Genomic DNA, 72089 nt, shown 5'->3' with positions numbered 1-72089 from the left:
TAACTCTGTGTGGAAGAGCAATGTTGATGCCTGGGCCGTCTAATTTATGATGGTGAAGAATTCCAGGATTGCAAAGGTTGGGATTGTCCTAGATTCAAATCATGTCATTTCAATTCTTCTGCATGTATAATACTACAGCACGGTCACACTTACCTTTGCACGGCATCATTTCACAGGCGAAAAAATCTAGTGTGGATATTGAGGACATGTGAAACCAGCAAAAAAGGAATTGGAAAGCAACCATTTTTTAATTCTGTATTTTATAGTGAAGTTAAAATGAAACTCAATGTTAAAACAATATCCATGCACATTGTGAATATTCAGCATAGCTATGTACAAAGTACCACCCACACAGAGGTCACTGCCAAACCAAGTAACTTCCTGTTGGTCAACGTGGTGTATTCGCCTGTCAAAATTTACCAGACTTGATCTCCACATGAAATCCGCAAGGGGAAATTCTTCGCCACTGGAAGTCCATCGTGTGAAATTCACTATTGTGTATTCCTATTGAAATCACTGTATTTTGTCAACAGAATTTCACTGTGTGAAGGTGAATGTGACTGTGCCTTTATTTCAGTTATTGTTATTATTATAAAGTGACAATGAATTTTGGAATATGGAATTTCTGTCAAACAGTGTCAAGAGCTGTTCAGACCAAATGCGTTTCCTGCGAGAAAACAAATGCAATGCTATCCACAGTCTTCCTGATCAACCATGATTTTGTTTGCTGCTGGACTATTTTCAGGTATCGGCCTCCATAAAAAGCAATGTATAAAATACCGAAACAAGCTATTCAGAAGGACAATAACCATTTTAAGTGTATATTGGCGTAAAAAAAGTTCAGGCTCATCTTGTGCAGTTGTTAGCTGTCATAACAACTCAATTTAGTTAATGATATCAACGTTACTAACCACGGGATGATGTTTGTCATCTACCCACTCATCCCAACAGGTGCACTATCGACCTTATTCAGAGTAGTGCCAATGAGGATGTGAGGTATAGGGTGCATCTCATTTTTCAACCTAGTACAGTAGTCAGGGCACTGATCAGTAAGTCGACCATTTATAGGGCTGACTCAATTGCAAAATCGTGCACTGAAACATTGGCTCCTTAAAAGTTCCCAGAATGCATGGTAAAAAATCAGGGAGCATCGTTGCTCACTATGTTCCCTCACCGAAAATGTCGACATGTCTTCTGAACTTCGATGTAAAGCACAGATGTAAAACTATATGTGTTGATATGGGTGTGGTCAGTGTCTGTCTGCGGGAGAGAGAGAGTGGTAAGTCTCGACTCCAGGGTTGACATTATCTCTAACACCTGTTTCTTGTTGTAGTGTAGTCGGAGGGAGACATAAAAAAGCACACAAAGTGCCAAAGTGACAGAAAGAGACCAGAGAGAGACTGTACCTGTGTGTACTCGATAAGAAGCCCTTACTCCTTTGTGTGTGTGACTACTTGTCCACTGAGTGCCTTTTTGTTTAAGTTTATGTACGACGCTGAAGAGCAATAAACAAATAGGACAAAATCGTCACTGAGTCTTCATCACTGGGCGAAGTTATCAAGTCCCTCGCCAGCATCCAGCAAACACAACACCAGGCCCTCATGGAGTTATGCCTGGAGCAGGAGCAGCATTTCCAACTCCTGTTTCAAGCTCAAGTGGAGGAAATTCCGGAGCCTGATGGACTGAGAGGGGGCTACAGCTGCGACACCGGAGCCCACATCGCCGGTGTCCCTCGTCAAAATGGGTCTGGGTGACAATTCCGAGGCCTTACACTTTTGAAGACCGCTTAGGTGTGGAAGTGGCCTCCCGACCAGTGGGCGGCCCGCCTATTACTACTACTCTCCAGGGAAGCACAGCTAACAACCCAGAAACTTCCTGCCACCAGCCTCCTCAAATACAAAGACCTGAAGAAGGACATTGTGCAACGGGTTAGCTGTAATCCTGAACAGAACCACCATTGCTTCAGATTCCTGAGATTTTGAAGGGCAGGCCACCCGTTTGCTTTTGCACAACAACTCCGGGATGCTGGCTGGGGGAACTGGAAATGGATGCTGGATGGGGGAACCAACGGCACCGTGGAGATCGTCAACCTGGTGACACTGGAGCAATTCATCTCTCCGCTTCTTTGGGAGATGGCAGAGTGGGTCCAGTCCCACTGCCTGGCGTTGCTGGATGAGGCCGTCCAGCCGGCCAAGGACTACATTGTGGCATTTCCGGGAGGCAGCGAACCAGAGACCCTTCCTTCTCTCTCCCCTGCATCTCAAATGCCAGGCATTCATGGGGACGTTCGCAAGTGGTGTGCCGTGAATGTCAGTTGGTGAATCCACTGGCCACCCCAAAAGTTCCATTGTGCCCTCTACCGCTAATCGAGGTTCCCTTTGAAAGAATTGACATTAACCTCGTAGGGCTATTAGAATGGGCCACGGGCATTGCTTTGTATTAGTTCTGGTGGAAAATGCAACGTGATATCCAGAAACTGTACAACTGTGCAACATCTCAGCACGTAGTGTGGCAGAGGTACTCTTCAGAATTATCTCATGAGTGGGGGGTTGCAAAAGAAATCCTCAGTAATCAAGGGACTAACTTTATGTCACAAACACTATGCGAACTATGCAAATTGTTAGGTATTAAATCGATTTGCACCAGTGTTTACCACCCATAAACAGATGGGTTGGTGGAACGATTTAATAAAACCTTAAAGAATATGATTTGTACGTACATACACAAGGACACTAGAAATTGGGATAAGTGGCTCTGTTATTTGCAGTGCGAGAGGTCCCGCAAGCCTACAACATTTTTTCACGATTTGAGCTGCTGTATGGGCGCTGGCCACGCTGCATGATCGACATCATACGGGAAGCTTGAGAGGAGGGACATTCAAACAGTAAAAGTTGACAGGAGTTGACAGGGCCTGAGTCGAGCGAAGGGGATATGTGGTGATGGGGGTGTGGTCATGTGTCTTTCTGCGGGAGAGAGAGAGAACATTGAGGCTCCTCACCTGGGTTGTCATTATCTCTAACACCTGTTTCTTGTTGTAGTGATGCCGGAGGGAGACATAAATAGGCACACAAGGCGTCAAAGTGACAGAGAAAGACCAAAGAGAGACTGTACCTGTGTGTGGTCGATAAGAAGACCTTACTCATTTGTGCGTGTGACTACTTGGCCACTGAGTGCCTTTTTGTGTTAGTTTATGTACTGAAGATTATTAAAAAAAATACTCACGTTAACAGTTCGCTGCCTCCTGACTCTTCAATTGCCCAAACAACAAACTTGTTACACTATAAAGTCAAAGCCTTATTGTCTTTTTTATAGAGAATTGCTATGTTTTTTATCCATAATAACCTTGTAAGGGAAACACTCTTTTTTTTGCTATTTATCTTTCATAATAACAATGTATGTTTGAATTTCTACAACAAAATGCACATCAGTGTCATTTATAAAGCAATATCGTTGATTAATACCAGCTATTTTTTAATGCGTGACCTCATAATTGTGCTGCTGGTGATTACGTCATAAGTGTCACAATGTTCAGTGGACATAGCCTACTGATTCACGACACAGGGAGCAGATTGAGACACACTGATATAATTTAAGTCTATTCAATGGGTTGTAGGCTACTGTTGTTTTAAGTGTTTTGCATCGTTCCGCTGATGCATTTTTTTTTTCAGTAATTTCACAAAATTTCTGTAGAAAAAAAAAATCACATGAGTTGTGAAATATTAGATGTGATCTAGGAGCTTTATACAGAAAATGCCATTGAAGTGACCCTGTGTACAAATATCCATACTTCGCAACTATACAGTATGCCAAAAACAGTATGCCAGTGGAGTAGTATGTCCAAATCCATAGTATTCATGTCACGAACATCGAGAGCACCTCCCCCTCCAGTCGTCGGAGATCAGATTCACCGGAGTTCTGAGTATAGACTACATTTCCCATGAACCCACATACTTAGGTCTGATTACTACGCAGCTGTGCCTTGTTTGTTATTCCCTATTTAATCAGCCTTGTTCTAACACTCTTTGCGAAGTCTTGTTTTGCTCCGGCTACAATTCCAAGCGTTTGTTCCAGTTCATTATCCTGTCTATTGTGTATCGACCCTGCCTTGTTCCAATACCATGTTTGTTAGCCGCCAGCCCTTTATTACCTTTGCCTGTTCCAAGTTCGTTGATTGTTTGCTGCCTGCCCCGATCTCCTGCCTGCTCTCACGTTGATTCTGCCTGCCTCCTATATTCCTGTTTGCCCGTGTTGACCATTGCCTGTACCTCTTCTGTATCTTCATTAAAATACTGCTGATGGATCCCAACCAGTCTGTGTCTTCGTTACAGAAGACTTCGCCAAACACCGATCCAGCGGTAATCTCCCGCATGGCAGAAGAGCTCTCAACTCAAGCGAATCTCTTAACCACGCAACAACATCAGCTCGCTCGACTTACATCAGCTGTTGAAGAGATTATGCGCTCCATGCAAGCGCAGCCCCAGTCTGTCTCTTCTTCGGCGCCCGCTATACCTCAAGCCAGCGTAGCTGACACCACTGTTCCGCACTCCATTTCTTCTACCAGCCCAAGGCTCGCGCTGCCAGAAAAATTTGATGGCACGCCCTCTAGATGCAAGGGGTTCATCATGCAATGCTCAGTTTTCCTCTCCCAACAACCTGCACTGTATCCAACTGACGAAAGCAAAATCCTCTTTATGAGCTCTGTACTCACGGGTAGAGCCCTCGATTGGGCCACTGCAGTCTGGACCAACCAGGGATTCGCTCAATTCACCTTCGACTCCTTCCGTCAAGGTCTGATCGACGTCTTCGATCACCCTGAAGAGGGTAAGAATGCAGGTGAACAACTACTGGCGCTCCGCCAAGGCAACCACATGGCGGCAGACTACGCACTCTCCTTTCGTACCCTTGCTGCACAAACTGGTTGGGTTGAAGCAACCCACAAATTACTATTTCGTCAGGGCTTAAACACTGAACTCCAGTCCGAACTGGCCTGCCGTGATGAGGGGGCGTCACTCGACCAATTCATCACTCTGGCAATCCGAGTGGACAACCTCATCCGTTCCCAACGTCCTAGTCGTTGGTCACCACCTTCCTCTGCCATGTTCCCGATGAGCGACACAGCAGAACCCATGCAGGTCGACCGCACACACCTCTCACCCGAAGAACGTGAACGCCGCTTCTCCAATCGCCTCTGCCTCTACTGCGGCCGGGCTGGACATCAACACGCCAGTTGTCCGACGCCCCCGTCACAAATGCCACGCCCCGGGGTAAGTCTATTAATTTCTTCTACCCCGTCTGGAAACTGCCTCGAAGTACCTGTAAAGCTTACCTACCTTTCGGACAGTATTGTCACTCATGCCTTAATAGACTCCGGGGCGGCGGGCAACTTCATTGATGAGAGTTTCTGTGAGCATTACCAAATTCCCCTGATCGCTCGTAATCCTCCCTTGACAGTGGCAGCGCTAGATGGTCGGCCTCTGGGATCCGGCAGAGTGTGCTTCTCCACCTGTGACATCACCCTGTAGGTGGGCTTACTACACTCGGAAACTTTACGATTCTTCGTCATCAACTCCCCTCGCAACTCTGTTATCCTTGGTTTTCCCTGGCTCTGAATGCACAACCCACAAATCTCCTGGCAGGAAGGGCAAATATCTCAGTGGGGCTCGGGCTGTTCCACGCAATGTCTTCAAGTAGTCCGACCTATCACCGTGGGCACTACCCACTGCCCTCGAGACCGCTGAACAGCTCCTTCAGTACGTCTTCCGCTATTATGGTCTCCCAGAGGACATCGTTTCGGACCGGGGTCCCCAATTCACATCCAGGGTATGGAAAGCCTTCTTTTGTCTCCTAAATATTAATGTCAGTCTTACCTCAGGCTATCACCCCCAGTCCAATGGCCAGACAGAACACCTGAATCAGGAAATAACCACATTTCTCCGAACATACTGTCACCAAAATCAGTCGGACTGGAGTCGGTACCTCCCGTGGGCAGAGTATGCTCAAAACTCTTTACTCAAACCTGCTACCAACTTAACTCCCTTCAAATGTATCCTGGGATACCAACCCCCCCTGTTTCCCTGGTCCGGCGAACCTTCGGAGGTCCCCGCAGTTAACGACTGGCTTCGGCGAAGTGAGGCGGTATGGGACCAGGCCCACGTCCATCTACAACGGGCAGTGAACCGATCCAAGGAACAAGCTGACCGTCATCGCCGCCTTGGCCCCAACTACGCTCCTGGTCAATGGGTCTGGCTCTCCACCCGGGATCTCCGTCTTCGCCTCCCCTGCAAAAAACTCAGTCCTAGGTATGTGGGTCCCTTTAAGATTCTCAGACAGATCAACCCAGTTTCTTTTCGTTTACAACTTCCAGCTAACTATCGCATTTCTCCCACTTTTCATGTCTCCCTGCTCAAACCGGCTGATGGTCCGAGGGCTGAGGAGGAGGTGAGTTCCAGGCCCCCTCCCCTGATTGTGGGTGGCGAGGAAGCTTTCCTGGTGCGGACCTTGCTTGACTCCAGACGACACCGGGGTCAGCTCCAATACCTGGTGGATTGGGAGGGGTACGGTCTGGAGGAAAGATCCTGGGTAAATACCAATGACATCCTCGATCCCAATCTCATTGCAGAGTTCCACCAGACCAATCCGAGAGACCGGCCCCTCGACCCCGGGGAGACCTCGGCGTAGGTCGCATCCTCGGCGTCGGAGCTGCTCACAGGGGGGCTCTGTCACGAACATCGAGAGCACCTCCCCTCCAGTCGTCGGAGATCAGATTCACCGGAGTTCTGAGTATAGACTACATTTCCCATGAACCCACATACTTAGGTCTGATTACTACGCAGCTGTGCCTTGTTTGTTATTCCCTATTTAATCAGCCTTGTTCTAACACTCTTTGCGAAGTCTTGTTTTGCTCGGCTACAATTCCAAGCGTTTGTTCCAGTTCATTATCCTGTCTATTGTGTATCGACCCTGCCTTGTTCCAGTACCGTGTTTGTTAGCCGCCAGCCCTTTATTACCTTTGCCTGTTCCAAGTTCGTTGATTGTTTGCTGCCTGCCCCGATCTCCTGCCTGCTCTCACGTTGATTCTGCCTGCCTCCTATATTCCTGTTTGCCCGTGTTGACCATTGCCTGTACCTCTTCTGTGTCTTCATTAAAATACTGCTGATGGATCCCAACCAGTCTGTGTCTACATTACAATTCATAAGACAGTAAGCGAGAAATGCCCAGATGACCTACATTTTCCGGTGGGAATCCACAAGCACCACTAATAATAAGCATGTGAGATTATAATAGTGATTCTTTGCTCCACAAGCACCTATAATAATAAGCATATGAGATTATAATAGTGATTCTTTGCTCCACAAGCACCACTTATAATAAGCATATGAGATTATAATAGTGATTCTTTGCTCCACAAGCACCACTAATAATAAGCATGTGAGATTATAATAGTGATTCTTTGCTCCACAAGCACCACTAATAATAAATATGTGATATTATAATAGTGATTCTTTGCTCTGCAAGCACCACTAATAATAAATATGTGAGATTATAATAGTGATTCTTTGCTCCGCAAGCACCACCAATAATAAATATGTGAGATTATAATAGTGATGCTTTGCTCCTCAAGCACCACTAATAATAAATATGTGAGATTATAATAGTGATTCTTTGCTCCGCAAGCACCACCAATAATAAATATGTGAGATTATAATAGTGATTCTTTGCTCCGCAAGCACCACCAATAATAAATATGTGAGATTATAATAGTGATTCTTTGCTCATAAGCACCACTAATAATAAATATGTGAGATTATAATAGTGATTCTTTGCTCGCAAGCACCACTAATAATAAATATGTGAGATTATAATAGTGATGCTTTGCTCATAAGCACCACTAATAATAAATATGTGAGATTATAATAGTGATGCTTTGCTCCATAAGCACCACTAATAATAAATACGTGAGATTATAATAGTGATGCTTTGCTCCACAAGCACCACTAATAATAAATATGTGAGATTATAATAGTGATGCTTTGCTCCACAAGCACCACTAATAATAAATATGTGAGATTATAGATTCTTTGCTCCGCAAGCACCACTAATAATAAATATGTGAGATTATAATAGTGATTCTTTGCTCTGCAAGCACCACTAATAATAAATATGTGAGATTATAATAGTGATTCTTTGCTCTGCAAGCACCACTAATAATAAATATGTGAGATTATAATAGTGATGCTTTGCTCCGCAAGCACCACTAATAATAAGCATGTGAGATTATAATAGTGATGCTTTGTTCATAAGCACCACTAATAATAAGTATGTGAGATTATAATAGTGATGCTTTGCTCCATAAGCACCACTAATAATAAATACGTGAGATTATAATAGTGATGCTTTGCTCTGCAAGCACCACTAATAATAAATATGTGAGATTATAATAGTGATGCTTTGCTCACAAGCACCACTAATAATAAATATGTGAGATTATAATAGTGATGCTTTGCTCATCAAGCACCACTAATAATAAATATGTGAGATTATAATAGTGATGCTTTGCTCACAAGCACCACTAATAATAAATACGTGAGATTATAATAGTGATGCTTTGCTCGCAAGCACCACTAATAATAAATATGTGAGATTATAGATTCTTTTCTCCTAAGCACCACTAATAATAAATATGTGAGATTATAATAGTGATGCTTTGCTCATAAGCACCACTAATAATAAATATGTGAGATTATAATAGTGATTCTTTGCTCTGCAAGCACCACTAATAATAAATATGTGAGATTATAATAGTGATTCTTTGCTCTGCAAGCACCACTAATAATAAATATGTGAGATTATAATAGTGATGCTTTGCTCCATAAGCACCACTAATAATAAATATGTGAGATTATAATAGTGATGCTTTGCTCCATAAGCACCACTAATAATAAATATGTGAGATTATAATAGTGATGCTTTGCTCCACAAGCACCACTAATAATAAATATGTGAGATTATAATAGTGATGCTTTGCTCCACAAGCACCACTAATAATAAATATGTGAGATTATAATAGTGATGCTTTGCTCACAAGCACCACTAATAATAAATATGTGAGATTATAATAGTGATGCTTTGCTCTACAAGCACCACTAATAATAAATATGTGAGATTATAATAGTGATGCTTTGCTCCATAAGCACCACTAATAATAAATATGTGAGATTATAATAGTGATGCTTTGCTCTACAAGCACCACTAATAATAAGCATGTGAGATTATAATAGTGATTCTTTGCTCTGCAAGCACCACTAATAATAAGTACGTGAGATTATAATAGTGATGCTTTGCTCCATAAGCACCACTAATAATAAGCATGTGAGATTATAATAGTGATTCTTTGCTCTGCAAGCACCACTAATAATAAGTACGTGAGATTATAATAGTGATGCTTTGCTCCATAAGCACCACTAATAATAAGCATGTGAGATTATAATAGTGATTCTTTGCTCTGCAAGCACCACTAATAATAAGTATGTGAGATTATAATAGTGATGCTTTGGTCCATAAGCACCACTAATAATAAATACGTGAGATTATAATAGTGATGCTTTGCTCCACAAGCACCACTAATAATAAATACGTGAGATTATAATAGTGATGCTTTGCTCCGCAAGCACCACTAATAATAAATATGTGAGATTATAATAGTGATTCTTTGCTCTGCAAGCACCACTAATAATAAATACGTGAGTTTGTAATAGTGATGCTTTGCTCCGCAAGCACCACTAATAATAAGCATGTGAGATTATAATAGTGATTCTTTGCTCTGCAAGCACCACTAATAATAAGTACGTGAGATTATAATAGTGATGCTTTGTTCACAAGCACCACCAATAATAAATACGTGAGATTATAATAGTGATGCTTTGCTCACAAGCACCACTAATAATAAATACGTGAGATTATAATAGTGATGCTTTGCTCCACAAGCACCACTAATAATAAATATGTGAGATTATAGATTCTTTTCTCCATAAGCACCACTAATAATAAATATGTGAGATTATAATAGTGATGCTTTGCTCATAAGCACCACTAATAATAAATATGTGAGATTATAGATTCTTTGCTCCATAAGCACCACTAATAATAAATATGTGAGATTATAATAGTGATTCTTTGCTCTGCAAGCACCACTAATATTAAATATGTGAGATTATAATAGTGATGCTTTGCTCATAAGCACCACTAATAATAAATATGTTAGATTATAGATTCTTTGCTCACAAGCACCACTAATAATAAATATGTGAGATTATAATAGTGATTCTTTGCTCTGCAAGCACCACTAATAATAAGTACGTGAGATTATAATAGTGATGCTTTGCTCATAAGCACCACTAATAATAAATACGTGAGATTATAATAGTGATGCTTTGCTCCATAAGCACCACTAATAATAAATATGTGAGATTATAATAGTGATGCTTTGCTCACTAAGCACCACTAATAATAAATATGTGAGATTATAATAGTGATGCTTTGCTCCATAAGCACCACTAATAATAAATATGTGAGATTATAATAGTGATGCTTTGCTCCATAAGCACCACTAATAATAAATATGTGAGATTATAATAGTGATGCTTTGCTCCGCAAGCACCACTAATAATAAATACGTGAGATTATAATAGTGATGCTTTGCTCCGCAAGCACCACTAATAATAAGCATGTGAGATTATAATAGTGATTCTTTGCTCCACAAGCGCCACTAATAATAAATACGTGAGTTTATAATAGTGATGCTTTGCTCCGCAAGCACCACTAATAATAAGCATGTGAGATTATAATAGTGATTCTTTGCTCTGCAAGCGCCACTAATAATAAGTACGTGAGATTATAATAGTGAAGCTTTGCTCCACAAGCGCCACTAATAATAAATACGTGAGTTTATAATAGTGATGCTTTGCTCCGCAAGCACCACTAATAATAAGCATGTGAGATTATAATAGTGATTCTTTGCTCTGCAAGCACCACTAATAATAAGTACGTGAGATTATAATAGTGATGCTTTGGTCCGCAAGCACCACCAATAATAAATACGTGAGATTATAATAGTGATGCTTTGCTCCGCAAGCACCACTAATAATAAATACGTGAGATTATAATAGTGATGCTTTGCTCCGCAAGCACCACTAATAATAAATACGTGAGATTATAATAGTGATGCTTTGCTCCGCAAGCACCACTAATAATAAATACGTGAGTTTGTAATAGTGATGCTTTGCTCCGCAAGCACCACTAATAATAAGCATGTGACATTATAATAGTGATTCTTTGCTCTGCAAGCACCACTAATAATAAGTACGTGAGATTATAATAGTGATGCTTTGCTCCGCAAGCACCACCAATAATAAATACGTGAGATTATAATAGTGATGCTTTGCTCCGCAAGCACCACCAATAATAAATACGTGAGATTATAATAGTGATGCTTTGCTCCGCAAGCACCACTAATAATAAATACGTGAGATTATAATAGTGATTCTTTGCTCCGCAAGCACCACTAATATTAAATACGTGATATTATAATAGTGATGCTTTGCTCCGCAAGCACCACTAATAATAAATACGTGAGATAATAATATTGATGCTTTGCTCCGCAAGCACCACTAATAATAAATATGTGAGATTATAATAGTGATTCTTTGCTCCGCAAGCACCACTAATAATAAGTACGTGAGATTATAATAGTGATGCTTTGCTCCGCAAGCACCACTAATAATAAATACGTGAGATTATAATAGTGATGCTTTGTTCCGCAAGCACCACTAATAATAAGCATGTGAGATTATAATAGTGATGCTTTGCTCCGCAAGCACCACTAATAATAAATACGTGAGATTATAATAGTGATGCTTTGCTCCGCAAGCACCACTAATAATAAATACGTGAGATTATAATAGTGATGCTTTGCTCCGCAAGCACCACTAATAATAAATACGTGAGATTATAATAGTGATGCTTTGCTCCGCAAGCACCACTAATAATAAATGTGTGAGATTATAATAGTGATGCTTTGCTCCGCAAGCACCACTAATAATAAATGTGTGAGATTATAATAGTGATGCTTTGCTCCGCAAGCACCACTAATAATAAATATGTGAGATTATAGATTCTTTGCTCCACAAGCACCACTAATAATAAATATGTGAGATTATAATAGTGATGCTTTGCTCCGCAAGCACCACTAATAATAAATATGTGAGATTATAATAGTGATTCTTTGCTCTGCAAGCACCACTAATAATAAATATGTGAGATTATAATAGTGATGCTTTGCTCCGCAAGCACCACTAATAATAAATATGTGAGATTATAGATTCTTTGCTCCGCAAGCACCACTAATAATAAATATGTGAGATTATAATAATGATTCTTTGCTCTGCAAGCACCACTAATATTAAATATGTGAGATTATAATAGTGATGCTTTGCTCCGCAAGCACCACTAATAATAAATATGTGAGATTATAATAGTGATGCTTTGCTCCGCAAGCACCACTAATAATAAATATGTGAGATTATAATAGTGATGCTTTGCTCCGCAAGCACCACTAATAATAAATATGTGAGATTATAATAGTGATGCTTTGCTCCGCAAGCACCACTAATAATAAATATGTGAGATTATAATAGTGATGCTTTGCTCCATAAGCACCACTAATAATAAATATGTGAGATTATAATAGTGATGCTTTGCTCCATAAGCACCACTAATAATAAATATGTGAGATTATAATAGTGATGCTTTGCTCCGCAAGCACCACTAATAATAAATATGTGAGATTATAATAGTGATGCTTTGCTCCGCAAGCACCACTAATAATAAGCATGTGAGATTATAATAGTGATTCTTTGCTCTGCAAGCACCACTAATAATAAGTACGTGAGATTATAATAGTGATGCTTTGCTCCGCAAGCACCACTAATAATAAGCATGTGAGATTATAATAGTGATTCTTTGCTCTGCAAGCGCCACTAATAATAAGTACGTGAGATTATAATAGTGATGCTTTGCTCCGCAAGCACCACTAATAATAAGCATGTGAGATTATAATAGTGATTCTTTGCTCTGCAAGCACCACTAATAATAAGTATGTGAGATTATAATAGTGATGCTTTGGTCCGCAAGCACCACCAATAATAAATACGTGAGATTATAATAGTGATGCTTTGCTCCGCAAGCACCACCAATAATAAATACGTGAGATTATAATAGTGATGCTTTGCTCCGCAAGCACCACTAATAATAAATACGTGAGATTATAATAGTGATTCTTTGCTCTGCAAGCACCACTAATAATAAATACGTGAGTTTGTAATAGTGATGCTTTGCTCCGCAAGCACCACTAATAATAAGCATGTGAGATTATAATAGTGATTCTTTGCTCTGCAAGCACCACTAATAATAAGTACGTGAGATTATAATAGTGATGCTTTGCTCCGCAAGCACCACCAATAATAAATACGTGAGATTATAATAGTGATGCTTTGCTCCGCAAGCACCACTAATAATAAATACGTGAGATTATAATAGTGATGCTTTGCTCCGCAAGCACCACTAATAATAAATATGTGAGATTATAGATTCTTTTCTCCGCAAGCACCACTAATAATAAATATGTGAGATTATAATAGTGATGCTTTGCTCCGCAAGCACCACTAATAATAAATATGTGAGATTATAGATTCTTTGCTCCGCAAGCACCACTAATAATAAGCATGTGAGATTATAATAGTGATTCTTTGCTCTGCAAGCACCACTAATAATAAGTACGTGAGATTATAATAGTGATGCTTTGGTCCGCAAGCACCACCAATAATAAATACGTGAGATTATAATAGTGATGCTTTGCTCCATAAGCACCACTAATAATAAATACGTGAGATTATAATAGTGATGCTTTGCTCCATAAGCACCACTAATAATAAATCACGTGAGATTATAATAGTGATGCTTTGCTCACAAGCACCACTAATAATAAATACGTGAGTTTGTAATAGTGATGCTTTGCTCCATAAGCACCACTAATAATAAGCATGTGACATTATAATAGTGATTCTTTGCTCTGCAAGCACCACTAATAATAAGTACGTGAGATTATAATAGTGATGCTTTGCTCCACAAGCACCACCAATAATAAATACGTGAGATTATAATAGTGATGCTTTGCTCCACTAAGCACCACTAATAATAAATCACGTGAGATTATAATAGTGATTCTTTGCTCCGCAAGCACCACTAATAATAAATACGTGAGATTATAATAGTGATGCTTTGCTCCATAAGCACCACTAATAATAAATACGTGAGATAATAATATTGATGCTTTGCTCCGCAAGCACCACTAATAATAAATATGTGAGATTATAATAGTGATTCTTTGCTCCGCAAGCACCACTAATAATAAGTACGTGAGATTATAATAGTGATGCTTTGCTCCGCAAGCACCACTAATAATAAATACGTGAGATTATAATAGTGATGCTTTGTTCCGCAAGCACCACTAATAATAAGCATGTGAGATTATAATAGTGATGCTTTGCTCCGCAAGCACCACTAATAATAAATACGTGAGATTATAATAGTGATGCTTTGCTCCGCAAGCACCACTAATAATAAATACGTGAGATTATAATAGTGATGCTTTGCTCCGCAAGCACCACTAATAATAAATGCGTGAGATTATAATAGTGATGCTTTGCACTGCAAGCACCACTAATAATAAATATGTGAGATTATAATAGTGATGCTTTGCTCCACAAGCACCACTAATAATAAATATGTGAGATTATAATAGTGATGCTTTGCTCCATAAGCACCACTAATAATAAATATGTGAGATTATAGATTCTTTGCTCCACAAGCACCACTAATAATAAATATGTGAGATTATAATAGTGATGCTTTGCTCCGCAAGCACCACTAATAATAAATATGTGAGATTATAATAGTGATTCTTTGCTCTGCAAGCACCACTAATAATAAATACGTGAGATTATAATAGTGATGCTTTGCTCCGCAAGCACCACTAATAATAAATACGTGAGATTATAATAGTGATTCTTTGCTCCGCAAGCACCACTAATAATAAATACGTGAGATTATAATAGTGATTCTTTGCTCCGCAAGCACCACTAATAATAAATACGTGAGATTATAATAGTGATGCTGTGCTCCGCAAGCACCACTAATAATAAATACGTGAGATTATAATAGTGATGCTTTGCTCTGCAAGCACCACTAATAATAAGTACGTGAGATTATAATAGTGATGCTTTGCTCTGCAAGCACCATTAATAATAAATATGTGAGATTATAATAGTGATGCTTTGCTCCACAAGCACCACTAATAATAAATATGTGAGATTATAGATTCTTTGCTCCGCAAGCACCACTAATAATAAATATGTGAGATTATAATAGTGATTCTTTGCTCTGCAAGCACCACTAATAATAAATATGTGAGATTATAATAGTGATGCTTTGCTCCACAAGCACCACTAATAATAAATATGTGAGATTATATAGATTCTTTGCTCCGCAAGCACCACTAATAATAAATATGTGAGATTAGAATAGTGATTCTTTGCTCTGCAAGCACCACTAATAATAAATACGTGAGATTATAATAGTGATGCTTTGTTCCACAAGCACCACTAATAATAAGTACGTGAGATTATAATAGTGATGCTTTGTTCCGCAAGCACCACTAATAATAAATATGTGAGATTATAATAGTGATGCTTTGCTCCGCAAGCACCACTAATAATAAATATGTGAGATTATAATAGTGATGCTTTGCTCCGCAAGCACCACTAATAATAAATGTGTGAGATTATAATAGTGATGCTTTGCTCCGCAAGCACCACTAATAATAAATATGTGAGATTATAGATTCTTTGCTCCGCAAGCACCACTAATAATAAATATGTGAGATTATAATAGTGATGCTTTGCTCCGCAAGCACCACTAATAATAAATATGTGAGATTATAATAGTGATTCTTTGCTCTGCAAGCACCACTAATATTAAATATGTGATATTATAATAGTGATGCTTTGCTCCGCAAGCACCACTAATAATAAATATGTGAGATTATAATAGTGATGCTTTGCTCCGCAAGCACCACTAATAATAAATATGTGAGATTATAATAGTGATTCTTTGCTCTGCAAGCACCACTAATAATAAGTACGTGAGATTATAATAGTGATGCTTTGCTCCGCATCACTATTATAATAATACCACTAATAATAAATATGTCAGATTATAGATTCTTTGCTCCACAAGCACCACTAATAATAAATATGTGAGATTATAATAGTGATTCTTTGCTCTGCAAGCACCACTAATAATAAGTACGTGAGATTATAATAGTGATGCTTTGCTCCGCAGGCACCACTAACAATAACTATGTGAGATTAAATAATAAATATGTGAGATTATAATAGTGATGCTTTGTTCCGCAAGCACCACTAATAATAAGCATGTGAGATTATAATAGTGATGCTTTGTTCCGCAAACACCACTAAAAATAAGCATATGAGATTATAATAGTGATGCTTTGCTCCGCAGGCACCACTAACAATAAGTATGTGAGATTAAACAATAAACATGTGAGATTATAATAGTGATGCTTTGCTCCACAAGCACCACTAATAATAAGCATATGAGATTATAATAGTGATGCTTTGCTCCTGTCACGAACACCGACGAGGGCGTCCCTCTCCCTGGTCCTCGGAGATCGCACTCGCCCGAATACTAACTGCCCTGATTGTTCCCAGCTGTTTCTCATTACCTCTGTCTATTTTAACCATGCCTGTGAACTCCTTCCTCGTGAAGTCTTGTTAGCCCCGGCCACATTTCTGAGCGTGTTTACTTCTACTTTTGATTATTCAGTGTACCTACCTAGCCTGTTTACCCCGACCTTCGTAGTTAGCCGCCAGCCTAGTTTATCTCTGCCTGTTTACTTACCTCGATTTCTCGCCGCCTGCCCTGACCCTCCGCCTGTTCCAGTTACGAGTCTGCCTGTCCTTCTTGTATTGTTTGATCTGCTGAATAAACGCATATGGATCCCAACCAGCCTGAGTCTGCATCACAGAAGACTTCGCCGCTTATCGATCCAGCGATAATTGCCCACATGTCAGAGGAACTCTCAACCCAAGCGAACCAATTGGCCGCCTAACAACACCAGCTCGGGCGGCTCACAGCGGCTATAGAGGAGATCGTGCGCACCTTCCAGGCGGCGCGCCAACCCCCACCGGTATCCGCTCCCGCGCCCGCAGCCGCTGCACCGCCCACAGTCGACGCGCCTCCGCCCAGCCCAGCATCCGCCAGCCCGCGCCTGGCGCTCCCGGAGAAATTCGACGGCACGCCCTCAAAATGCAGGGGCTTCATTATGCAGTGCTCGATTTTCCTTACGCAACAACCGGCGCTGTACCCAACCGATGAAAGTAAGATCTTGTTTGTCAACTCAGTGCTTACTGGCCGAAGCCGACTGGGCAACAGCGGTTTGGACCAACCAGGGGTTCGCACAGTTTACGTTTGACTCATTCATGCAAAGCCTGATTGATGTGTTCGACCACCCCGAGAGCGGTAAGAGCGCCGGAGAGCAGCTGTTGGCGCTTCGTCAGGGAACGCGCACGGCCGTGGATTACGCCCTTGCCTTCCGTACTCTCGCCACTCAAACTGGCTGGCCCGAATCCCCCCTGAAACTCCTCTTCCGGCAGGGACTAAATACGGATCTCCAGTCGGAGCTGGCCTGCCGCGATGAGGGGGTTTCCCTCGACCAGTTTGTCTCTCTGGCCATCCGTGTGGATAACCTCATCCGCTCCAGACGACCGGGCAGGTTAACCTTGCAGCCCACCTCGGCGCCCCCGCAGCCCTCAATCTCAGAACCCATGCAGGACGACCGAGCCCACCTGACTCAGGAGGAAAGAGCGCGCCGCCTTTCCAACCGGCTCTGCCTGTATTGCGGTCTAGCCGGACACATTCGCGCCACTTGCCCGACGCGACCACCCGAACCTCAGGCTCCCGGGGTGAGTTTACTGCTCTCTTCTACTCTATCCAGGGACTGTCTTGAAGTACCCGTTAAGCTCAGAAACTCATCATTCAGTGCGAGTACTCAAGCCATGATAGATTCCGGTGCAGCGGGTAACTTTATTGACGAAGGGTTTTGCAAACAGCATGACATTCCCCTAACGCCTTGTCTTCCTCCATTAACAGTGGCGGCGCTAGACGGCCGTCCCTTGGGCACCGGTCGTGTGACCTACACCACCACTGATGTCCTCCTGCAGGTGGGCGTTCTGCACACTGAGACCGTGCGCCTAAACGTCGTCACCTCCCCCCACCATCCAGTAGTCCTTGGCTACCCCTGGCTCCGGCTCCATGACCCACGACTCTCCTGGCGCTCCAACCAAATCACGCAGTGGGGGACGGAATGCTCGACTAGATGCCTTCAGACCGTGGAGCCCCCCACCTTGGAGGCAACTAGGGTTCAGAAGGACCCCGACGTCGCCTCACAGATACCCCGCGAGCGAGGCCTTCAGCAAGGCCAAGGCGTCCCTTCTTCCGCCCCACCGGCCGAGTGACTGCGCCATTGAACTGAAACCGGGCGCCGAACCCCCTCGAGGTAGGATTTTCCCCCTGTCCGAGCCCGAGTCCCAGGCCATGAAGTCCTACATCGAGGAGGAGCTGACCAAGGGATTCATCCGGCCTTCCACTTCCCCGGCGGCAGCCGGATTCTTCTTCGTGGGTAAGAAGGACGGCACTCTCCGCCCTTGTATTGATTACCGGGGCCTAAACGACATCACTGTTAAATTCCGGTACCCCCTGCCCCTAGTGCCTGCGGCCCTGGAACAGCTAAGAACTGCTAGGATCTACACTAAGCTGGACCTAAGGAGTGCCTACAACCTGATTCGTATCCGGGAGGGGGACGAGTGGAAGACCGCTTTCTCCACCACCAGCGGCCACTACGAATATCTGGTGATGCCGTTCGGATTGTCTAACAGCCCGTCCGTCTTCCAGTCCTTCGTCAATGACGTGTTCAGGGACATGCTCAACTGGTGCCTAGTGGTCTACATTGACGACATCTTGGTCTACTCTGATTCATTCGAGGAACACGTCAGTCACGTCAGAACGGTGCTCAAGCGCCTAATCCAGCACCAGCTCTATGCCAAGGCCGAGAAGTGCGAGTCTCACCTGAGGTCGGTAGCCTTCCTGGGGTATGTGATTAGCCCCGGGGGGGTGGCCATGGACGACGAGAAGGTACGGGCTGTCCACGAGTGGCCTCAACCCTCCACGGTAAAGCAACTCCAATGCTTCCTGGGCTTTGCCAACTTTTACCGTAGGTTCATTAGGAACTTCAGCGTTGTCGCCTCTCCGCTCACCGCCATGACAAGGGGAGGGAGAATTAAACTCCACTGGACCGCCGAAGCCCTCCAGGCCCTTGCCCACCTCAAGGAACGATTCACCACCGCACCCATCCTGCATCACCCCAACCCGAACCTCCGCTTCGTAGTTGAAGTGGACGCCTCCAGCACCGGCATAGGAGCCGTGCTCTCCCAGCGCCAGGGCGACCCTCCTAAACTGTTTCCCTGTCCCTACTACTCCCGTAAACTCACCGCCGCCGAACAAAATTATGATGTCGGCAACCGCGAGCCATCTTGGCCATCAAGGCTGCTCTGGAGGAGTGGTGACACTGGCTGGAGGGGGCCAGACACACGTTCCAGGTTCTTACTGACCACCGCAACCTCGAGTACCTCCGCTCAGCCAAGCGCCTGAACCCCAGGCAAGCCCGATGGGCCCTATTCTTCACCCGGTTCGAGTTCACCATTACCTACCTCCCTGGGTCCAAGAACACCAAGGCCGACTCGCTCTCCCGACAGTACGAATTCGAACCACTGAAACCTATGGCCGAGCCCATCGTGCCCCCCACGCTCATCCTAGCCCCTGTCCAGTGGGACATCATGGCCGACATCACCCAGGCCAATGCCACCGCTCCGCCACCTCCTGAGTGTCCACCGGACCGGACATTCGTGCCCCTTAGCTTCCGTGAAAGAATACTCCACTGGGTACATGACGCTCCGCACTCCGGTCACCCTGGCATCACGGCCACCACGCGCCTTCTGAGTAACCGCTTTTGGTGGGGGACACTTCCCACGGACACCGCTGACTTCATCAAGAGGTGTCGCCCGTGCAACTTGGCAAAGGTCCCGAAACAGCCACCGGCCGGACTTCTTCTACCCCTACCGACACCCCGGTGCCCCTGGTCCCACATAGCGGTGGACTTTGTTACCGACTTACCCAACTCCCGAGGTAACACAACCATACTCACGGTCGTGGACCGTTTCTCTAAGGCATGTCGCCTCATCCCTCTGCCCAAGCTGCCCACCGCCCTGGAAACCGCCGAGCACCTCTTTCAGTATGTGTTCCGTCTCTACGGACTACCGGAAGACATCGTTTCGGATCGGGGGTCCCAGTTCACCTCCAGGGTTTGGAAGGCCTTCTTCCGCCTCCTTACCGTGAACCTCAGTCTCTCGTCAGGGTACCATCCCCAATCCAATGGCCAGGCAGAGCGCCTTAACCAGGAAATCACCAGGTTTCTGTGCACCTACTGTCATCAAAACCAAGCGGACTGGAGCCGGTTCCTCCCATGGGCGGAGTACGCCCAGAATTCCCTGCTCAAGCCCTCCACCAACCTGACCCCCTTCCAATGCGTCCTGGGGTATCAGCCCCCACTCTTCCTCTGGTCCGGCGAGCCCACGGAGGTTCCCGCGGTCAACGACTGGGCCCAACGCAGCGAGGCAGTATGGGACCAGGCCCACGTTCACCTACAACGGGCCATGAACCGCTCCAAAGTCCAGGCAGGCCGTCACCGTCGACCCGGCCCCGACTACGCTCCAGGCCAGTGGGTTTGGCTATCCACCCGGGACCTCCGCCTCTGCCTACCCTGCAAAAAACTAAGCCCAAGGTACGTAGGACCTTTTAAAATCCTCAGAAAGATAAATCCAGTCACCGTTCGTTTACAACTCCCCACTGATTACCGTATCTCTCCTACCTTCCATGTCTCCCTACTTAAACCGGCCGACCCCCCGAGGGCCGACGAGGAGGAAACCCACGGTCCCCCTCCATTGATCATAGGCGGCGAGGAGGCGTTCCAGGTGCGAGGGCTGCTTAACTCCAGGCAGCGCCGAGGGCGTATCCAGTACCTGGTAGACTGGGAGGGGTACGGCCCGGAGGAAAGATCTTGGGTGGACGCGGAAGACATCCTCGACCCCAACCTCGTCACCGAGTTCCACCGAGTCAACCCAGGGAGACCGGCCCCTGACCCCGGGGAAGACCTCGGCGCAGGTCGCGTCCTCACGTCAGGAGTCGCTCGCAGGTGGGGGGGCTCTGTCACGAACACCGACGAGGGCGTCCCTCTCCCTGGTCCCCGGAGATCGCACTCGCCCGAATACTAACTGCCCTGATTGTTCCCAGCTGTTTCTCATTACCTCTGTCTATTTTAACCATGCCTGAGAACTCCTTCCTCGCGAAGTCTTGTTAGCCCCGGCCACATTTCTGAGCGTGTTTACTTCTGCTTTTGATTATTCAGTGTACCTACCTAGCCTGTTTACCCCGACCTTCGTAGTTAGCCGCCAGCCTAGTTTATCTCTGCCTGTTTACTTACCTCGATTTCTCGCCGCCTGCCCTGACCCTCCGCCTGTTCCAGTTACGAGTCTGCTTGTCCTTCTTGTATTGTTTGATCTGCTGAATAAACGCATATGGATCCCAACCAGCCTGAGTCTGCATCACAGCTCCACAAGCACCACTAATAATAAGTACGTGAGATTATAATAGTGATGCTTTGCTCCGCAAGCACCACTAATAATAAGCATGTGAGATTATAATAGTGATGCTTTGTTCCACAAGCACCACTAATAATAAGTACGTGAGATTATAATAGTGATGCTTTGTTCCGCAAGCACCACTAATAATAAATACGTGAGATTATAATAGTGATGCTTTGCACCGCAAGCACCACTAATAATAAATATGTGAGATTATAATAGTGATGCTTTGCTCCGCAAGCACCACTAATAATAAATGTGTGAGATTATAATAGTGATGCTTTGCTCCGCAAGCACCACTAATAATAAATGTGTGAGATTATAATAGTGATGCTTTGCTCCGCAAGCACCACTAATAATAAATATGTGAGATTATAGATTCTTTGCTTCGCAAGCACCACTAATAATAAATATGTGAGATTATAGATTCTTTGCTCCGCAAGCACCACTAATAATAAATATGTGAGATTATAGATTCTTTGCTCTGCAAGGACCACTAATAATAAATATGTGAGATTATAATAGTGATGCTTTGCTCCGCAAGCACCACTAATAATAAATATGTGAGATTATAATAGTGATGCTTTGCTCTGCAAGCACCACTAATAATAAGTACGTGAGATTAAAATAGTGATGCTTTGCTCCGCAAGCACCACTAATAATAAATACGTGAGTTTATAATAGTGATGCTTTGCTCCGCAAGCACCACTAATAAAAAGCATGTGAGATTATAATAGTGATTCTTTGCTCTGCAAGCACCACTAATAATAAGCATGTGAGATTATAATAGTGATTCTTTTCTCTGCAAGCACCACTAATAATAAATACGTGAGTTTATAATAGTGATTCTTTGTTCCGCAAGCACCACTAATAATAAGCATGTGAGATTATAATAGTCATGCTTTGTTCCGCAAGCACCACTAATAATAAGCATATGAGATTATAATAGTGATACTTTGCTCCACAAGCACCACTAATAATAAATGTGTGAGATTATAATAGTGATGCTTTGCTCCGCAAGCACCACTAATAATAAATATGTGAGATTATAGATTCTTTGCTCCGCAAGCACCACTAATAATAAATGTGTGAGATTATAATAGTGATGCTTTGCTCCGCAAGCACCACTAATAATAAATATGTGAGATTATAGATTCTTTGCTCCGCAAGCACCACTAATAATAAATACGTGAGATTATAATAGTGATTCTTTGCTCTGCAAGCACCACTAATAATAAGTACGTGAGATTATAATAGTGATGCTTTGCTCCGCAGGCACCACTAACAATAACTATGTGAGATTAAATAATAATTATGTGAGATTATAATAGTGATGCTTTGCTCCACAAGCACCACTAATAATAAGCATGTGAGATTATAATAGTGAAGCTTTGCTCCACAAGCACCACTAATAATAAATATGTGAGATTATAATAGTGATTCTTTGCTCCGCAAGCACCACTAATAATAAATACGTGAGATTATAATAGTGATGCTTTGCTCCGCAAGCACCACTAATAATAAATACGTGAGATTATAATAGTGATGCTTTGCTCCGCAAGCACCACTAATAATAAATACGTGAGATTATAATAGTGATGCTTTGCTCCGCAAGCACCACTAATAATAAATACGTGAGATTATAATAGTGATTCTTTGCTCCGCAAGCACCACTAATAATAAATACGTGAGATTATAATAGTGATTCTTTGCTCCACAAGCACCACTAATAATAAATACGTGAGATTATAATAGTGATGCTTTGCTCCACAAGCACCACTAATAATAAATATGTGAGATTATAATAGTGATTCTTTGCTCCGCAAGCACCACTAATAATAAATACGTGAGATTACAATAGTGATGCTTTGCTCCGCAAGCACCACTAATAATAAATACGTGAGATTACAATATTGATTCTTTGCTCCGCAAGCACCACTAATAATAAATGCGTGAGATTATAATAGTGATGCTTTGCTCCGCAAGCACCACTAATAATAAATGAGTGAGATTATAATAGTGATGCTTTGCTCCGCAAGCACCACTAATAATAAATATGTGAGATTATAGATTCTTTGCTCCGCAAGCACCACTAATAATAAATATGTGAGATTATAATAGTGATTCTTTGCTCTGCAAGCACCACTAATAATAAGTATGTGAGATTATAATAGTGATGCTTTGCTCCGCAGGCACCACTAATAATAACTATGTGAGATTAAATAATAAATATGTGAGATTATAATAGTGATGCTTTGTTCCGCAAGCACCACTAATAATAAGCATATGAGATTATAATAGTGATGCTTTGCTCCACAAGCACCACTAATAATAAATGTGTGAGATTATAATAGTGATGCTTTGCTCCGCAAGCACCACTAATAATAAATATGTGAGATTATAGATTCTTTGCTCCGCAAGCACCACTGATAATAAATATGTGAGATTATAATAGTGATTCTTTGCTCTGCAAGCACCACTAATAATAAGTACGTGAGATTATAATAGTGATGCTTTGCTCCGCAGGCACCACTAACAATAACTATGTGAGATTAAATAATAACTATGTGAGATTAAATAATAAATATGTGAGATTATAGATTCTTTGCTCCGCAAGCACCACTGATAATAAATATGTGAGATTATAATAGTGATTCTTTGCTCCACAAGCACCACTAATAATAAGCATATGAGATTATAATAGTGAAGCTTTGTTCCACAAGCACCACTAATAATAAATACGTGAGATTATAATAGTGATTCTTTGCTCCACAAGCACCACTAATAATAAATACGTGAGATTATAATAGTGATTCTTTGCTCCACAAGCACCACTAATAATAAATACGTGAGATTATAATAGTGATGCTTTGCTCCACAAGCACCACTAATAATAAATATGTGAGATTATAATAGTGATTCTTTGCTCCACAAGCACCACTAATAATAAGCATATGAGATTATAATAGTGATGCTTTGCTCCACAAGCACCACTAATAATAAATATGTGAGATTATAAAAGTGATGATTTGCTCCACAAGCACCACTAATAAAAAGCATGTGAGATTATATTAGTGATGCTTTATTCCGCAAGCACCACTAATAATAACTATGTGAGATTAAATAATAAATATGTGAGATTAAATAATAAATATTTGAGATTATAATAGTGATGCTTTGTTCCGCAAGCACCACTAATAATAAGCATGTGAGATTATAATAGTCATGCTTTGTTCCGCAAGCACCACTAATAATAAGCATATGAGATTATAATAGTGATGCTTTGCTCCACAAGCACCACTAATAATAAATGTGTGAGATTATAATAGTGATGCTTTGCTCCGCAAGCACCACTAATAATAAATATGTGAGATTATAGATTCTTTGCTCCGCAAGCACCACTAATAATAAATATGTGAGATTATAATAGTGATTCTTTGCTCTGCAAGCACCACTAATAATAAGTACGTGAGATTATAATAGTGATTCTTTGCTCCGCAGGCACCACTAACAATAACTATGTGAGATTAAATAATAAATATGTGAGATTATAATAGTGATGCTTTGCTCCACAAGCACCACTAATAATAAATACGTGAGATTATAATAGTGAAGCTTTGCTCCGCAAGCACCACTGATAATAAATACGTGAGATTATAATAGTGATGCTTTGCTCCGCAAGCACCACTAATAATAAATACGTGAGATTATAATAGTGATGCTTTGCTCCGCAAGCACCACTAATAATAAATACGTGAGATTATAATAGTGATGCTTTGCTCCGCAAGCACCACTAATAATAAATACGTGAGATTATAATAGTGATGCTTTGCTCCACAAGCACCACTAATAATAAGCATATGAGATTATAATAGTGAAGCTTTGCTCCGCAAGCACCACTAATAATAAATACGTGAGATTATAATAGTGATGCTTTGCTCCACAAGCACCACTAATAATAAGCATATGAGATTATAATAGTGAAGCTTTGCTCCACAAGCACCACTAATAATAAATACGTGAGATTATAATAGTGATTCTTTGCTCCACAAGCACCACTAATAATAAATACGTGAGATTATAATAGTGATGATTTGCTCCACAAGCACCACTAATAATAAGTACATGAGATTATAATAGTGATGCTTTGCTCCACAAGCACCACTAATAATAAATATGTGAGATTATAATAGTGATTCTTTGCTCCACAAGCACCACTAATAATAAGCATATGAGATTATAATAGTGATGCTTTGCTCCACAAGCACCACTAATAATAAATACGTGAGATTATAATAGTGATGATTTGCTCCACAAGCACCACTAATAATAACTATGTGAGATTAAATAATAAATATGTGAGATTAAATAATAAATATTTGAGATTATAATAGTGATGCTTTGTTCCGCAAGCACCACTAATAATAAGCATGTGAGATTATAATAGTGATGCTTTGTTCCGCAAGCACCACTAATAATAAATATGTGAGATTATAATAGTGATTCTTTGCTCTGCAAGCACCACTAATAATAAGTATGTGAGATTATAATAGTGATTCTTTGCTCCGCAGGCACCACTAACAATAACTATGTGAGATTAAATAATAAATATGTGAGATTATAATAGTGATGCTTTGCTCCACAAGCACCACTAATAATAAATACGTGAGATTATAATAGTGAAGCTTTGCTCCACAAGCACCACTAATAATAAATACGTGAGATTATAATAGTGATTCTTTGCTCCACAAGCACCACTAATAATAAATACGTGAGATTATAATAGTGATGCTTTGCTCCACAAGCACCACTAATAATAAATACGTGAGATTATAATAGTGATTCTTTGCTCCGCAAGCACCACTAATAATAAATACGTGAGATTATAATAGTGATGCTTTGCTCCGCAAGCACCACTAATAATAAATACGTGAGATTATAATAGTGAAGCTTTGCTCCGCAAGCACCACTAATAATAAATACGTGAGATTATAATAGTGATGCTTTGCTCCGCAAGCACCACTAATAATAAATACGTGAGATTATAATAGTGATGCTTTGCTCCGCAAGCACCACTAATAATAAATACGTGAGATTATAATAGTGATGCTTTGCTCCGCAAGCACCACTAATAATAAATATGTGAGATTATAATAGTGATGCTTTGCTCCACAAGCACCACTAATAATAAATATGTGAGATTAAATAATAAATATGTGAGATTAAATAATAAATATTTGAGATTAAAATAGTGATGCTTTGCTCTGCAAGCACCACTAATAATGTAGTAGCTTAAGTACTGTATTGTAGTGGCTATTTTGATCAAATTGGGTAGAATATAGTAGGCAATGTTTTGTCACCACATCAAAACTGGAAAGGGGAAAAATAGCCTTATAAAAATGTAATGATTCTAAGAAATCTTCCGTTTTTAAAAACGTGGGATTAAATACTAATAGTAGATTACTCAGGAGTCACGGCTGTGGTGCAGGTTTACTTTATTTGTATTCACGAGCATGACTATATCTACTGCTGAATAGAAACATCACCTGGAGGTCATCCGCGTCAAAGCACAGCGGCTAACACAGCAAAGAGATGGTCAAATGGAGCGCAGCTGCTCTGAGGGCGAAGCGCAACAGATGGGCACATATACAGCTGCCGCGCTATTGACTTACAAACGCTCTTCTGGATATTTGAACACAATGAACACAAACGACGCAAAGGAATACCTTTCCAAACGACAGATTCCCCACCTTTTTGAGGTAAGGTTAGCCTCCATGAAAATGCTTTCTGTATATTTTCTCACGTTTATGTGCTATTGCAATGAAAGTTAGAGTAAAAAGAGTTAAACACATAAACCTTAGTATTATGCACCTTGATATGATGTTAATTTATCGACTGTTCTAAGTTATTCAGAGTTTAAGATAAATTATATATTGGTAGTAGAATGGTGGTTATTCACTATCAACTATCATCCCTAGGGGAAAATCCATCTTAAGATGGTAGCTGTGTTTTGGAACTAGGTAGCTCATAATGAGCTGGTCCAAGCTGGTTATTAGCTGATTCAAGCTGGGAGACCAGCTTAGACCAGCTACCAGTTACCAGCTTGTCATACCAGCTCAAGGTGGTCAAGCTGGTTTTTGGAACATGGTAGTTGGTTGACCAGCTATGGACCAGCGCATGACTAACTTTGAGCAGCTCATGACCAGCTTGGACCAGCTTGCACCAGCGACCATGTTCCAAAACATAGCTACCAACTCAAGATGGATTTTCCAGCAGAGATTACATTAGGCTCAGAGCCATGACTAAAATGATAACATGAATGAATCAGAAACTCTGTGTCTCTTTAGCTTGCACAAATACATGGTAAATAAGATACTTGAAGGTGTCTCATGGTGACCCTCAAGTAGGGTGCTATTATTGCAAAGCGGCAGGTCTAAATCTTGTCTGCAAGAGGATAGATTGTCTTCAGACAGCGTGAACAATTGCTTGTGTGGTAGATATGCAGTTGCATACAAAATAGATTGTCCATTTGTAGAGGATAATATCACATGAGAAACAATTCTGAAAGTGGTTTGTTTATATACAGTGCCTTATTTGATTCTATTACTGTGTTCCATCCAGGTGTAATATTTTTAAGAAGGCACAGTATTGTAGGTCATCATCATGTTTAGGACACATCCGTTCTCACAGGAAACAAAGGGTAAATGTTGTAAACATGTATTTCAGCACATGGATACTTTGTCTGTCACCTAGGCAACAAGCTATGCACTTTATATTTACTTTAAGTGACTCATCTTGACAAATCTACAGGCAATGGATAACAAGAGACAGAAAGACAAGAGCAAATGTGTGCAAGCATATTCGTGCATGTGCCTGAACATGCAGTTCATTGAGGAATGTGAGCACTCAGGATATACTTCATGTGCATACCACTACCATCTCATTCCTTAGTCTGTGACTGCACATAAGATACAGTACTTAGTGCAAAGAAGATCCCAATGCAAGATTGATTATGGTGGATGTGAAGTATATGTAAACTCACTCTTTTCCAGTAAAAGCTTGTAACAGTTTTTAAGTAATTGCGTTTTAACTTGTGTTGAAGATATACTGTCTGTCAGTCTTAACAGTCACAATTAAACACCCTCTTCTTTCAAATGCTTTCTCTCCCTATTAATACTGCATTAGTCCTTAAAAATGGTTTAGTCTGTTATGAAACTCATATCACAAGCAAATTCAGCCTTTTGTTTTGTTTCTGTTTGGACATGGTTTTATTTATTCATGTTGAATGTGCCTTTAGCTGTTTGATACCCATGCGGATTGACATGCAAATTCTCAAGCAGTTTTATTTGCATCAAAAGAAAAAACTAATTATTCAGAGGTTGGATTTTCCACTTCCTCTCGCTCTGAATGGCCCAGATTATAAACTGCTAACACGTGTGGGATGAATAGAAAAGACAATTTAAAATTATTATTTTCACCCACTAGATATTGCTCAATCAGGGGCGTAGCACCAAATTTTGGGCCCTGGGTACAAACCATCTTGCTGGGCCCCCGTACCAAATATGTATGTATAGAAATCTGACTTCTAAGGGCCCCCCCCTGCCTCGGGCCCTGGGTACTCGGTACCCTTTACCCCTCCAGTCCGACACCCCTGTTGCTCATTTCTCTTTGTGTCTCTCATACTCTCTACTCTCATTATCTCACATCTTGTTCTTATCATCCAGAAAACTTTTTGCTCTGTTTGAGAAATGGATGAAAGTATGAAATTGTTCTCATGTTCTAATTTGTTTTGAGATAAATTTGCAATAAAACTAGGGTGAAAAAGACACTCTATTAGCATAACATAAATATATATATATATAAATAAATAAATAAAAATTTCCAATGTCCATGTACTAAAATAAAATATTTGATGCCATGAGTGTACCTTCATTTACTATAACTATTATTTTGAATGTCCATTGAAAATGAAGCAATGTGATAAATATTTTACCTGGTCGCAAAAAGTAGTCTGTTAATTACTTGATGAACTTTCACCTTTTACTGACCCTTTATACTTCGCAGAGCTAATGTGTGCTTCTAAATCACTTGAACCTTTATTAGCAACTGAACTGACACATAAGTGCCAAGTTTACATGTCATACATTCTGCTTCCCACGGATCTCGACCTAGACGAAAGTATGGGGATTTTTTTGCAACTGTTTGATGCTGAACACAACAGAGCTTTTTGCATTCGCAGAGAGATTGACAGGCAGGAATTTGGCCAATAGTTGCTGCAAGCCTCTTATAATTGACCAATTGATGTGTGAGAAGGTGGGACTTATAAAGAGGGGTTAAAGCAATGCAAATAGATGTGCACACTCGATTAAGTATTAGACCAGATTCACATCATAATGCAACTGAAGCCGAATCCTGGACATTTTCGCATATTTAGAAATCCCGGCTGGATGCTTTTTTAAGGTCCGAAAAAGAGGGCATGTCCGGGAAAAAAAGGACATGTCCGGGAAAAAGAGGACGGTCACCCTAAATACAACTCCACAAATGTAAATGATATTGTACAAAATCATCGCATAATGTATGATGATATAAGTTTGAATGTACCGATATGAAAATTTTTGTCCGATACCAATTTTAACAAAAAACTTCTGGCCAATACCGATATTTTACCACTTACCATATTTTTTAATCAGATCACTGTTTTACTTAGGATTTTTTTTAAATTTTTTTTTTACTATTCTATAAATAAATAATTTTCATTTAACATGGATTGGATCTGTTTAACACTGCCCCAAATTTTAAATAGAGCCACAATGAAAAATGAAATGAAGATGAAAAGATAAAAAAAGATAAAAAAATACAAAGTTTTAACCAAAGAAACAAAACCCCCTTTAAATTTTGTATTATAGTGGTATAATGTACAATGGATGATGCCATTCAGACTGCTACAGGGTGCCACTTGCTCTGACTGGAGCACTGAATGCAGACTATATTGAAAACGCAGCCTTTGTATTATTTGCGCAAGGCCACATTTCAATCATAATTAAATCACGCAGCATAAATGGATACTATACCAATGACTCAGATGTCAAAGTCTGCGGGTTTCAAAGCATTTTGGATATGTTTAGGTAATTGTCGCTTTCCTAACTGTCACGTCCGTTTATGGCATTTTGTTCGCAATAACGTGAGAATGAGAAAGAATAGAAATTAGATATTATTTTGTTCTTAGGTGTTCCAACCCTTCTACATATTGTGGCTATTATTTCTGGATTGTGCATTTGAATTCAAAATGTTTTTATAAAGTGTGTAACTAATTAATTATAAATAAACCATCATTTTTCATATCTGTGTTTTCATGCTTATAACTGATATGGCGATGGTTTTAATTTGGACAAAAACTGGCCGTCAAATATCGGCAGCCGATTCATTGGTGCATCCCTATAAAAGTAATTTACCCAAATGAAAGTGTACTGGAATTGTTCATCTTGAATGAAATACAGAGCCAAATTTGTGTAACCCTCAAGTCAATTATAGGCATTTGATATAACAACATTGTATTAACTTATCTTGCAGAGCATGTTAACAGGGATGATGTACCACAAGCCCGAGGACCCTTTGACATTCTTGGAGAGTTGTCTACGGAAAACACGAGACCTGGGAGGCCCTGAGTGTGTGGCTTGGGACACTTTCATTACACCTGATCGAAAACCACTACCACCAATCACCCCTGCACAGGGGAAGAAAGCCCCCTGCAAGCTTGGTAATTTATCCAATTTGGAAGTGCATTATCTTAGCTAGTAATAAAATACTGACTTAAAAACATTAGTTTTTCATTCTTTTCCACAATCTGATTCTTTCGGATTCTTTGTTTCACTGAACCAGTAAAAAACAAAAAAAAACAATTCACCAGTTCTTTTACATCATCGCGTGATGATGTCACTGTACATAATGCTAATGCCCCTGCATCATGTAATACATGCTCAAACACATTCAATAAAGCCATTTGCAAGTGCATATAGCTGACTATTATATTTAATACTCAGTATTAAAATATATTTTCATCTCTCGACTGAAACGTTTCGCTCCTAGTTCAAGTTCTTGATTCATGCATGCTCATCAGCAGCTCACTCCTCAGTTCTCAGTATTTCAAACATGTCAGAAAGAGGGGATTCTCACCTCAGTGTACTAATGACTCGAGAAATGGTGAGAGCGACTCATTGTACTGTTGACTCAAGAATGGTTGCACCCAGAGTGTTCAGTCCAATTTTTGAACTAGTTGGAGTGGTTCATTGCAAAGAAGAGTTAGGACAAGCAGATATCACCAGTTCTAGGATCATATTACTCCCGGTTATCAGTGCATTTTGAGTGTCACGCACGTATGAGAGACAGATTAAGAGTAATTTTTGGATCAGTGTTGACTCGAGATACGAACTGTTTCAAACGATTCAGTCCAAATTGGTTAACTGGTTCAACTCATTCACTGAAAAGAACCCATTCAAAAGAACGATTCATTCGTGAACTGGGCAATTTCTAATACTTCTATGCATTTCAGATAGAGTGTCAATTTACCAGTTTCCTAATTTTACGGAATCACTCCACTACCTGTAAATCACTAAATCAACCTCCAGATTTTCCACAAAAAAAACATTATTCAGGTTCTGATTTGGAAGGACAGCTGTGAAAACAGAGAATAAAGAGCAAGAAAGTTGCTTATCTGCAAAGTAATTAAGGAAGGTTCAAGATGGTTCAAGTGTTTGATATTTTGCCAAATGTGTCAATAATGAAAGTCTAACCACACTGAAGCCTGGTGCTACTGATTCAAGCAATTGAATGCAGCCTTTATACAATACTTTTTTTCTTTACTGTTAGGAATTAGATAAATTCTTTAAACAGAAATTATAAATATAATCTGTTTCTTTCCACAGATGGTGGCCCCGGAGCTGGCCCTGGACCTTACTGTCGATATGACAGACTACCATCAATTCAGGCCCAGTTCTCCATAGAAAGTGACTCAGACATGACAGAGTCCTCTGGGCTCATACAGGAGTATGATGTCTTTGACCCATCTAAACCACGGCCACATATCATATTCATCATTGGTGAGTCACTCTCAACCAGTAGAATGTAATGTTGGCCACAGCTTTGGACGGGTTTAGTTTCATGTCAGCAGGGGATGATCTGTATATTAATCCAACTCTTTGAGACAGTTACGTAAGGGTGAAAGTGTAATGTTTCTGATGTTTAAATACATTCCCCCATTCCACTTTATTGTGGAGACAGCTATAAGCCATTGATTTCCCAGAAAGGTTTATACACTTTGGCTCTGTGGTGCTTATGAAACATTGCTTTGTTGGTTTGAGCATTCTGTTTAGCCTGACAGAGCAACAATAGCTTGATCAATGGCATGAGTTTGGGGGAAACTAGTTTGAAAACAGTAATTTTAAAATTCCATTTGGTGCCACCAGTAGCATTGCAATGACACACTTTACCTCTACAAAAGCTTTAGTATTCATCCAATTATTCCCTTTTAGCTGGTTGATGTGAAATTCAGTAGACCCTGACCTGAATTAATTTGATATTAGCATTTTCATTCTGCTGTGTATGTTATGTAAAATGGGATTTCTCTTGCTGTTAAAAATTTCCAGGTGGACCAGGCAGTGGAAAGGGCACTCAGACTGCAAAAATTGCACATCACTATGATTTCGAGCACGTGTCAGTGGGGGAAATCTTAAGGAACCAGTTGCTGCATCATGCCTCTAGTGACAGGAAATGGGAGCTTATTGCTCAGATCATTGCCAATGGAGAACTGGCACCACAGGTTTGGCAATTTAACTGCTTGCTTTGTCTGGATTTGGCTGCAATGGTGAATTTACAGCTATTTGATGGTAGATTGGCAACATTTGCTTGAGCTTACACTATTAAACATGTTACCTCGTGCTTGCCATCTTACTCTTGGTCTGACATTACATCCTTTAGGAGACGACCATTGAGGAGCTGAAACACCAGTTTATTAAGAAGCAGGATGCCAAAGGATTCATTGTGGATGGATTCCCCAGAGAGATATCACAGGCATTCACCTTTGTGGAGCAAGTAAGTTATTTTGTGCAAATGATGCTTATGATTGTATAACCTACATTATATGTAATGGCACTTTATGTTGTGGTAGTACTTAAATGTGACGTAAGCAATTTCAGCCATTTTGCTAACTTTGACCATTTTGTGAATTTCAACCATACACCTTCTCTCCAAAATCTTGCCCTCTAAAGACCTGATTTTAGCAAACAGGAATGTGCCAAATGAATTACAGACAGAGAGCATTTCTGATTGACTAGTTCTCTGATTGACTAAAAACTGGTGGGCCACTCCTCTAACAAATTTTTGCAGAGCCTAGGGCTGTCGCAGAGGCAGGCGTGATTTCTCAGGACACCTATTTCAGTGATATCTTTGAAGTAGTAGATATTTCATGCATGACATTCCAAAAGCTTTCAGCACCTTTAAAGACCCTTTGACCATATATCCCACAGATTGGCTCTCCAGACATGGTGATCTTGCTTGCCTGCTCTAATCAGCAACTCCGTCAGCGTCTTGAGAAAAGAGCCTCTCAACAGGGTCGTCCTGACGACAATACTCACGCTATTGAGAAGAGACTAGATACATTCAAACACAACATCACACTCATTGCCAAGTACTATCAGGAGAGAAGACTTATTGTAAGGGTAAGGGCTTTACCAGAACATGCAGTTCTGTGAAAACGGCAGTACACACCATGGTTTAAAGGCTGCTTTTGATTAAAACACACATTTACAGTATATCTCCTTGTGCTTGGTCAGGTGGATGCAGATCGAGAAGAGGATGACATTTTCACAGATATTTGTGCCATTTTGCAGGAGAGACTGTTTTCTGGTAACACAGATGCGGTAGGTTTCAACCAATAGTTTCACAACAATTTTTATTTTTAATGGAAAATATATAAAAATATTTGTATACTTAAATGTTACTTTTCTCCCTGCAGAGCACTGGAGATCTTTAGAGGGACTTCATCTAAAAATCTTCATCTAAACAAACAATTGTTGCCATTAAATCCTATATGTGATTTACAATCAGCCTGCTAGTCATTCTTTGTTTTTCTTATTGTTATCTCTGGGGTTAAGGGAATGTTTATCACACACATACATTGCCATCTTGTTTCCCCATGTATTTCATCTGTTCAACCTTTGCATTTTATATAATGTACAGTACAGTAGGAAAGTGGAACAACATTTTTGTTTGTTTTATAACATTTTCTTTTTTGAGATTCTTAATGTTGTTATAAGTTGATTTAATTAATCTATTTTTGGCACGCTCAAACCTCAAGTCAGAAATAATGTGATTTTTTAAACACACCAAAGTACGTTATTCAAATGAAGAAAGTTTATATAGTCACTGAAAGTCTGAAAGCAACTGAAATACTGTCTTGAAACATTTAAAAATTAATCAATTAAAAAATTCTCACCTATTCCAAAAATATGTTAAAAAAAAAAATAAATAAATAAATATATATATATATATATTATTCATTAACACATTTGTTTCTGGTGTGATGAGGATATATATATATATATATATATATATATATATATATATATATATATATATATATATATTTTTTTTTTTTGTCAGCCTACTTTAGACAGAGACGAAAAAAAAGACACTACAGACTAGTCCTCGGGCTTAACCATCTGTGATCTCATTAATGGATGTTCATTCCAGCTGTGCCACTTTCTCACAGAAGAAAGTTAATGCACACTGATTTAGTGGCCTTGCTGACAGACCTCGGCCAATTACTTTCAAGGTTACTTCAAAAGCAACACATGAAATGTATAAAAAGCAATGGAAACACACTAACTGTAAAATACACAGAAATTAGTGGCTTAACAAGTAGATTTAAAGTTTAGCTCACTTCAAAATGTTTTTGATTTAATGTCTGAAAAAAGGATGTGTATATACATGTAGTCCTTTTAGATGGATTTTTATTTTGTTATTCTTATTTTTTAAACAGTGTCTAAGAATTAACAAACCACTTTATAGCCACTAGATGGCAGACTTTCATTCCCCCAAAGTCATGGTGATGTTAAACATTCTCAGGAACTGGTTTGAAAGACTGTTACTTATGAATATAACCACTTCTAATGACATAATGTTATGACTTCTTAGTTTATGGACGTGTAAAAATAATTAATATATGTGGAAAGATTCAACTTGAAAGGCATCAATTTTTAAATAATGTAATATTTCCCTACTTAAAAAAAAGAGAAAATAGCTAAACAAGCTTAAAGAGATAGTTTACCTAAAAAAACTCACCATCATGCCGTACTAAATATGCATGAATTTCTTTCTTTAGCAGAGCACATGCAAAGATTTTTAGAAGACTATCTCTAGCTCTGTAGGTCCATACAATGCAAGTGAATGGTAGCCAGAACATTATAGCTCCAAAAATCACATAAAGGTAATCCATATGACTCCTGTGGTTAAATCCATATCTTCAGAAGCGAAATGATTTATATGATATGAAGTATGGGTGAGAAACAGATAGAACTTAAGTCATTTTTTACACTAAATCATAAAATCTAAATCTCTTTTACATATTAAAGTAACATGTGGTGCATGTTTAGTTTCACTTTCAGATATGTATTTAACCACTGGAGTCAAATAGATTACTTTTATGATTTTTGGAGCTACAAAGTTCTTGCCACCATTCATCACCATCTATGATGCCATGAGGGTAAGTGATGAGAGAATTTTTGTTTTTGGGTGAAGTATCCCTTTAAGGTGGTTTGTCAGTCCTAGATCAGTCCAAGTTGATTTTCAATGGTCAGACTGGTCTGGTTTAATGGTTTTTGAGAGGAACTAGCTAAATACCTGCTTGACCAGGTTACCAGACTCAAACCAGCTAAGATCTGCAAACCACCTCAGGCTGGTTAAAGCTGTTTATTTTCTTCGTCAGGGTTTACACTTACCTCAGACATTAACATTCACCAAAAAACGTATACAATCATTGCAGATCTTTTTTTTATCTTGTTGCATTTTTTTTTTTTTATTTATCTCGTTTTGTGCAAAGTGTCCTTAAAATACTGCTATTAATGATGTCACAGTGTCCTAATAATGGTATGTGCTGGCACTCATAATAGATCCATCCTTATCACCACACTGGCCAGATACTAGTAGCTCTTACTTTAATGCCACTAGTGGGAGACACCTCTCCATGCTTGCATAAAATACAGCCTAAATATACCTTTTAAATAAGTATTTTTATGTACAGTGCATTGTACAATGATGCACTGTGTTCTGTATGATGTAAAGAAAATATCCTCTTTCATTTTCGAACATTTCCTAAACAGAATTGTCTGAAACCTTTGCTCTGAATGTTTTTCACGCTACTCTTCTGTCAGAGGTTTCATCCACTAGGCTGCAAGAAAAATCTGTCCTGTACTCCTAAAATCATGTTTTTATTAATTGTATTCCTAAGCACATGAGATTTTTACTTCAGATTTTTGAATTAAACATTGTCAAATTATTATGCTTGTTTCAAATTCTTTTGATGGCAAAATATTTTATATTGTCAGCAATTTTCTGTTAAAAGCTACCAGAACTTCCATGCTTGTTCAATGAACCATATACAATTAATGAACATGCACCTGTGGAATGGTCATTAAGACACTAACAGCTTACAGACGGTAGGCAATTAAGGTCACAGTTATAAAAACTTAGGACACTAAAGAGACCTTTCTACTGACTCTGAAAAACACCAAAATTAAGATGCTCAGGGTCCCTGCTCATCTGCGTGAATGTGCCTTAGGCATGCTGCATGGAGGCATGAGGAATGCAGATGTGGCCAGGGCAATAAATTGCCTAAGACAGTGCTAAAGGGAGACAGGAAGGACAGATGATCATCACAGTGGCAGATCACATGTAACAACATCTGCACAGGATCGGTACATCCGATTATCACACCTGCGGGACAGGTATATGATGGCAACAACAACTGTACAAGTGACACCAGGAACTCACAATCCCTCCATCAGTGCTCGGACTGTCCACAATAGGCTGAGAGAGGCTGGACTGAGGGCTTGTAGGCCTGTTGTAAGGCAGGTCCTTACCAGACATCATCGGCAACAATGTCACCTATAAGTACAAACCCACCTTTGTTGGACCAGACAGTTCTGGCAAAAAGTGCTCTTCACTGACGAGTCGTGGTTTTGTCTCACCAGGGGTGATGGTCGGACTTGTGTTTATCATCGAGTAATGAGTGTTGTACTCTAGAGCTGGATTGATTTGGAGGTGGAGTGTCCATGATGGTCTGGGGCGGTGTGTCAATAAAGGGTCTGAAAAGTCACTAAATCTAGCGGCAAAGTTGCTAAGTTGGCAACACTGAAACTACATTCATCTCTAGGAGACAGAATGTGTCTCCTTCCTGAGCGGTATGATGGCTGCATGGTCCCATGGTGTTTATACTTGCGTACTATTGTTTATACAGATGAACATGGTACCTTAAGGTGTTTGGAAATTGCGCCAAAATGACGAACCAGACTTGTGGAGGTCCACAGATCTTTTTGGCTGATTTCTTTTGATTTTCCCATGATGTCAAGCAAAGAGGCACTGAGTTTGAAGGAAGGCTGTGGCAGGGCGGAGGGCGGGGCCGGGTCGTGATACTATACACCGGTCCCGTATTAGGATAATTATGCCTCCGTGAGGTTTAAAGGCTGACTGCGGACATGTCCGTCATGTGTGTGTGTGTTTATGTCTTCTTTTAAGTTTATCATTAAAACTATTATTTATATTGAAAAGCCGGTTCTCGTCTCCTCCTTGCCCATCCTTTAACTGTTTTACACTGGTGCCGAAACCCGGGAATTTAAAAGAAAATAATAAATAAATGAAATTCCAAGCATGGAGAAAGGTCGCCCCATAGAGTCCTCCCAGCTGGCGGAGGTCCTCCAGTCCCTCGCGACGTTACACCGAAGCCACCAGCAATCCCTGCTTGAGCTCCGGCAGGACCAAGACCGCCGGTTCTTTGAAATCATGCGGGCTCAGGCAGAGGACCGGCACGCCATCCGGAGCCTCCTCAGCCAGGAGACCGCGTCGGCCACAACCGCAACCCCGGACACCCGCGCTACGCTGGCCCCGCCCACGTTGCAGAAGATGGGGCAGCAGATGATCCTGAGGCTCTCCTCGATTTGTTTGAGCGCATGGCAGAAATCTGTAGCTGGCCGCGCGAACAGTGGGCAGCCCGCCTAATTCCTCTCCTGTCCGGGGAAGCTCAACTTGAGGCGCAACAACTGCCGGCAACGAACCTCCTGGCCTATACAGACCTGAAGAGAGCCATTCTGCAACGGGTCGGTCGGAGGAGTGGGTCCAGTGCCACCGCCCGGCGTCGCTGGAGGAAGCCGTTCGTCTTGCGGAGGACCATTTGGCGGCGATCCCGAGGGCGGACGATCCCTCCTCTCTCTCCCCTTCCGCTGTGTCTGCCCCTGCCTTCTCCCCCTCCCCTATGTCCTTTCACTCTGTTCTCTCCCCAGGGCCCGTTCCTGCCCTTGGGAGAACGTACCCTCCCCTTCCCCATCTTTCAGCTGCTCTCCTCCTCAGGTGGGGTCGCCCGCCAGCACAAGTGCGGCCGTAACGCCTGGGCCGGCCTGTTGGAGGTGCGGAGACCCGGACCACTTCTGGGATCAGTGTCCGCTGATGGAGGTGGGGACGGTGGTGCGGGTCTCCGACATCCCGCAGGCTGCCCCCAATCGGGCTGGAGCATACCGGATTCCGGTAAGGATCGGGGGGGGTATTTACCAAGCTTTGCTGGATACCGGCTGCAATCAGACCACCATCCACCAACGCTTGGTTCAACCCGGGGCTTTGGGTTTAGCTAAACTGGTGAGGGTGAGGTGTGTGCATGGGGATGTTCACAAGTATCCCATGGTGACTCTGGCGATTAAATTCAGGGGAAGAAACCATAGTGTGGAGGCAGCGGTTAGTTCCCGCCTCACTCATCCGCTAATCTTGGGTACTGATTGGCCGAGTTTTAAAGATATTTTAGAGGGTATTTGCGCGGATGGGTCCTGCATAAAGAGGTGTGCGGTGTGCGATGCTTTGGCAGGGGAGGCGGAGCCGGGGTCATCCTCGGCTGCTCTGAATGATGAGGGAAGGGGTGAGGTGGCCACCCCTCCTCTCAGGGAATTCCCTAAGGGGGACTTCCCTCTAGAGCAGTCGCGGGACGAAACCCTTAAACATGCTCTTGATCAAGTGAGAGTAATTGATGGTCAACAGCTCCGGCCGGGCATCGCCATTTCATACCCATATTTTGCCTTGATTAAAGATTGGCTATATAGAGTGACGCAGGACGCTCAAACAAAGGAAGAAGTGACACAATTATTGATTCCACGGAGCCACCGGGAAATGTTTTTCCAGGCGGCTCACTATAATCCTATGGCCGGTCACCTAGGGGAACGAAAAACACTTCTCCGTCTAATAGCCCGTTTCTATTGGCCGGGCATTGGCGGTGATGTCCGCAGGTGTTGTGCGGCGTGCCGTGAATGTCAGCTGGTAAACCCACCGGCCACCCCAAAAGTGCCATTGCACCCTCTACCATTGATCGAAGTACCCTTCGAAAGAATTGGGATGTACCTCGTCGGGCCATTAGAACGGTCAGCACGCGGACATCGCTTCGTGTTAGTCCTAGTGGATTATGCAACGCGATATCCGGAAGCAGTGCCTCTGAGCAACATCTCCGCACGTAGTGTTGCAGGGGCACACTTCAAGATAATCTCCCGGGTCGGGATTCCGAAAGAAATCCTCACCGATCAAGGCACGACTTTTATGTCACAAACACACACACATGACGGACATGTCCGCTAACGATCTCTCTCTCCCGCACGGCCCTCTGCAGTCAGCCTTTAAACCTCACGGAGGCATAATTAGCCTAATATGGGACCGGTGTGTAGTTTCACGACCCGGCCCCGCCCTCCGCCCTGCCACAAAGGCCTTAAAATAAATCCACAGGTACACCTCCAATTCAGAATATCTCCTATCAGAAGCTAGTTGGCTAATTGTCAAAAACTTGACATCATTTTCTAGAATTTTCCAAGCTGCTTACAGGCACAGTAAACATAATGTATGTAAACTTCTGACCCAATGGAATTGTGATATGGTCAATTAAAAGTGGAACAATCTGTCTGTAAACAATTGTTGGAAAAATGACTTGTGCCACGCACAAAGTAGATGTCCTAAACAACTTACCAAAACTATAGTTTGCCAATATTAAACCTGTGGAGTGGTGAAAAAATGACTTTTAATGACTTTGTCATTGGTGTATGTAATCGTCTGACTTCAAATGTATATCTATCTATCTATCTATCTATCTATCTATCTATCTATCTATCTATCTATCTATCTATCTATCTATCTATCTATCTATCTATCTATCTATCTATCTATCTATCTATCTATCTATCTATCTATCTATCTATCTCTCTCTCATGTATATATATATATATAACTGATGAAGAAGTCCTTATGTTTTAAGTGTCCTGTTCATTGCATTTGGGGAAAGGGGTGGTTTGTCTTGTCTTATCTAATGGACAGAAACATTTCAGAATGTATGAGCACCTCTCAAGTCTATTTCAGTTCATTTCCTTATATAGTCTGCCACTATTCCAGTTCTGATAAGTCTTATCATATGCTGTGGCATGTCAGTATAAAAGCACAAGAGCTGCTCCTACAACCCTTTTTCCATCGCCACACTCAGCCGCATCATTATGGCACCAAAAAAAGTAGAACCCAAGAAGCCAGATCCTAAAAAACCAGAGCCGAAGAAAGAGGAGGCCCTGGCTCCTGCTCCACCTCCGGTTCCAGAGACACCCAAAGAGCCTGAGCTAGACCTGAAGAGTGTTCCACTGGAATTCACAGCTGACCAGATTGAAGAGTTCAGAGATGCCTTCACGCTCTTTGACGAAACACCAACAGGGGAGATGAAGATCAGGTATGCCCAGTGTGGAGATGTGATGAGGGCCCTGGGTCACAACCCCACCAATGCTGACGTGCTGACCGTTCTGGGGAAGCCCAAGGCAGAAGAGATGAACACCAATTACCTGGACTTTGAGACTTTCCTGCCCATGCTGCAGCATATCGCAAGAGCTAAGGACCAGGGGACGTTTGAAGACTTTGTTGAGGGCCTAAGAGTCTTTGATAAAGAAGGGAATGGAACAGTAATGGGTGCTGAGCTTCGTCATGTCTTGGCAACTCTTGGGGAGAAAATGACAGAAGATGAGGTGGACCGTCTGATGGCTGGGCAAGAAGACGCCAATGGCTGCATTAACTACACGTCCTTCATCAAGCGCATCCTCTCTGGGTGAGCTGAAGTTTGCAAAGATTGCTGTACGAGAATAGAACTCTAAATGGCAACAGTCAAAACACTGGAAAGAAAATATATCTTCTCTGTATGTCTTGGACACCATCAAATAAAAATCATCCAATTTAGTTTCGTCTGAGATTTTTTGCTCTGTTAATCTTGTTGTTGAAATGTTAAACTAAAAGACAACTGGGAAGAGTAGAGAAGTAAGAATAAATACACATATTTTACTTTAAAAAACAGTGCTTTAACTAAAAGTAAAATACAGTATATGGGTAGTTGATGCATAATGTGTCCATGGACTTTTCATCGACATCAAGATTTTAGGTTAAAATCTGTATGCATGACATGGGGAAGTGTATATCTTAGATAACTGGTCACCATTTCTTTTTTGTTTTTCAATATTCAATCATCCTCTTACCCTGACTAGTTAATTTGGTTCTGTGGTTAAAATACGTTTTAAAAGTACAAATATTCTGTGTAGTTTCTCAATTTATGAGGACGTAAAAACTACATACAAAATAATAAATAAAAAAAATATTAGCAAATAGTGTTTAAAATAGATGCATTTTTTTAATTTGATAATATAATTGTAATTTAATCAGAGCATTACTCTAGCACAAAATAAATAGGTTTTTAAAATTTTCATATTTTATATTGTGAGCATCAAACTCCAACAAATAAATGGAAAGGTATTGTATAGGGAAAATTTAAGTAACTTTAAAATGTCAAAACATTTAATTAACATAAATTAAATTACTATAAGTTAACAAATGTGTTTGCTGATAACAATCACTTGATTTAGTGGCTAATTTATCCACTATATGTCCATCCTGTTATTGTTTGCCCTGTTATTTCCCACCTTGACACTGCCCATTTAGCTAGGATGGATGTCTGAATTTTTTACATTGTTCAGCTTGACCAGTATGACTTATAAACTTCTCCATTTAATTATGAGACATACTTATAAAAGTAAGCTTCGTTTTAAAAAAAAATCAAAGTCAAACATGTCTAACAATTGTATGAATGTATAACAGGCCCCATGGGGACTCAAATCGGTAAATCGTTTTCTTGAATCTGTTTGTTGATATGAACGGGGTTAATATGCCGAATGAACGGGGATTCTATAAATTAAACTGGACCTTCCAAAGCTGCAAATGAAGAGAGAGAGAGAGAGAGAGAGAGAGAGAGAGAGAGAGAGAGAGAGAGAGAGAGAGAGAGAGAGATAATTATTTATGATGAGCCAATTCAGTACAATGAATCAGACTTTCGAATGCTACATTTGAGAGAGAGGACAGACAAAAACGAAAGCTACATATGAAAGAGGACATGCGTGACTGATAATTCATCCAACCTGCTCGGGAGCGAAGCTGTGTGCAGTACTGTGTGACAAAAACAGGAACGCAGTGTTTGGTTTCTCAACACCGCTACTTTTTGGATAAAGTAGCTCGCTACTGGAAATAGCTTTACTATTTTGAAAACATCTGAGCTACTGTCACAGTCAGTAGCGTCCATGGGCCTAGATTCTGGGGGGATGAAGCGGAATTAATCCCCAAATAATAAAGATAAGCAAGTACAACCCCCCACCTCTCACTTCACAATGCAGCCCCCTCAATGTTCAAACCAAATCTATGCCCTTGGTAGTGTCGTTACAGTATTGTTCACATTTAAACTCCCATGAATCCATAAGATTCAGGTTTTGCATTATTATATCTGTTTTGCAATTATGATGGCAGTTTACTTGCAGCTTTGGCAGCTTAAATGTCACTGGATTTTCTCAATTTTTGCTCAATCAGGAGAACAAAAACAGAACAGCAGGTAAGTCCAAGGAAGGATTTTATTTCATTGTTTATGAGAGGAGAGTTTGTATATGGTAACAGGTAATGCCCTGACAGGCCCGCCTGACACCACATCTGTACTTTCCCTCTCTTACAAACCTAGAAAATGCAGTCATTCGCCAGTCAGATCCTCATTTCTGTCAACACACACATCATGTCTATCAGGCATGCAGTAGATGATTACAGAGACATGTGAGAATGGCAAGGGACACATCTCTCATGTTAAGTGTCCCGTGAGTGATTTGGTCTATTTTCTTTCGTGGTGGCCAGTTTTCCAGTCTATGAAACAAAAAACTCACATTTATTACAAATATTGATTAGTATTTATACAATAAAACAGTTTTGGTCAATTAATCTGATTGGACATGCAGCATTCTAAGAGTGATTAGTATAACAGCACTGGCACACTTCACTGTTTGTATCACTTTTTTTTATTTTTATTTTAGATTTTTAAGACATAGTTTTGAAAACTATCCACCAGGTTAATAGACCAATTGATGCACTAACAGGATATTCAGCATGAGAGATGTGTCCCTTACCCTTACAACAACACTCTTGCTCATATGATATTGCTTAATTCTGATGTATTGTGTTTTGAATGGTATGGATGATCATTTTGACTACCCCTTTCAGAGATATTTAAACAACAGAGTTTGGTTCTCAAATTTGGATTATAGGCTCAGATGTGAATCTATCACACGCAAAAGCTGTTTGCTTTGGCAATACTGAACAATAACAAGCTTGCTTTTTTTTTATATACCTAATAGAGACTAAATATGTTCTTTATTTTAGAAAAGTATACATTCGTCTTAATGCATTCTTTCAGAACATAAAGACCACTGACAGAGATGGCAGTTGTAGCCGAGTATGGATCCAAAGACAACGTCTGACCAACTAATGAATCTTTTTGTGCTTGCATGTGGATAAACTGTAGGTTCACACTGGGACATACATATGGCAACAAAAAAAATAATCACTAGAAACCTATGGTTTTTTTAAAGAACGTGAAACTGTAGACGTTTCAGGGGGTAGTTTGCTTTTTCTTTGCTCTCTGGAGGATGTTTGGCACATGATCAAGGAAGTGTGGTCTTCAAGACTGAGCTTGAGCATCTTTATTATCTCAAACACCAGTTTATTATTCATTGATGGCCAGACATATATTTTATTATTTTAGTCTGGAGCACATAGGTTCACAGAAAAATAACAAAAGGATCCTTTAGCAAAGAACTCTTAAAGGCTGGACTTTCTCCTCAGACGGCCTGAAGAGAGAAGTGAGGTGATATGCTTACATTAACAGTGCAAATATCATCCTAAATGTTAAAGAAATGAGAGGGTTAAGTGTGGGAGAGGGACATCAAAAGATATGGGTTGAATGTATTTTAAAAGAGCCTCCTTTTACTCATCAGTCTTTATAGAATATCCAAATTAATTTAATTTCCCAAACACATCAAATGGTCATCATATAGCCTAGCTAATAAGAATGAAGCATGAGGCTGGTAATGCTTTTGTAAACATAAATATAATTTTAATCAATTTGTACAGCTCTTTTCACAATATATGTTATTCCAAAGTAGCTTTTGCAGGGACCGTGCCTTACAAATGTCCAGTCAGCAAGCCAAAGATATTTATGACAATATTGAATAATCAGTTTATTTTACAATCAGATATAATTATGATGAGTTATTATAAGAAATGAAAATGATTATAATGGAATTTAAGGAAAAATTAAGTACATTAAGAGCTCTCAAATTTAGTACAGTTGTATTTATATATATGTCTCTAATAAACATATGCAATAAATGCCTTTTGGATCCCTCTGACTGAGAAAATGGAAAAAGAGGATGTTCATAACATACCTTAATCATTAGGTGTCTCAGTGCACAAGCCCTCAAATCTGCACTGAATCTTCCCCACTGATGGGGGATGGGTCTGTTAGAGATTACATCATCGGCTGGGGTTGTGTGCAATGCTTGTGTATTGCAGTAGATGTGCGGTCTTGTAAGAAAAAGGAACAATTTCTCTCTTTGATGATTATGTGAGGGCTGTTTAAGCAGCAAATTCTACTTTTAGTATTATTCTACAAACAAAGCAGCAAACATATTTTACATGAAAAATAAATCACTCTGGGGACTCAAAAAATGACATTAGGAATAACATTTTCCTTGATCTTTTGAAATGTAAGAGGTAATTTTATTATAAAAATATACAGTCTCAGAACTCAGAAACTTCCTTCTCACAACAAAAAAGCATTTGTTAAAACCAAGATGCCAAAACGACTCGTTCTCTACTTCCTTCACATTGTGATGCTACACTGTGGTAGACATCTGCATCTGACTGCCTCCACAACACTACATCAATGCCTACTTTACCTTAAATCACATCTGAGTGAGCAGTGAGATGGCAAGGAGAGAGCAGGTTAGTCAAGAGCAGAGAACAAATCATAAAAGTAAGCATTTACTGTCAAGTCTTAAAGGAGAAGCAGCATCAAAACTTTTCTGACAAAGTGTCAGAATGAGGGTGGAAATAATTATGTTTTACAAATTATTGACAGTTTTTTTTGTCAAAATGTTTTACTAATACTGTAAGTTAGCCTCAAGGACCATATATAAATAAATAAAAATTAATTGTCATGACAAAAGTACCCTGGCGAGATGCAGTCATTTAAAAGGGAATCTGTGCGATCTTGAATTTCGCACAATGGACTTCTAGTGGTGAAGAATTTCCCCTCACGTTGAGTTTAAGTTTGGTGACCTTTGAACGCTGAGCTGACCAATAGGAAACTGTTTTGTTTGGCAGTGACCTCTGTCAGGGTGGGGCTTCATACCCAGCTATACTTAATATTCACAATGAACAAGGATATCCTTTTAACGGCGAGTTTATTTTTAACATCACTCTCAAAGAGTACAAAGTGCAGCATTAAAAAGAGGCTACTTAGTAATTAGTTTTTGTTGGTTTCACACGCCCTCAACGTTCACCCGCATCTTCTTCGCCCACAGAATTTCGCCGTGCAAAGGTAAATATGACCGCACCTTAAAGCAGCTTTTTCTCTAAGGCTGATACGACTAGAACCTTCGTCTCATAAGTGTACATCATTTCTAAACATATTTTTCAAGAATAATATTAATTTCTTACTGTTTAAAAGTTTAGAGAAAAAAACTTAGTGCACCTTTAAATTACAATGTGTTTGTGCAGTGGTGTGTGAAACATCTATGACATTCATAAAGATGTTCTCCATGAGATGAAGTCAGCGCAGAGCGATGGTGGAAGAGTGGAGTCCTCAGGCTGGAGGTGGTGTTGCTCCTGTGGGGAGCTGAGCGGTTCGGCAGGCTGACTTTATGCACAATGACATGGCCACAGGAACCTGCCAGAGTCCATTAAAATCTCCTCAAGTCAGGTGTCTCCTCTGCTTCTCTACACACGACCCTCCAGCTCACCACCAATGCACTCTGCTCCCAGAACAATCAATATGTTAGGTTAATGTCCAGAATGGAACAGGTTGCTCCAGCCTGCTGTGCCATTTCAGCAGGTTTGGGTGGGGGACAAAGTCAGTTCTTAAACAGATATAATGGTGCAGCTTCTTCCTTGAGCCATTTCTGTGCTTGGGAAAAAGCAGATAAAAGAAGTAACCCCTGAGGGAACTGATGTGGAAATGTGGTTCAGAACTACAGTGTCTTTCTATATCTGAGGCTGGCTGAAATGTCAGTTCATAGCTTAATGATAAATAAGCTTTGTAAGAGTTTATTATTTTTAAAGACACCATGAAATGGCTTGTCAAGTGCAGTGTCCTTTCCTATTTTGAGATTTCCTTTTAAACAAAAAATTTGGGGTGAAACACAAGCAGGACATTATGTCAGCTGTGAAAATGATTTGCTACTTGCTATATTGGGGTAGGGTCATTTTCACTATAGAGAGCATTTTATTGGACAAAAATCTGTGCAAGTAAAATCATCAATATTTTTTTGTCTGTTTTCCTGGAAGAAAAATAATTTAAATGTGCATATCTGCTAAAAGAGAGTTTTTCAGCTTTTAGGAATGCACAAGCATATATGTACTGTATATACTATACGTGTATAGCCTAAAAACTTAAAGAGATGGACTAAAAGTCCCAAAACTATGTTTTTATTTTTTATGGTTGTCTTGCATAACCAGGGGCGGCATAACAGGGGGGAAGGTTAGGATGATTCTAAGTGCCCTGGACAGACAGGGGGCCCAGCAGAACCCTCAATCTTTCTCTGCATGATTTTTTGATAGATGGCCACTTTGCACTTGTAAGTTAAAATAACGACTGCACTTACTTGATAATAAAAAGTGATCTGGTTTGTGTGATCCATCTTAAAACACCCAACGGTTTATCCCCCCCAAAAAACTTTTTTCCTAGCTAGAATTAAATCATTGTGGAGATTGTGTGAGAGAGGATGTTGTTAAATTAGAATGTTTTATTTAATTATTATAATTTTTTTATTAGAAACCTTTTGTATTGCCTCTGACAAGACGACTGTCATATGTCTCCCCAGCAGCATTTGCAACAGGGTCAAAGAATCATGTTACAATAACTACATTTTTGCAAAATTATATTATATATTATATTATATGTGGCCTGTTGTACATAACACGGCAATTTCAATCAATCAATCAATCAATCAATCAATCAATCAATCAATCAATCAATCAATCAAATTGTATTTGTAGAGTGCCTTACAACAGCCAAAAGGTGCACAAGGCGCTTTCCAGTAAAAACATCAATAGACAACAGTATATATAAAAAAAAAAAACATAAGTGTACATAAAAATAGCAATCGAGTCAAGTCGGAGGCTACGTGTTAAAAGCTTGGCTAAATAGATGTGTTTTCAACTGCGATTTAAAAACACTCAACATGGTGATACTTCGTAAGTGTGGTTGAAGTGCGTTCCACAGTTTTGGACCCTGGACGGCAAACGACCGACCTCCAAACTTTTTATATTTAAACTTTGGAATCACCAGAGAGGTGTGTTCAGAGGAGCGCAAGGTTCTGGCTGGTTGGTGGACCGTTAGTAATTCTGTGAGATAGGCCGGGGCCAAACCATTAATGGTGGACCTTATACTCCACCCTAAACCGCACCGGGATCCAGTGGAGCGAGCGGAGGATCGGGGTGATATGTGAGCGTTTGGTGGCATTGCAGAGGAGATGTGCTGCTGCGTTTTGTACCAGTTGAAGCATATTGAGAAGTGACTGATTAAATCCAATGTAGAGGGCATTGCAGTAGTCTATCCTCGAACTGATGAAGGCATGAATGGCTTTTTCAAGGTCAGCTCTGGACAGAAATGGTTTGACCTTACTCAGGAGCCTTAACTGGTAAAAGCTCGCCTTCACAACTGCACTAATCTGTTTATCATACTGCATACCTTTGTCAAAAATAACACCCAGGTTATGCACATTGGGTGCAAACTGAGGTGTTAGAGGACCAAAACTGAGAGACCTATTGGATGAGTCCGGATTGAACAGAATGTACTCAGTCTTTCCTTCATTCAGATGAAGGAAATTCTGGGAAAGCCACTGTTTGATGTCCTGAAGGCAGTTATGCAGAGGATCCAGTGCAGAATGATTGTTCAGAATCACAGGAAGGTAGATCTGGAGGTCGTCAGCATAGAAATGGAAATGAACATTGTGATTGGAATGAGTTTACCAAGTGGCAGCATATACAATGAAAATAGAATCGGACCGAGAATGGATCCTTGAGGCACACCGGAAGACAGAGGGGCAGCTGAGGAGGAAAAGTCATTAAGCATTACTGAAAAGGTTCTGTTAGTGAGATAAGAAGAGAACCAATTGAGCACCGCGCCCTGCAGACCGACAACATGTTGAAGACGGGAGATAAGAATGGCATGATCCACGGTGTCAAATGCAGCGGTCAGATCCAGTAACACCAAAACCACAGAGCTTTTACAGTCCAGTGCTCCAAGAATGTCATTATGGACCCTCAATAGTGCCGATTCGATGCTATGTCTAGACCTGAAACCGGACTGAAATTTATCACCAATGACGTGCAGTTGGAGATGAGACTGAAGCTGAGAGAAAACCAGCTTCTCCATCAACTTGGACAGAAATGACAGGTGAGATATTGGACGGAAGTTGGAAAGTATGGAGGGATCAAGGTTGGGTTTCTTGAGCAGCGGTCTAACAATGGCGTGTTTGAGAGCAGCGGGCACAGTGCCCAAACTAAGACAGGTGTTTATGAAGGAGACGAGGAAGGGACCTATGATGTCAATAACCTCCTTCAAAATCTTAGCAGGAACAGCATCTAGAGTGCAGGTGGTAGGCTTCAACTCATAGACAGCTTTTTTGAGGTCCACAACAGAAACAGCCTCAAAGTTCTCCAGCACACATTGCGCCGCTCGAGTGGACATGGCAACAGCAGGGGCTTGTGTGATGGTTTTCCTGACAGACAAAACCTTGTCCAAAAAGTATTGTTTAAATGCATTGCATGTATTTTCAGATACATCATTCAAAGCAACAGACACCGGATTTATAACAGAATTAATAGTGCTGAACAGGATTCCAGGACGGTGGCTGTTGCTATTGATGAGATTAGAAAGGTACTGTCCTTTAGCTTCCTTCACTGCATTCTGATAGGTGGCAAGACTGTCTCTAAACATCTCCAGTGACACCTGCAGCCTATCCTTCTTCCATTTTCGTTCAGCCTGTCTACACTGACGCCTGACGACCCTAGTTGTATCATTGAGCCAGGGGTCCATAGGACCTTTGGTCGTCTTTACCTTGTAGGGCGCAACAGAGTCCATAATCTGGGAGCAGATGGTGTGGAAGGAGGAGAGGAAAAGGTCAGGACATAGAGGCGATGCCAATCCAGCAGTAGAGGCGAAATCGGAAACAGCGAAAGCAGCAACAAAGTCATCAACTGTGGATGAGGTAATGATGCGACGACGATGGGGGGGCGTGGGCGTGGGAGCAGGAGGAACAGCACAGATGTCAAGTGTGATGATTAGGTCAAGAGTGTGACCTAACCTATGAGTGGGACAGGATATGGACTGAGTCAGATCCAATGAATCTAAAAGTGCCTTAAAATCGTTAGCAGGTTTATCAGAGGGGCAGCAAACATGAATGTTAAAGTCACCACAAATTAGAATATTGTCAAACTTTGCCAAAAACTCTGTCAGAAACTCTGAGAACTCATTTAAAAAATCCCTATTTAATTTAGGTGGCCGATAGATTACTGCACATAAAATAGGACAGGGCAGTATGAGCACAAATACTTGTAACTCAAAGCTGGAATACCCTCTAGTGAGCAGCTGGCGGCACTTCAAGGACTGTCTGTGTGTAGTAGCTATCCCCCCGCCCCTACCCGTTTGCCGCAGAGTGTTTAAGTAAAGATAGCCAGAGGGGAGGTGTTCCGAAAAGACACTGACGTCACCTGGGGGAAGCCAGGTTTTGGTGAGAAAAAACAAATCCAGATTGTAAGATGAGATGACATCGTTGAGAACAAATGTTTTTTTATTGAAAATGTTTCCAAGTGGAATGAACACTAGAGGTGCTAAAACAACAATTTATCCCCTTTCACTCAAATCACATGTAAAATATCAGATCATCAGTTCATAAACACTTGTTTTTCACTCTGTTCCTCACACAATGCTATCTTAGGACATATAAACACTATAGCCAGGGTTGGGAGGGTTACTTTTGAAATGTATTCCACTACAGATAACAGAATACATGCTGTAAAATGTAATTTGTAGCATATTTTATTAGATTACTCAAGGTAATTATCCATCCATCCATCCATCCATCCATCCATCTTCAACTGCTTATCCGAAGTCGGGTCGCGGGGGCAGCTGCTCCAGCAGGGGGCCCCAAACTTCCCTATCCCGAGCCACATTAACCAACTCTGACTGGGGGACCCCAAGGCGTTCCCAGGCCAGTGTGGAGATGTAATCTCTCCACCTAGTCCTGGGTCTTCCCCGAGGCCTCCTCCCAGCTGGACGTGCCTGAAACACCTCCCTAGGGAGGCGGCCAGGGGGCATCCTTACCAGATGCCCAAACCACCTCAACTGACTCCTTTCAACGCAAAGGAGCAGCGGCTCTACTCCGAGCTCCTCACGGATGACTGAGCTCCTCACCCTATCTCTAACCACCCTTCTGAGGAAGCCCATTTCGGCCGCTTGTACTCGCGACCTAGTTCTTTCGGTCATGACCCAACCTTCATGACCATAGGTGAGGGTAGGAACAAAAATTGACCGGTAGATCGAGAGCTTTGCCTTCGGCTCAGCTCTCTTTTCGTGACAACGGTGCGATAGAGCGAGTGCAATACCGCCCCCGCTGCCCCGATTCTCCGGCCAACCTCCCGCTCCATTGTCCCCTCACTCGTGAACAAGACCCCGAGGTACTTGAATTCCTTCACTTGGGGCAAAACCTCATTCCCTACCTGGAGTACGCACTCCATCGGTTTCCTGCAAGGTAATTAACATATTCTAAATGCTTTGCATTACTTCTTCATTACTTCTTGCATTACTGATTTTTTCACTTGTTTTGACTATACAATCTTTGCCAGTACAGTAAGACGAAAGACACATGTTAAAAATACATTCTCTGAAAAAACCTAAATATATTATGCAGTATTGTTAAATAAAATTTAAAATAAAATAAATCATAAATAATGCAAAAAATATGATCAAGAATATGATTTTTGCACTAATATCAAAGGTCTTAATAGAAAAAAAAGAAATTATGATCCACCGTGAATTTTCTTGATACATTTTTTTTTATGTGAACATTAACTGAAGCTCCTGACCCGTATCTGCATGATTATATGCACTGCATTGCTGCCACACCATTGGCTGATTAGATAATCGTATGGATGAAGGTTGGAGCCAGACGGGCTGGACTGAGTATTTCTGTAAGTGCTGATCTCCTGGGATTTTCACACACAATAGTCTCTCAGTTTACTCAGAATGGAGCCATGGAGTTCTGCGGACTGAACCGTTTAGGTCACTAGTGTAACTCCTGTTCCCTGATGGAGGGAACGAGACATTGTGTCGATTGTAGTGACACAGGCGGCTTCTTTCGGGAGCCTTGGATACCTCTGAATATTGAAAAGGCAAATGCCAAATTGGCGAACAGAATTTGCATGTCCCGTCCCCGGACATACGGGTATAAAAGGAGGGGATTGTGCATCTGTTCAGTCAGGTTCTGCAACGAGGAGCCGAGAATAAGGTTTGGCCATTACTGCGGCTTGGTACAGTGTTGTGGCATGAGATCCCACGTGGGGAACAGGCATGGCCTGGGAGGATTCAACCTCTGGGTTACTCTTAGAAATCTGACGATCAGGTCGTGCTTCCCTAGGGACTTACCGTACTCTGAGTTGTGGTGGGCTGCTATAGCAGCTACATACACCTTTACGGTGGAGGGGGACAGCCACCCCTCCAGCTTTTCCTGCAGAAATGACCTGAGGGAGTAACAGAGCAGGCAATGGGAGTTCTCTTGGGAAGCGAACAGGTCTACCTGTGCTTTGCCATAATGGTCCCAGATCAGCTGAACCTCCTGGGGGTGGAGCCTCCACTCCCCGTTGAGCGGAGCCTGTCGCGACAGCGCGTCCACTGTTGTGTTGAGGCTGCCCGGGATATGAGTGGCGTGCAGTGACCTCAGTCGGTGCTGACTCCAAAGGAGGAGATAGCAGGCGAGTTGTGACATGTGAAGAGAGTGCATGCCGCCTTAACGATTTTATGTACACTACTGTAGCGGAGCTGTCTGAACGGATCAATACATGCTTGCCTCGGATCAGCGGGAGAAACCTCCTCAGGGCAAGAAATACAGCCAGCAACTCTAGGCTGTCGAAGAGCCAAGGGGCGTGGAATGCACTGGCGTGCACAGCAATGCAAAGAGTGGAACAGTAGTGAGTGTCTCAGCTCGCTGATCACACAACCACTCGGCTCTGAAGAAAGAATCTGACTGAACAGATGCACGATCCCTGCCTTTTATACCCGTATATCCGGGGGCGGGACATGCAAATTCTGTTCACCAATTTGGCATTAGCCTTTTTCATATTCAGAGGTATCCGAGGCTCCAGAAAGAAGCCCCTTGTGTCACTACAATCGACACAATGTCGAGTGAGTGACAGAAGAGGAACACCTTGTTGTAGAGAGAGGTCAGCAGAGAATGGCCAGACTGGTTTGAACTGACGAAGTCTCTGGTAATTCAGATAACCGCTCTGTACAATTGTGGAGAGAAGAATAGCATCTCAGAATGCTATTCTAAGATGTGGTTTGGCGCTGTTTTGGCTGCACAAGGGGGGAACTACACAATATTTGGCAGGTGGTTTTAATGTTGTGGCTGATCGGAGTATATGTATATATAATCAAAAGGCTTTTGTAGTTAAATGTGCACATGTCATTTATGTCTATACTTGCCTACATAATATCTATTAATTTCTACTCCCTGTCTACTGAATTATTAGGGGCAAAACACAGAAGGTGCGTAGCCCCTATTGTGTCCGTTATTATTATAATTAGGGGCCAAGCACCAAAGGTGATATTGATATTTTAATGAACTATTCAAAGTTCAATTTGTTTAGTGTTTCTTATTGAATGTGCAATCACACTTATATTTGCATTTATTAATAATTATGGGTGGCGATAAGATAGGGGGCCAAGAGTGCAAAGTTGTCAGGGGGCCCAAATATCCTAATGCCACCCATGTGCGTAGCATGCATGGCAGTTTGAGCACCTCCGATGAAACAGTAATAGTCTATGTGCTTTTGCAGATAAATTAATCTTTTCTGAGATCTTTCCCACCTACAACAAATGCCAGCTTAATATGTTTTTGGATATAGTTAAGTGAATTTATGTTCACAGGAGATCAAGAAGAGACCTATCTCTTCCAATCCATATGTTGATTTCCAGTATAGTAGGTGTTGTATCATCAATGACATAACATCCCACACAAGCAGGGCCAAATTGATAAGTTAAGATGTTGTTGAAGCAAGCAAGAACAATTATAGAGATCCGTGGGTAAAAAAAATCATCTCTCCAAATTGAGGAAAACAGCTTTAGTTTAAGTAAACTTTGAGTAAGACCAATATATTCCATCCATATATTCTTACGCTAAGTTCCCTCTAACAAGTTCTTCTATTTTAAGTACTAATATCTATTAATTGCCTTTCCTATTAATCAAAGTTCTAATAAGGAACAGGAAACACAGCTTCTAAGAAAAAGGTCCTCTGTCTGTACTGTTGTTTTTTTGTTTTTGTTTTGTTTCAAATGTACATTTTTGTCAGTTATTGTTTATTGAAGAGCTGAAACCAACAAATGTTAAAAATAATAGGTGTGGTAAACCCTTAAAAATCTGAAGGATTTTGATGGGATTTGAAAATTAAACAACTGTAAAAAAACAATCGGCAAATTTAACATTTGAAACCATTCACAATTTGCACACATACTTCCACAGAATTTGATATTGCACAATTTCATTTTCCTAACTGACTTTGAATATAGTACATGCAACAATATAGAATTAATCTTTGGTGTGAAGCCAAGATATTTGTGTGATTTTTAAATAGTTTGAGATGTTTACGAAACTTGCTTGGAAAAAGCTCATTTGAGCTTAAAAGCTCACTTGACAGGATTTGGTGGATGTTTGGCTCTGCAATACATTGAAGAACTTGTTTTGGTCAGAGGCTTCAGGATGTGGAAGAGGGGAACCCCTGTTTTGATATGTTTGTTTTGAATACTCAAGGTGGGCAGGGCCAGAAAGCATTGATTTGAAAATGAGACGTTCCATGTCAAGCCTCGTGTCTGAGCGGAAATTTATGGGGGTTATGGATAGAGCAGGGCCTGAACAGAGGAGTGGGGCACAGAGGTCAGTATACTCTGGAGGAACACATGCTGATGGGGGGTATTGGAAGTGGGTGGTCTCACGAGAACGCTTGCCGAATTAGGATGCAATCTAGGAGTAACTATGGATACAACAACACACGCCTGGAATACGCATTGGAGCAACATTGACAACAACAGACGATCTTTACATTAGTGGCTTCTCTTGGTGTTGATGGTAATGTACAAAACAAATTAAAGCATAAAGGGAAGCTTTTTCTTAGTTCACATTTATTCAATACACCAGACCCTGGAATACACATCCACACATTATTGTATTCACTATGCCGCCTAATTCACCACAGTCTGGTGTAAGTGATGAAAATGGCCTTCAGTTTAGACTTCAAAAAACTTATGATATAAAGATCCCTTTGCATCTTCATTCACTCACATATGGGTTTGAAGATGTAACAAAGAAAATGCTGCCACACCGAACCATATTTGAAAAAATTGACAATGTATGACTGCGGCACTAAAGAAAGACAACCCAGTGATTTGAAGGGGTGAACTTAGGATTTATGAGGTCACTGGAAGAGTGGAGGAGGGGATTTGGTGCAATTTGAGGGTCAGATGGGGATTGAGGTGGAGGGGTGGAGGAGTGTCACCACAAGATTGAGTTACTTTGAGACTTTGTTGTCAAATCTTAAAGGGATAGTTCACAGAAACATGAAAATTTTGTCATAATTTACCCATTTGACATTCTTTCCTCTGTGAAACACTATAGGAGATGTTAGCCATAATGTTTGCCTCACTTTCATTACATCTTTTTGCCATACAATAAAGGTGAATGGTGACTGAGGCCAACATTCTGCCATACATATCCTTTTGATGTACTTACTTCAAGCTCAAATAAAAATAACTAATGAGTTGATATTATTTAACTGAAAAATAAATGTCAACAATGGGAAACAGCACTCACTGCTGTAGACAATGAAATAATGAATACAAATATCAGTAATAGTATGAAAATGTGACAACAAACATAACACATCACATTATGGAATTCCAAAATACACTAAAGATACACAAGCGCTCATGAGGAGTACCAGGGGCCTGAAATGCAATTTGTGGTCAAATTAATTAATTTATTGGTGCAAACCTCATCCCATTGGCTTTGTCAGCCTTGCACACAATACCTTCAGGAGGAGCGAGGGAGATCATTGATTATCCTCTATCGGGGTGGATACACTATGATCTCTATAACCTCTCACCCACATCTGTCAGGCGTCGTCTCCCACTGTTTATGTTATGCTAGCGGATTTAATTTTCCCCTAGAATAATCTTGTGATCTTAATTGAAGGGGATTTCAGAAAATTCTCTGATATTTGTTTGTGAGATCATATATGGAACATGTTTACAGATCTTGTTGTTGACACAGGGAAGCAACTAGAGCACCAGAGGATTACTCTGATCAGTTCATTGTTCATTGAAATAGGTTAAAGTTGTCCTTTTATGACGATCTGAGAGCACCTTGTTTTCTCTCATACTAGATTTGGGCAGAGATGTAAAAAGATTTGGAGTCGTGCTGTAAAAGAGCAGCCTGTCCCTGGAGCTCATTCATCATAGGGAAGCCCATGTTCTGATCAGTTGGCAGAAGGAGCTATTTTCATAACTTTGCGAGACAGCCAAATGAATCCTGTTTTACTCTGTTCACTCCCCCACTGCCTTGAAATGCAATATACTAATTAAAGCTGAGGAATGCTATTTTATAAAAACCATCTTCAGCAGGTGAATTAGTGAGCAGGAAAAGCATATACAGTATGCATTTTTGAAGGGGAAACAAGCATCTATATTTGGAAGACTTATATCCAAAGCAACTTACAGTAATGACTTCAAGCTGTACAAAGAAGTCCGTTTGTGTTTTCCCTGGGAATCAATCCCATGACCTTGTTGTCACTAGCATAATATTCTACTGAGCTACAGGAACACTAGAAAAGACATCATCAAAGAAGCACATTTTAACTTAGTCCTTCAAGTTCTTCATGCATGTGTGTTAGTTAAAAGGATTTAAACAAAATTTTAATTATGTTATTATTTACATGTTTTTTTATTTTGTATTTTATTTATTTATTTAATTATTTTTGCTTCTGTGAATTTTTAAATTTTGAAGTCTTCAGGGGTTAATTGCCATAATTTAAGAAAAAGGTGATCCGGTCTGTCAAGCTCGAAAAACACCCCACAAAACATCAGAAAACCACAATAAAAGAAATCTATATGACTTATGCACTGTATTCCAAATGTGTTTTCAGCAATGCAATCACATGCAATGAACAAAATACTTTTTAAGTTGTGTTTCACTCTCAAATCAATTAATTTTAAAGTAAAGCTTTCAAATATGACATTTACATTTATAAAGAACCAATGAGGTTTGATGTTTTCGACAAAGACACCATATTTTATTTAAGCGGTTTATTAATGATTTAATTTTATTTCAGAGTAAACAACAACTTGAATGTTACTGTTGGCACAAAATTATCGTATTGCTTCAGAAGACATGGAATATAGTGCACGAGTCAAATTGATTACTTTCACTGTGGCTTCACAGTTTTAGTTTGTTTTTTGTCCTATTTCAAGCTTATGGACAAGAGTCACTATTCACTAAAATTAAAACCTGTGAATTATTTTTTTTAATTCACCTTATGCATTCCATAGAAGAAAGCAAGTCATATAGATTGGAGCAACATTATAATAAGTAAATAATTATGTAATTTTATATTCTGGGAGAACTATACCTTTAAGTGGTAGAGTTTCCAACTAGCATACAAGGTGACCAGGGTTCAAACAAATCAGCCAGTGAGTCCATTTACATGCACACCAACAACTCCACAAAAATCAGCTTCTTTAATAAAATCTGACAAAGCAAAAAGGCAGCGGGAGTTACGGGAGTTTTGAAATTCCCTTTCAAAACGTGAGTTATTCTCTGCTTTTGACCTCAAACCATGGAGAGGTATGCGCACAACCCTTGTGCACATTGGATAAGCTGGTAAGAATGCTGGTGCAATGAGATATTGGGGTAATGGGGGAAAAAAATCTATTGGCGTCAATCGGTTTATTCTTAAAGGGGTAGTTTACCCAAAAATCTAAATTCTCTGATAATTTACTCACCCTCATGCCATCTGAGATGTATATGATTTTCTTTCTTCTGCAAAACACTATTGAAGATTTGTAGAAAAAGATCCAGGCACGGCAGGTCATTAGAATGGGAGAGGATTGTGACTAGATAGTTATTCGATCACTTTGTGTGTGAAAAAGAAAAGTAAGCACAGTGTAGTTCTAGCGGAAAGACTAGCAACTTTACATTATCGCATCATAAGCAAGGTAACTCCTAGCCAAACACATGTAAGACAGACATTACATTCCTGTTTCATATTCCTCAATTAAATGTAATCTATAACTTTACTCAAGTCTGCGATTCTTCCTGATAGAATAATATTTAAGCAATTTTTAACCATAAAAGTCAGGTGTTGACGAATGGCTGAATATACCCAAGTGCTCCTTGGTTGTGTGTCTTTCACGCGTCAGTTCACGTGCCACTGCGCTTACATCACGAGAGCACTCGGGTAAATTTGGACATTTGTCAATGCCTGACTGGAAGCAATCTTTTATTGTTAAAATGAGCTTAAATATCATTCTTTTTCGCACAAAAAGTGATCGATTTGCTTTAGAAGACATTAATGTCACAGCTGGAGATGGATTGCTCTTATGCTATCTGTGCTTTTTGGACCTACAAACATCTAATCACCATCCTCTCCCATTGAAAGGACTTGCTGAGCCTGTATCTTTCTCTACAAATCTTCAAAAGTGTTTAGCAGAAAAAAGAAAGTCATACACATCTCAGATGGCATGTGGGTGAGTAAATTATCAGAGAATTTTAATTATTGGGTAAACTATCCCTTTAAGCCGTTTATGACCTTACACTTATAAAGGAAAGCCATTTAATGCATTTACATGGCCACGAGTATTTGGCTTATTAAGCATAATCTGTGTAAGATCTTGCATGTGAACACACTCAGTGATCAACATGCACATTTGCTGTATTGAACAAAGCAGCTCTGACGTATTGATAATAAATAATAACTCTGTTTGTGGTCCATATGAATTTTGAGCAACACGAAGATAGGTAGATTATGATGTCACAGAACCAAGACCTGGCTAAAACCGTCTAACTTAAATAACATGTTAATACTGTTTCCAAGCACTGGCATTTCCTTTTTAAATGCAAAATCTTCTAAAAAAAATTAAAAAATAAAACTAGTTCCAGAAATGTTATGATTAGAGGCAGTCTTAAAAGAGAGCAAGAAGAGATTGAAGCTGTGTGGACTAAGTCACAGGAGCACGGGAGGGGGAACGGAGGGGTTTAAAGGTGAACTCTTTTTTATAAGAGTGTAACAGTATCTCTTTCCTCACCAGGCACAAATGTTTCCTCACATTGGCCTGTTTGGGCTGTAGACCCGAGATCCGCCTCTCTGCGAAGGAGAAACTGTTTATTTGAATGAAATATCATTCCAAGGGTTCCATATGGAACTGGTATATCCTTCATTTTTATGTGGTCTGTTTGATTTGAGAAATCAGGGGCTGTTCTGCACTCCACTCAGTGTAGAGGCACAGGTTAAGGTCTTTGCAGTTTCCTATAGGTACACTTTCCAGGCCACAGGGGAGAACTAACTTTGTGTAAATTGGCCGAAGTCCATCATGCCGTCTTCTTAGGGTTGGAGAAACAGACAAAGTCTGTCTTGCTCTCTAAAAGGACCACTTGTTTGTTACCTTTGAGCAAGGCCGTAACCATGTCTTTAACATTGGGGGGGACCAAACCATTTGGGGGGGGGGGGTCGCAGGTGTTGAGGTCACAAATATAATGGTCCTTGGCCCTTTAAAATAGTAAAGGTGATAAAATTATAATTTTCTGAATAAAGGCTTTAAATACATTTACGTTTTTTTTTAAATGCAACCAAAATTTGCTAATTTTTGGTTTTAAAAGATAAGTTTTAAAAAAAGACAACACTGTGTCTGCATTGCTTCAGTCATCCATTGTTTCTTTTTTGTGCTGTATCAAAGAAAGGACAAATATACATTTATTTTCATCAATGATATATCTGTGAAATGACATGACATCAGCTGGCTAGCAAAAAGAAAATAGACAAAATGATGTTCTGTCCTCAAGTAATGCCTGCTTTAAATCTGAGCATTTCTTATTTTTTCTTAATTTGATAGTTTTTTTTTTTGATAAAAAGTTATAGTTTTTGAGCCAATTCATATATTGAATATCTGTTAGTTAGCTTGGTGAAAATCTGATAAATCATGATTTCAGCCTAGGCTAGAAGATACATTGTGTATAGACAAACAATTATCTTTTAATAGTTTGACACAGCGGCGTGTCTAGGGGGAGGCTGGAGGAGGTAGTGCCTCCCCTGAGAATTTGAGAAATAATCTGTCCATCTGATCAGAGGCGGCGGCAGCCGATTTTGCCGGGGCTTCAGCCCCGAATGTTTTGAGTGTAGCCCCTAATGTATTTTGAATAGTTGACTGACAAATATGAAACCGGACAAAAGCCTATGTAAACCTCCAAAATCATAAGTTGCCTTATTTCATTGTGCTTTGGCTTTGCACATACTGCATACAGCCTGTAAAAATAGACATAGGTATAATCTAGCCTATAGAATAAGTTCCTTTGCTGTCGGTAGCCTATGGGCGACTCCTTTTCTTCCTCTCTGTTGAATATGCAGCAGGTAGAGGAGGAGCTTGCACGGTTATTGACATCAACTAACGTTACTTAGTGGCGAGTTAACGGCAATTAGCAGGAAAGACAGCAAAAATTAAGCAAATGAGGCTTTGGGGATTTTTCCGAAAGAAGTCAGTGGGTAAGAATTCACATTTGTTTTTGTCCTTAAAGTCTTAAGATCATCATCTAGCTGGCTTTCACCTACAGTTTGACACAGCTTGGTAGCTCCGAGTTAACGCAGTTGCCTCCCATGCGGTTTGAGCCCCGTTCGGTGCATACTTTTCTTGTTTATCAGGTGTTGTTTTCGCTAAGGATAACCAATAAGCATTAACATAAAATGTATGTGTGACTTGTTTTGTGATATTAGTTTGTAGGAAATATACACTTTGATTTGATTAAATGGTTTTGTAGAGTGTAGCAAAGATGAGCTACAGACTGCGGAGCAGCAGCTGTGCCAGAATCAGGCATGGAAACTGGTAACAATTAATAAGTCACTTTACTTTAGAGAAAGTTAAAAGTGAAACATTGTTTATCTCAATGATCCTAATGAAAGGATTTTGACAGATGAATTATTCTCATAGAGATGATGAGAATTATATACAGTTCGATGCCATAGTGTGTCAATGAACATAGACTAAAGTCATTCATGTATTGCTTTAATTTAGGATCTTATACATCATTTTGACTATTTATGTCAAAAAATATAAATTATTTATATTCAATATTTTTTTACCTCACTTTACTCACTATAATATAACTCTTTTGTGATGACTTTATGTTAATGTACATGAAAATTCAAGAATCATGATAGATCTAAGGGCAATCCCACTGATCTGCTCTTCCCAATACATTTTCTTCAATGGTATTGGTCCACAATTTGACATATGTAGCACTTGATGAATTAGTTGTTTGAAGCTGATTTGCAATAAGTTATGTGCTGCATCTGTTCTTTTGCATCACAGATGATTCAGGGAGGAGAGAGGATGTTGAGGATAGTACTAGAGTGGAAGATTTAGGAACTGTAGAAACAGGCCCAGCCAGAGCAAAACTCAAAGAATACCCTCTCACCAGCTTTGGACTACAGGGAAGTGGTTGCTAGTGTGAAAATAAAATTGTCTGGGCTAAGCCCCGGATGTCCTTCAATGCTGGAAACGCCTCTGCATCTGATGATAAATTACAATTTAAAAGTGGATTGTTTTGTGCATATTTTTCCATCGGTAGCAGATGAGTGAGGTCTGACACAACAAAAATCCAGTTTAAGCCCTATAGTCTAAAAGGGGCCCTGTGCCTATCTCTGGGTTCCTGGCTTAGAAAAAGATATGCACTAAAACAGATTGTGTGTAGTATAGCTTAATTTTGCGCCGATTTTTTCAATTGTTTATGTTGCCCCCCCAAACAAGCCAAATGCCCCCCCAAACATGATATCCTGGTAACCCCTCTGGTTTGACAGCGTGAATGAAGCCTGTTCAAGGCTAGATAGTGTATAGAGAAATCTCATTATAAACATCTTCCTTTTGCCCTTTCACCCTTTCAGTTTGGAGAGTTGCACCATTTGTTTTTTTCACACACCAACCTGCAAACTCATTGAAGTTGAACAGGACAGTGGTTCAGTAAAAACTGATTCAATAAATGCAGACAAACACAGCTAAACCCTTTTTTCATGCCAAAACACAGCACTTCTGTAGTGGATTAGACTTACAGTAGTATTTTAGACTTATCAAGACAGTAACCACATATTTAAGATTTGTTTTTATTTATTTATTTTGTGTATAGTTAGAATTGGCAAGTGGAAAACCATACTGCTCCACCACTAATCTGAATATTGGGGGGACATTTCACCCTTAATGTTTCTGGTGGTGTCGTCCCTGATACTGATGACACTTGATTTTTCATCTTGTTACTTCCTTTAGTTTACTGCATCCATTACATTGGCTTCTAAGTAGCCTAAAAATTTGTACATGGATTTTATCATCCATATGTACAAGACGCTTTGGGAAGAAGATGCTCTTTTGTACTAATATGAGACCTGCCTATTTCAAAATCGTAAACTAAACCATTGGCAATTAAAAAAACAATGTGGGGTTTAACTGCTGATCCACTAATACACAGTTACATGTTTTGCTACATGACCACTGGGAAGCATTTCCTTGTCCTTGAGCCAGTTTTCACAAGCATGCACCTCTTGCCTGAAGGTGCTTCTTCTTTGTCCACATTGTTTTGATAATTCTCTGATGTTCTGTCAATCTAAGGCAGATGAAAAGACTGCCTGACTGATCAATGAGAGGTATTGACCGCTGCTAGTGATGGCAAGACTTCAACCTCTTTGACAGGCTAATGCATCATAAGAATGTACTATAAAAGGATCCTCGGTCAGAAAAAGTGCAAGGGGCCAAGTATACAAAGGTTATAGCCATATAAAAACAATGAAGACAAAGTCGCATTTTATTCTTTTGCAACTTGTTTGTGAAGAACATTTCCCCAGGGTAACACATGCAATAAAAAAAAATGAAGATTCATAACCTTTGCACCAAGCATATATGCACACCTGTGCTCTCCTGCATCATATATTAAACCATGACAAATGTGAAAGTTAGTCCTAGCATATCTTCTATGTCAGTGGTTCTTGACTGGTTTTGCTTCAGCACCCAGATTTCACAGTAAACATCAAGTGTTGACCCAACACAGAACCAAAATTGTTTTTCATACAAAAGTAATAAAAAATGCACTAAACATCAAAAAATTAAATTTATTAATAGTACAATGAACTGCATAGGCCCAACAATATACTGAATTATTAGATGTTTGATTTCTGAATCTCTCTGGAATTTCATGCCCTCAACAGCCAATAATTCACTGCACAAAACACATTGGGGACACACCATGTCTATCCTGTATTTAATGTAGTCTGTTTAAGGAGATGTATTTTCTTTTTCCTTACTTTCTTTTTTCCAACATAGTTTTGTTTATGGTTTTTTGAAGATGAAGGCATGCCACGCATCCTGACCATGTTACCATCTGTATGTACCAAGTGATGAATTTACGGCAAATACTGTACGTTTTATTGGATGCACAACCTTTGTCAACAGCAAAAGATGTTGGATGGGTTTTCTGCCTTATTTTAATGATTTACAATTCTTTTTTCACTTCCCTAACTATGTTTGGTTAAATTATTATTTGAATTTTAAAATTAGGGCTGGGCACGGTTTTATAAATAAGCTACCTTCAACAAACTCTGTGTTTCTTTTGGAAAAAATCAAATGAATAATATGCATTAATTACATTTCTCAAGGCATTCATTACTCAATTGTAGCCAGGGGTGCAGACGTATCTACTATGGGAACAGGCCATGCTAGCTGCAGACTTTTCTCTCTTTTTTCTCCCCACAGAGTGAAAAAATCTTTCGGCTGAGGCCAAATGTATTTGCGTCGGGTAAGGTGTTCTTTCCCAGGAGGAAAATATACCACGGAGACCACATCCTGCCCAAAGAGATGTTAACATGTGGTAGATATGTCACATGGGCTTACCAGCCGCACGTGAAAGAGGCGACCTGGTAGGTCCTACCCGGAGGGGATGCACTGCTCAAGGGAGATGTGGATCTACCGACAGGGAAACCATACCACGGAAAATATATCACAGGGGGTAATCACAGGTAACCAGCACATGTGGAGCACCTACCCCAGTACAGGGCATCCTAGCACATGTACTGGGCCCAGCAAAAAATTCCTCTGCCGAATTCGCCAGCCACAGTGCTAGGGAGGAAGGACATCCAGGGTCCACTGTCTCCTGAAATTGCATGCAGGAAAAAAAGCAAATTTCTGCATCAGCATCTTGAACGGGAGTCTGTGCAAGGTCCGGTTCAGAACTCACAGGTCCAAGATTGGCTGCACCCAACCGCATTTCTTTGGCTGTAGAACCCTTTCTTCATCTCGGCTGGAGGGACAGGCGTCCTTCTGCAATGAGAAATCTCTGCAAGCAGGGCAGCGGCGTTCTCGCCCTTCACCAAGGTGAATCAGGCACCGCTGAACCCAGGCAGGCGCCTGTCGAACTGAATCGCACAGCTGAGACAGATTGTCCTCGCCAGACATCGCAACGGGTTGGAGAGTTCTAGCCATGCCTCCAAGCTCCGGATGAGGGGCACTAAGGGGACAATCCTGTCTGACATACCTGCGAGTGGGTCGGAGTGGTGGGGCGTAGCAGGGGACACCACATTGAGGAGCCTCACTTCCCGAGCTTGTGGCTGTGCTGAGGCGAACCTTGAAGCACTCACCTTGTTCTGCATACTCACCATAGGACCGGTCAGTGACGGGGGAGGAGGGAGACCATCCTCATGACTCATTACAAATGCCTGGCCATGGGTGTGAGTGTGCCACAGCCAGGTGCATGAAGGTGGGAGGCCCGCATTCGTAGTGCCCTGGCCACGAGTGTTCAATGTCCGGCTGTCGTGTGAACGAATGCTGTAAACACTGGCTGTGTAACCCAGGGAGTTCTTGGGGGTACCACAGCCCCTTGGGCGTTTGGCGAAAAACACAAAACAATAGGGAACACAGGATTCTCCTTTCAGACAGGTCTCTGTTTTCTCAAAGATCAGAGGTGTTTGGGACTCCCAAGAGCGACCCCTAGTGTCACTACATCGACACAACATCGAGAGATTAACAGATAGGGAAGCCCAGGGGAGATGGGCTTGGAGCCCAAAGGGAGAAGCGCACATGTTGACATGGTGATAGTGCGCAACCGTTAAAGGAGACCTGAAAATATTAAAATACTACAAATAGCAAGAAATGCTGCAGTATTAGAGTTGCATTAAAAAAATGCACAAAATATTGTTTTCACAGTCCAAATGGTTAAGAATAAACATTCTTTCTCTTATTCTACAAGATGGATACTTAGGCAATATACATAACAGGGATTTGTTTGTACGGAAGGATAACCTGTCACCTGCACTGCAGGATGATCTGAGGAAGTTGGCCTCTGGATGTTCCCACCACGCTGTACCCAAGAAGTATAACTGTCACACAGAGGAACACAACCTGACTCATGCGTTCCCTGGCTTACGTCTTTAAGAGCAAAGGACACAGGTCTCTGATGTGGGGACATCTAATGCCCTCGGAGGAAGAGTCTTATGTAAAGGACTGAAATATTCATCTGTCCACATGATGGGTTCTTCAATCCAAACACCTGAACCATTCCATTCCACTGGTTGTGCACACACACAATCTAGGTCAGCCTTTACATGTGTGGTAAAGGTGCAGATATGTATGATATCAGGTTCTCTATTCAATATATTCTCTATTCAATATAACATCACTTAAAAGACAAAGTATTTTTTTAGAGAAAAATGCAGATAAAAATGTAGTTCTCTAATATACAATATAAATGCTCCAATGGATTCTCATATACCTTTTTATAAGAGAAGATAACAAACAAAAGAACCTTTAAAAACAGTTTTTCTACATTCAAGCTGATCAGGTGTAGGACAAACAATATAACCATACAGAACTAAAGAAATATGGATGGTTGCAATCAAAACTCCTCTAACATACAAGGGACAGCTGTACTTTTTTCTATTCCTAGCCTAGCTCAGGGCTATATTTTTAGCGAGAAAAAAATATATATTTATATAGTATGTGACAGTATAGTATTTTATTTTTAATATTCTGTCATCAATAGTATAATCACATTTTAGCTTTTTTTTTATTCTACATCATATCAAATAATATTATGTCATGAAATTACATATAATGACATGAGCTTGCACTGTTTGAAGAAATGTGTACAATTTACAATTATTTACATTGAGTTTAATTCATTTATATACTGAGAGATAAAACGGTACTGTCTCTTTAAGAATGGTGGCAGTTCAAGGAGCTTCACAAAAGTGTTTTGGATCAGCACACATTAACGAGAGAGGAGTTGCGCGGTTTCTTTACCGCATCTGTATATTATTAAAATTAATGTTTCTTTTAACTTTTTGATCAACACTGACTGTAAAGAATAGAAAGCATATACACAAAAAAAGCACATTATTCAGTGGAAGTGGAGAGAATGAATCTCATCTTTGATGGATACCCATTATACTGAAGGAATGTTCCTTTAGAATTTAAAGCACTTTCAAATGCTTTTAAACAAAAGGCAGTTTTCCAGGTATTCCAGTCCAGTACTTAAATTGCTAAAAGCTAAATTTAAACATTTCAAGGACCTTGTGCAAATCCTGTAAATACAATAGAAAAAAGCCACATAGATCTTGAAGTTTGAAGGGCCATTTAATTTATGATCTCATTGACAGAAACACAAATTTAGCAAATTTTGAAATATCGAATTTAGCCTTGATATGATTCGTCACTTATTTTGGTTTGTGATATTTTGAAATTCATTATATTGTCCAATCCCAAGTGCCTAGTACCTTGTACTTTCACATCTGAAAGTCACATATGGCACCTGTATAGTTTCACTTTCACATCCGAAAGTGAAAATAAAAGTGAAGATTTATAGTAAAAATTCTGATTCTTACCTACACCTATCATCACTGAAGATATGAATTTATCCACTGAGGTCTTATGGTTTATGGAATTCTTATGCTGCCTTTATATGCTTTTTGGAACTTCAGATTTCTGGCCACCATTCATTTGCATTGAAAGAACCAACAGAGCTGAGATATTCTTCTAAAAATCTTTGTTTGTGTTCTGCAGAAGAAATAAAGTTATACACATCTGGGATGTTATGAAGGTGAGTAAATGAATAGAGAATTTTCATTTTGGGGTGAACTATCCCTTTAAGGAGACAACATTTTTACCATCTGGCTGTAAAACTTGTAATTTAAGTACATTTTAAAAGTTCTATTTTTTATATTTTTTTTCTGGCACAAAAGATTGAGAGTTTTTGAATGACCAATTTCAGTTAGGGTGAAAGTCTTGAATTTGAACAGATAAATGAATAAAAACTAAAAGATAGATAGACAGCAATACTTCTACAAAAGGGCAGGGACTTGAATTGATGACTCATTGTTTAAATAAAAGGATTTAATAAATCAATTCACTAAAAATAATCTTACTTCCCAACCCTATACTGTACATCTCAGAAAAATAGGAGAGTTTTGGAGAGCATGTTTGATTATTGCCTCAACTCGCTTGGCTGTAAAACTACGTTTGGAATGTAATGTGACATACAAACGATGCAAAAGCATTTTGTCACTTGTTACTGAAAAAGCGAGGCTATTTTGTAAACCTTTCCTCCATCTCTGCACAAAGAATAAATAACAAAATGGACAGATCAGATGTTTGTCTCAGCAGCTATTGAGAGAATGTTGAGAGAAATTAATGTGATTAATTCAAAACTTTTGTTGCTTACAAGCACAGATCTATTAAAGCAGTAATTAGAGACATAAGAAAAACCACCATACTCTTCATAATGTTATTATGAAATGTATGCTAGCTCTGCTAAATTGATGTCCTATTTACCATGTAATTTGACTTTGAATCAACAGATTAACATTTAAAAAAATCTAAAATTGATTATGACTTCAACTTTAACTTTAAACAGCATTAATAAGCATGTTGACATACACAGTCTTATGCTTAATAAGCCAACAAAGTGTTTGATCTTGTAACTGCATAAATGGTATTCCTTTATTGGTGTAAGTTCATAAAAAGTTTCATCAAAAAACAATTGACACTGGTAGATTTTTGCCCATTACCATTTTTTGTTTTTTTAGTATTTTGAAAAAGGCATGTAAATGCCTTTACCACACTCTTAAGAAAATATCCAAAGCAAGCATCAAGCATTAATGTATTTCTGCACAGTATTGCTATTACCAAACGTCTAGGTTACTGTTGTAACCTTCATTACCTGACGGAGGGAACGAGACGTTGTGTCGAGTGAAGCAACACTAGGGGACTTCTTTGAAGGCCTCGTTACCTCTGAACTTGAGAAAAGGCCAATGAATAATTGGAAGACAGAATTTGCATGTTCCTCCCCCGGACATACAGATATAAAAGGAGGGAATCATGTGTCTGTCCATTCAGGTTTTGCAATGAGGAGCAGAGAATAAGGTTCGGCCATAGCAGTGGCTCGGTTCAGCACCATGGCCAGGGGGACACATTGTCTCGTTCCCTCCATCAGAGAACGGAGGTTTCAACAGTAACCTAGACGTTCCCTGTCTGTCGCTTACTTCGATGTTGTGTCAAGAGAAGCAACACTAGGGGCCCCTATTCAATCACGCCATGCGCTGAACCGTGTACATGCGCTGCTGATGCAGGTAAGGGCAGGCAGTTGCATGCCAAAGCAACAGACTGCGTCAGACTGCACATACTCTTCCTCAACGCCCCATAAAATCATCATAAACTTCTTAGGTTCCTGTCCTGTCTTGTTGTAAAAAAGTGACGTGCCAAGCATGGGAGCAGGCCGCGCCAGCCGTACCTTTTATCTCTCTATGTTTCTCGCATAGAGTTAAAGTGGCTGTGGCCATCTTAATGCCATCACACGCATCGGGTAAGGCGATATTTTCCAACTCCTATTCTTTCAGGGGGAAAAGACCCCGCAGAGACCACAACCTGCCCAGGCTGGGGAGAGGTAAAGAGTGGCGAAACACGTCACGTGGGTTTTCAGGCTACATGTGGGAATGGCGCGGCGGTAGATCCTACCTGCTGCGAGGGAGGAGTTGCTACAAACCCGGCGACCGGGGGGCAGCGGGGACTGCCCAAGGGAGACTGGGTCAGCCCGTAGGGGGTCCATGCCATTCCTCGCGGAACATAAACACAGGGGATTAATCCACAAGGGCCCAGCCTGTGGAGCACCTATTCCAGTACAGAGTAATTTTAGTACCCGTACTAGGTCTGGTTGGGGAATTCCTCCACTGAATTCACGGACCAGAAGGCTAGGGAGGAACAACATCCAGGGAGCGTCACTCTAGTGGACTCTTCTGGGGAAGAGAGCACACGTGATCACCTCAGTGTAGGGGAAAGATGCTATGTGCAAGCGGAACACCCGGTCAAACGTTATGCATTCCCGAGTTCTACGTGCTCAGACCTGAGAGAACACGGGATGAGTCCAACTCAACCCTGAGATTGTAAAATCTTGTAAAGGTATTGGGTGTTGCCCCTTCCGCTGCTCTGCATATGTCTGCTAAGGAGGTGCCGTTGGCCAGTGCCAATGAGGATGCCACACTTCTTGTCGAGTGTGCTCGAACCCACAAGGGGGCGGGCAAGGCCTGGGTGTGATAGGCCAATGCGATGGCATCAACGACCCAATGGGAAAGTGTCTGTTTGGAGACAGCGTTCCCTTTACACTGTCCACCAAAGTAGACAAAAAGCTGCTCAGAACATCTAAAGCTCTGGGTGCGGTCCACATAGGTACGCAAAGCACGCACCGGACACAGCAGCCACAAGGCTGGGTCTGCCTCCTCCTGGGGCAGTGCTTGCAGGTCACTTACCTGGTACCTGATGGGAGTCGTAGGAACCTTGGGCACATAGCCCGTTGTGGTCTTTGGACGACATGCATGTCTGCCGGACCAAACTTCAGGCAAGTGTCGCTGACAGAGAAAGCTTGCTGGTCCCCAACCCTCCCTGGAAGTGAGTGCGATCAGGAGGGCCGTCTTCAAGGAGAGGGCTTTGGATTCTAGTGGCCTGAAAGGACCACGGAGAGATCCCATGAGGGGAACAAGCATGGACTGGGAGGGTTCAGCCTCCGGGCGCCTCTAAGGAACCTGATAATCAGATTGTGCTTCCCTAGGGACTTACTGTCCTTACTCTCCACTGCATCGTGGTGAGCCGATATGGCGACCACTTAAACCTTTTAGTTGCCTTTAGTTTTAGTTGTAGAGGGAGCTCTGGCTTGGTTGATCGTGTCTACGACAGCTGTGAGTGTCGCCGTAGATCCAACAGCATAAGCTCTGCAGAGGTGAGTGGAACAGTAAGCGATCAACCGCTCGGCTCTGAAGAAGAAATCTGAATGGACAGATGCATGAGTCCCTCCTTTTATACCCGTATGTCTGGGTGAGGGACACTTTCTCAAGTTCAGAGGTAACCGAGGCCTTCAAAGAAGTCCCCCAGTGTCGCTTCACTTGACACGACGTTGAAGTGAGCGACAAACGGGGAACATAGACTAATTTCAGTACCCACATGCTGTCTTGTTGGGTGGCTGTTTTCCAAAACTTGCATATGCATTTGTCCAGATGCAGGAAGTAACAAATTTTAAGATATGTTACTGTGAAAACAATGAATAATACATAAAGATGTGCATGAGGAACATGAGCCAGGACATTTGCATTTTTGGCAAAACTTTTTTATTAAAACACGTGAACCTCGAAAATGTTGGCAAATCAAACAATTATTTTTTTCTCATAAGCACTTATTTTAACATATATATACGGCTGGCTGTCTTTTAAATTAAGTTAAAACACCTAACAAATCAATAATAGTCT

General features: G+C 40.7%; 2 protein-coding genes across 2 annotated transcripts; both read left to right on the top strand.

Moving 5' to 3' along the window:
- The first annotated feature begins 27430 nt into the window (after positions 1-27430).
- LOC127630690 (adenylate kinase isoenzyme 5-like) lies at positions 27431-34999 on the top strand. The gene is made up of 8 exons (XM_052108352.1): positions 27431-27649; positions 31461-31647; positions 32813-32986; positions 33533-33705; positions 33864-33977; positions 34412-34603; positions 34718-34804; positions 34900-34999. The coding sequence occupies exons 1-8, from the start codon at positions 27491-27493 to the stop codon at positions 34915-34917; spliced, it is 1104 nt and encodes a 367-aa protein (XP_051964312.1). The 5' UTR covers positions 27431-27490; the 3' UTR covers positions 34918-34999.
- A 6630-nt stretch (positions 35000-41629) lies between these two features.
- On the top strand, positions 41630-42389 carry LOC127630696 (myosin light chain 4-like). Its single transcript, XM_052108409.1, has one exon. The coding sequence runs from the start codon at positions 41669-41671 to the stop codon at positions 42263-42265; it is 597 nt and encodes a 198-aa protein (XP_051964369.1). The 5' UTR covers positions 41630-41668; the 3' UTR covers positions 42266-42389.
- Positions 42390-72089: the final 29700 nt, after the last annotated feature.

The sequence above is a fragment of the Xyrauchen texanus genome, chromosome 3, assembly GCF_025860055.1.
Source record: "Xyrauchen texanus isolate HMW12.3.18 chromosome 3, RBS_HiC_50CHRs, whole genome shotgun sequence".
Lineage (NCBI taxonomy): Eukaryota > Metazoa > Chordata > Actinopteri > Cypriniformes > Catostomidae > Xyrauchen > Xyrauchen texanus.
Note: the sequence above shows the minus strand (reverse complement) of the source record. Positions and strands in the feature narration are given on the sequence as shown.

Excerpts from the sequence above, each read along its gene's own strand:
- LOC127630690 (XM_052108352.1), top strand. The coding sequence starts at position 27,491 with ATGGAGCGCAGCTGCTCTGAGGGCGAAGCGCAACAGATGGGCACATAT. Across the intron at positions 27,650-31,460 it reads AGATTCCCCACCTTTTTGAG|AGCATGTTAACAGGGATGAT; the intron begins GTAAGGTTAGCC and ends CTTATCTTGCAG. Across the intron at positions 33,978-34,411 it reads CATTCACCTTTGTGGAGCAA|ATTGGCTCTCCAGACATGGT; the intron begins GTAAGTTATTTT and ends TATATCCCACAG.
- LOC127630696 (XM_052108409.1), top strand. The coding sequence starts at position 41,669 with ATGGCACCAAAAAAAGTAGAACCCAAGAAGCCAGATCCTAAAAAACCA.